Genomic DNA, 60,789 nt, shown 5'->3' with positions numbered 1-60,789 from the left:
GCATTTTTTTTTATAAAAAGAGATTGGTTGTTTGTTTACTTCGTTACGTTACTTTACCTCTTTTTTTTTATTTACCTCTTTTTTTTTATTTAAACGGTTACTATAAATCATGTCAATATTCTATTTTGAATTTTTTTATAGAGAGAAAAAAAAAATGAGATGAAGAAATGAGAGGGAATTAGAAGAAAAGAAAATCTTCATTTTTTAAAAAGTAATTATCGAAGTAGAACCTTATTGCCAAAGAATATTTGGCTAATTTCATTTAGCTCTATTGAAGTTGAACAACCTATCATCGGTAACAACTAGGACATAATGGCCCAATATGCTTTACTACTCAATAATGAGTAGGACATGTTCCTAAAAAAATTTATTGTTCAAATCACAGAGTTTTGTGTTTATGATTATAACCGTTCAAATTATAAATCACTCTGTAAACATTGTTTATGTAAAAAATGAATTAAAACTAAAGTCGTTTAAATTATAGCAAATACATAGACAGTTTGTAATACATCTGACGTTAGTTTAATTTAGTTTTTGCAAAGATAATCTTTATAGAGTGATTTATAATATACACGGTTCTTATCATAAACACAAAATTCTATGAATTTACAACAAACAATTTTGAGTAGCAACTCCTACTCATCATTCTAAGGGGGTGTATTCAATTGAGATTTTGAGAGATTTTAATTCTTTTAATGAATCTAGGGGTATTCAATCAAGATTTTAAGTGATTATATGAAATTTAATGTGTATTTAATCATGATTTTAAGATGGTTTATTAAAATTCTTAGAAATCTGGGTGTATTCAATTAGGATGTTAAAGAACTTTATAACATTCCAGGTGTATTAAATTAAAATTTCATTTTAAATTTTAAAGAATTTCAAAAAGTTGAGGAATTAGAGGGAATTTGAGAGGTTTTGTAATGTATTTAAAGCATTCACAAATCTCCCATCTTCCTATGAGATTTTGGGAAAATTGAATCAAAATTTTATATGAAATATCTACAAATCAATTAAACTCTATAAAAATTCATGGATTATAAATTCCTCAAAATCTCAATTGAATACATCCCGGTAGCCACATATCATTCGCCAAATATAGAAAACAAAGAGGGGAAACTTTGTCAGAAGCCAGCCTCCATCGGTTCCATTTTTCATAAAAAAAAATACAGGCCACTTGCAACCTTGTAATTTGTATCAACAATACAACTGTATTATCTGCTTAATTGTTGTGGGGGTTTTTTATATACACAAAAAAGATTCCGTTAAGATTCGGAAGGATGGTATCGTATAATTAGAATTTTTTTTTTAAATAATAGAGACCAAATTTGACGGTGTCATTCATAATTTTGTTGCTTGATAAAAATCTAGGAAAAACTAATGAAAATAATTTGAAATTTTTGAGTTTTAATAAAATAAAGGATAAAGTAAATAGTACAATGATTGACTTTTTAGTATAAAAATATGATTTTTCGTTAGAGTAAACAGTATCTGAAATTTTTCGTTAAAATTCTAAAAAATTTAACACTAATTGGAGCTGTCAATTTCTTAATTTAACGAAAAGTCAAGATATTTGTTCTTTAAACGGTGGGGTTAAATTCACAAAAGTACGGCCATACGTTGACTAATTTGAGCAACGTGACATACAGACGTGGAAATTTCCACCGATGCAAAAGCTGCATCTGAGGAAACTCAGATTCAAAGATTCCACTTTACCATTTTTTTTATTTTTTATGATTTCATAATTCTCCACAAACCATTTCAACGCCTTAAAACTCCAACTTCTCCGTTTTCATCTTATCTTCTTCACGGTTTTAGCTTCCTGCAAACGCTGCTTTTTTGCTGAGCACTTCTGCTTCATGTTCAAAGAGATACAGTGAAAGATCCCCAACTCTTCTGAGCAGAATCATTTGCGGAGGTTTATTGATTGTTACATGGAATGACTTTTGCTTTCTGCTGACGCTGCTTTTTGGAACAACCCAAGTTGTGGGGTTCTTCCCTTTGATTGGTAGGTGATCTTTCCCACCCCACTGCCTCCACTTACCCTTCATTTATTTTTATGGGTTTTTTTTTTCCCTTGTTTGCTTCATTTTTTTCCCTTGTTTGCTTCAAAGTTTCAAACTGTCATATGCTGAGTGGTGGGTGAAAAAAAAGACATTTCTCTGGAACTTTTTTCTTTTATATTTGATATTTTTGGGTTTTTCTGGTTTGCTTCAAACTTGCTTCTGCTGGTTGGTGGACGGAAAAAAAGCCAATTCTGGTGATCCTCTGGAGTGGCTTTTGATCTGTCATGGTATGTAGTAATTAGTATGTGTTTGAAGTCTACTAGTTTCCTGCAAGACTACTGATTTGATGCCTATGATTTTGAAGTCCACCAATAAAAGCGCTTTTAACAACTGAAAACGCTTCTGATTACGTTATAAAAACCTGGGAAGTGCATAAAAAGTATCTGTCACAGAAAGCACCTCACTTTTTTCAGGAAACAGTTATATTCTTAATAAAATTCTGTATGTGTTCTTGTAAAAGCACTTTTAACAAAAGCGCTTACGAGTAGAAGTTAATCAATGCTTTCTCTTTTGGGTTTGTTCCAGTTCAAATTGTTCCATATGAATGAAATTTTCTTAAATCATAGCATGCTTATTCATGTACTGAAAACAACCAAGAGATGTTGAATCCTCTGTGTGCTGTAAACAGGATTCTTCAGGTGTTCCGCTGCTGATTTCCTTACCATCCGAGTCGAACTTTTCACCTGGTTTAAAAATGTATGTGGTGGAGAGCAAAGGAGGTGCCATAGCATGCATGCTGCTCTCCCTCTTCTTCTTGGGTACATGGCCTGCTATCCTCGCCATGCTAGAAAGACGCGGCCGCCTTCCTCAGCATACGTATCTCGATTACTCAATCACAAACTTCCTGGCTGCTGTACTTATCGCCTTAACATTTGGTCAGATTGGCAGCAGCACGCCTGAGGAGCCGAACTTTTTGACTCAACTTTCGCAGGTGAATCTTTCATGGTTGTTATGTGAGTGAATCATTCGGTGGTCCATAAGCTTAGCATGATATATATACTAGACGCTTGCGGAACTAGTGATGCAACACCTTTTGAAGCGTATTGGATAATATGTGCAGGATAATTGGCCCTGCGTTTTATTCGCGATGGCAGGCGGGGTGGTCCTCAGCATCGGAAATCTTGCCACACAGTATGCTTGGCCTTTTGTTGGTTTGGCAGTGGTAGAAGTGGTTACTTCAAGCATTACAGTTGTCATAGGTCTCCCTCCCAAACACTTTGATGTATTCGTGTTCGGAAGTTTTTATGATTGGCAATGTTCTGAACTTGCCGACATTTACCTCTCCCAGACCCTGCGTAAAGCCGGAGCCTTGTGCACTGGGTACGACCAATGTTCTGAACTTGCTGGTGACTCTCTTCCTTTTGAATGTAACAGGCACAACATTTAATTACTTCTTGGATGACAAGATTAACAAAGCCGAGATTCTTTTTCCCGGGGTTGCCTGCTTCTTGATCGCGGTTTGTCTTGGCTCCGCTGTTCACTCATCCAATGCAGCAGATAACAAGGCAAAACTTGAAAGCATGGCAACTGATCACGTAGATGGAGAAAAGTACGTTTCTTCTTCCTATAGATATTGGAAATTAGTGTTCTTTTCGTGGTTTGCCATATTTCTTGATTCGAAATCAAATGCTAGAACACGGTGATTTCAATCTTGCGGCTTATAAATTCTTTTTGTTATGACAGGCCTTCAAATGCTTCCGTAATTCCAAGTGAGGGTAAGACATTAGGTGAAGTTATAACATTCCATTATATACTTGTGTTGTTACTGTTTATGAGTTTCGTGTTTTCTTTCGATATGTGATATCCATAGCCGGTTTGAAAGATGTGGAGGGTGGAAATGGTCCTGCTCATAGTGCCAAGGCTGGAACTGCAAAATATCTTGTACAGCTGGAGAACAGAAGATCAATTAAAGTGTTCGGGAAGAACACTTTTATAGGACTTGGCATTACTTTCTTCGCCGGACTTTGCTTCTCTCTCTTCTCACCGGCATTCAACTTGGCCACAAATGATCAATGGCATTTATTGAAGAAAGGAGTTCCTCATTTGGTCGTTTACACTGCGTTTTTCTACTTTTCATTATCTGGTACCGTTGTTGCTGTCATCCTAAACATCATATTCATTTACCGCCCTGCGCTGGGTTCACAGAAGACATCGTTCAGAGCTTATGTTACCGATTGGAATGGTAGGGGATGGGCGCTTTTGGCCGGTGTCCTATGCGGATTCGGCAATGGTCTCCAGTTTATGGGAGGTCAAGCTGCAGGATATGCAGCAGCTGATGCAGTTCAGGTTGGTTTCATTTCATGACATAAACACATAGAGATGCATTTGAAGCGATTGTCTTGGTGACATTTTAACCATTTTATTTACTTGAATTCGGGTTTTATAACTGCAGGCACTTCCGCTCGTGAGCACTTTTTGGGGCATCCTTCTGATGGGAGAGTACCGAAAATCATCACGAAGAACATACGTGTTGCTCTGCAGTATGTTGTTTATGTTTATTTTAGCTGTTGCAATCCTCATGGCGTCATCGGGGCATCGGAAATGAGCATTCAACTCGAAGGTCGTAGCCCGACGGGGAAAGGAAAAAGAAAAAAAGAAATGTAGCTGGTTGTGAAGATGCATTCGTCTAGTTTTTTTTTTTTTTTTTTTTTTTTACTAAAGATAGAAAATATGGGGGGAATTTAAAGATGCAAAGAAGTGAAATTTGTAAAATATTGTGTCAAGTTTGATTGATGTACGACGGTGAATAATTCCATACGACATCATTGTTTCCAGTTTCCACGTTCATTATTTCTCTGTTATTTCAGTTTTCAGTTCAAGAAGATACATTGAAATGGGTACATCGACATTTTCTTACTCTTTGAGTGTAGATTGAGCGCTCGTTTGAGATTGTTTCTCCATAAAACACTTATTCTCTTAAACGCTTCTTCTAGAAGTGCTTCCATTCTACTATATACACTTAGAGTTTGTTTGGATGTGCTTTTAAAATGATTGAAAGCGCTTTTGGTTAAAATGTTTTTTGAACCAATTCTTAGTTAAAATGCAAGTAAATATTGAAAAATGACTTAAAGTGCCTTCTTAACTAGTGCTTCTTGTAGAAAGCACTTCAAGTGCTTTTGGAACTGAAAAACATTTTCTCTAAAAGCGCTTTCAGTCATTCTAAAAGCAGATCCGAACGAGCCCTTAACAGATTTCAACTGAAAATCTAAGTGCGCATCATGTAAAAGCACGCTTTTTGAAGTAGCATCTAACAAGTACTTCTACAGAAAGTGCTTCAACAAGCCACAAGTACTTCTAAATTTTTTCATCATTCAAAAAGCAAACACAGTCAAAGCATTCTTAGCTGTCAGAAAACGCTTTTAGTCCTTCCAAAACCGAGTCATTAACAAAAAGGGCACGTTCATTAATTCTCTGTTAATTCAGTTCAAGAAGACACATTGAAATGAGAACATCGACATTTTCCTACTCCGAGTGTAGGTTGAGTGCTCGTTTGAGATTGTTTCTCCATAAAACACTTATTCTCTTAAACGCTTCTTCTAGAAGTGCTTCCATTCTACTATAAACATTTAGAGTTCGTTTGGATGTGTTTTTAAAATGACTGAAAGCGTTTTTGGTTAAAATGTTTTTTGAACCAATCCTTAATTAAAATGCAAGTAAATATTGAAAAATGACTTAAAGTGCTTCTTAACTAGTGCTTCTTGTAGAAAGCACTTCAAGTGCTTTTGGAACTGAAAAACATTTTCTCTAAAAGCGCTTTCAGTCATTCTAAAAGCAGATTTGAACGAGCCCTTAACAGATTTCAACTGAAAATCTAAGTGCGCATCATGTAAAAGCACGCTTTTTGAAGTAGCATCTAACAAGTACTTCTACAGAAAGTGCTTCAACAAGCCACAAGTACTTCTAAATTTTTTCATCATTCAAAAAGCAAACACAGTCAAAGCATTCTTAGCTGTCAGAAAACGCTTTTAGTCCTTCCAAAACCGAGTCATTAACAAAAAGGGCACGCTCATTAATTCTCTGTTATTTCAGTTCAAGAAGACACATTGAAATGAGAACATCGACATTTTCCTACTCCGAGTGTAGGTTGAGTGCTCGTTTGAGATTGTTTCTCCATAAAACACTTATTCTCTTAAACGCTTCTTCTAGAAGTGCTTCCATTCTACTATAAACATTTAGAGTTCGTTTGGATGTGTTTTTAAAATGACTGAAAACGTTTTTGGTTAAAATGTTTTTTGAACCAATCCTTAATTAAAATGCAAGTAAATTTTGAAAAATGACTTAAAAGTGCTTCTTCAGAAACACATAATTGGTGCTTCTTGCAGAAAGCACTTCAAGTGCTTTTGGAACCAAAAAACATTTTCTCTAAAAGCGCTTTCAATCATTCTAAAAGCACATCAAAACGAGCCCTTAACAGATTTCAACTGAAAATCTAAGTGCGCATCATGTAAAAGCACGCTTTTTGAAGAAGCATCTGACAAGTACCTCTACAGAAAGTGCTTCAAAGCCACAAGTACTCCTAAAGTTTTTCATCATTCAAAAAGCAAGCACAGTCAAAGCGTTCTTAGCTGTCAGAAAACGCTTTTAGTCCTTCCAAAACTGAATCATTAACAAAAAGGGCACATTCTAAACCATTGTAAGTTGCTCTGTGCCCCAACTCCCATTTCTGGTACCATCGATAAAAACTTGCTCAAGCAGACTGCTACTGCTTGACATGTTTTGACCATATTTGAAACTGAGACCTCTTCAGTCCATTCCATCCGGCAAGGTTTACATGTTACAAGTTACGCTTTATATGCTTACTCGTTTAAAAAACTTTCTGCTCGAGTGTTAAGATGATGGGAGGCCCTTCTTCCAATCAGTAGCCAGAACTGAGGGTGAAATGATCAATATCAGCTGTAAACATCTGTGTTGTTGTATACGAAGATCTCATCAATGGTGACGTTCCTGTCAAAGCACTTTAAGTCAGTTTTATTTAAATCATCGGTTTCGCCTCTTTTTGTATTTTAGAAAGTTACTAATGATTACCTAGTCAGTCTTTCCATCTGAAGGCCCACAGATCCAATTTGCCTTCCAAACGATTGTAGGCGATAAGAGACGTTCTGTTTTCCAACCCGATGTCTTTAACTGCAATATAGGATGTTCAGCGATCCCAGTTACCCAAAAATGTAAAACTGATTAAATTAATCTCTAAAATGTACTACCTTCTGAATAAAATCTTCGTAGTGTTTATCCATCCATGCTTGGCTTTCAGAATGAAGGATTCGGCGTTTATCTGTAAGACTTGCCATGGCATTTGCATGGAAAAATGACTGCAATACATCTGTTGCTGTAGAATCTTTATGCATGACAATGCAGATGTTTCCTTTCCTCTCCATTAACAAGTACCTGGCTGTAAAGTTAAGCAGGGAAACAACAAAATAAGTAGCAAAGTTCACGGTTGAAATTCAATTGATAGAAGTACAAAGCAGAGATCAACCTTTCTTATAATGAGATCCTGCAGAATGCAACAGGTCCTTCCTGATTAAGAATATCATTCAAAATGTCAGTCACATGCACAAAAAATAAAAAAAACTTATCAAGCCATAATCTTGAATGCCTAACATCTAAAGATATGCAAAGCACAGCTCATTAGCATTTGATATGAGATGACAGAAGACAGATGATTCCTAAGGCCTACCGGAAAATGAAGTTTAAAGGGCAAGAAAAGAAACTCACAGTTCCAGGTGATTTAGTGAGGATACCCTGACACCTAAAGATACGTCCACATGCATTGACTCTGTCTTCTTTGAGCTCCATGAAGATGCCCATATGGGTAAAACGTGCTCCATCTTAGAGACCTGTTGAGGAGAGAGAACTGGAAACAAATTCATATTTAAAATCTCATACAATAAAGATGAAAGTGTGAACAAAAACAATCTTGCAACATCGAAGTTGGATTTTCACAGAAACTAACATTTCACGGGAATCAACATAACAACCAAGTTCCCAAAATTTTATAGCAGAATGCTAGGGCAGGTTAAACCAATCTTTCATAGGAAAATATATGTTGAACAATAATTTTGGCATATCAATTTAATACATGACCATTGTAAAGATGGAGAATGTTGTAGTTTTGATCATGTACATCAGCAGATATGCTGTTTTTAAGGACAATTCTTTTAATGACAACTATAAACTGCGGTAGCGGAGAAAAAATATTCAGCTCGGCCCTTAAGGGACAACAAGGAATAGTAGTTGCGTACCTTGGCCAGTCTTCATGAAATGCTGCAAAACAATTGAGCACCTCTCAGGGTTCAAAGAATTTAACGCAAGGCATCGAACAGCCTTGTAGTTTGCTGGTGCAGGAAAAACAAGTATCACATAACTGCTCTGAAAATTATCTGTAATTAACTTTTTGCATAGCATTTGGTCACTAAGGCTTCTGGAAGGTTGCATGTCAGCAACCATGGCAATGGTACTTACCATACATATGGAACACGGTGAGAGATAAAAAGGAAAACCAAATAGCTAGTGGGTGTCCCATGGTAACGCGAGCAAGAAGCATACCCAATGCCATACCAACCATTGTTGCCACTGTCTCTTGACTTCCTTCCTATAAACGTAAAAAGATGTGAAAGGACAATACTAGCGAACATATATCAGACGGTCCTCATCTAAGGGTCAGAATGATTGTGCTGGTACCTTAGCAGATATATCTGCTGCATTACTCTGAAGGGCAAAATGTTGTGTCAAAGCAGCTCTAGTAGCTCCACTTGCAACACCAGCTAAATGAGACGAAATTCTGATCAAGCTCTATACTTGGGCAATGGATACCATACCACATTATATGGATTACTATATTTTCATTTTATGAGACACAGGGACTTACTGAATGATCTTGATATGCTTCCTAAACAAACAACAAACACAAAAACCGATGGAAACAAAGGTGAAACAAGGTCCATCAACATTCCTGCAATGAAAAAACAGCCTGTCCAGTCAAATTAAGACAAAAGGTTACACTGAATAACCTCGAACTACAAATAATATAAGGTTTTCAAGATGATCTCCAAACTTGTAACAAATAAATTAGAGATCGGTTACATCATACCAAGATCATTCATAAGATCTGCAACTAATCGCCACATTTTGGCATTGCTATCCAGATTCGAGCCCTGAAGAATAAGAGTTGATGGAAGGCAAGAAATGGTAAACAGATGATGAACACAATAATGAGAATTCTTAGAAAATAGCAAATTTCAGTCACGGAGATACCAGCCAAAAGGGTACATAAAAGCAACCAATACCATGAATACATAAGAAGGCACAAAAGTTTCTACAGGTTGTAATGTAAATAGTACACGGCATGAGCCATAAAACAAGAGTATCGCACCTGATAGAACGTGAATAAGATACCTCCAAGCATTCCAGTTAAGTCTCTCAAAAACCACTGCAACATTCTCAACGTTGACAGAAAAAAAAAAAAAAAACCCTCATTCACTACGTATTGCAAGCTCAAATACTCAGTGAAGCTTTCTCTTTCACCCCAATTCCCAACATTGAAGCTAGAAGTATAAAATTTGTACCTGAAAGGTGGCACCAATTACCGTAGCCGATTTCTCACCCACCCCAATAGCACTCAGCAGAGCCTTGGAGTAAATAAAATGTAGAATTAATTATAAATCTAGTAATCAGCAAGGGAACTTCACAAAACTCTACAAAAATATGATGCTTACTTGTGTAGAAAGCATGGTCCTTATGTAAGTAGAAAGACCCTTGAACAAAAATCAAATTAAGAAATTAATCATCATATACAATTAGCACTAATTATGTGGTAATTCAAATTACTAGAGCAATAAAAATTAGAAAGCATATAGTTGGTTATATTTGTATATTTACCTGGAGTAAATCCCAGACTTGGAAAGGGACATAATCTGGAGTTACACTGCTGGGAAAGCCCTGCATAAACCCTAATACCAAAGTTAACAACCAAAAGAAAAAGGCTTTCAAAAAATGCAGGAATTAAAAAATGAAAATACAGGATTTATAAAAAATAATTAAAAAAAACTTGCCTCTGGTACAAATGCTTCAAGAAATCGCCTCCAAACATGGTGGAAAGGGCTACCGGATCTTCGAATTTGGAGAAAAATTCAAACTTTTATCAGAGATTAAACGAGCTGAAATTACAAAAAAGGAGAAGCGCCGGGAAAAGGATAACCTTTGGATGGAGAGGGAAGGAGACGCAGTGATGGTGGCGGTTCTGGAGAGTTTGGTGGAAGAGGAGCCGTTCCATTCTTCCACTATGATCTCTGCTGATGCAACTTCCATGGCTGATTGCTTCAGTGCCTCCGTTGATTCAGAGAAGCAAACAATTGACTTATAAAGTTCCCTTAGAATTAAAAATAAAATAAAATAAAAACAAAAACAATTGACTTGTTAAGTTACTTTAAAATTGTCACTTAATACTATAATTCGGTGGTATTGTTCTTCACTCGTAAATGACAGGTCTTAAGTTTGATTCTCACCAAAGATGAATTTGAACCATATTATTATGGCTCACTCATTGTGAGGTTTAGCTCACTCTTACATCCTCTTAGTGTATCGCTTATTCGAAAAAGTTATTTTAAAATTAAATTAACTATATTATTATAGCTCGCCAATTACGAGAGCTTAGCTTCCTCGTGCACTCCCTTAGTATATCACTTATTTGAAAAAGTTACTTTAAAATTAAAATCTAAAAAAAAAACAAATTAAAAAAACAGTTACTTTAAAATTAAAATAACCATATTATTATGCTTGCCAATTATGAGAGCTTAGCTTACTCCCGCAATCCTTTAGTGTATCGCTCATTTGAAAAAGTTACTTCAAAATTAAGATAAATTAAAGAAGTTACTTTAATATTAAAATCTAAAAAAAAAATAAAAACAAAAACAAAAACAATTACTTTAAAATAAAAATAACCATATTATTATGACTCGCCAATTAGGAGGATTTAGTTTACCTTCGCACCCTCTTAGTGTATCACTTATTTGAAAAAGTTACTTAAAAATTAAAATAAATTAAAGAATTTAAATGACCATATTATTTTAGCTCATTAATTATGAGGACATAACTAAAGTTACTTCAAAATAGATTCAACATCCAAAATTAAAATAAATTAAAAAACTTACTTTAAAATTAAACTCTAAAAAAAAACTTAAAAACTTAAAATAAATAAATTTAAAAAGTTACTTTAAAATTAAAATAAAAAAAAAACAAAAACTTAGGAAAAAGGCGTTACTTCAAATTAAAATAAATTCAAAATCCAAAATTAAAATAAATTCAAAAACTTACTTTAAAATTAAAATCTAAAAAAAAAACTTAAAAACTTAAAATAAATAAATTTAAAAAGTTACTTTAAAATTAAAATATAAAAAAATAACAAAAACCATTAATTATGAGGACTTAACTAAAGTTACTTCAAGTTAAAATAAATTCAAAATCCAAAATTAAAATAAATTAAAAAACTTACTTTAAAATTAAATTCTAAAAAAAAAAAAACAAAAACTTAGGAAAAAGGCGTTACTTCAAATTAAAATAAATTCAAAATCCAAAATTAAAATAAATTCAAAAACTTACTTTAAAATTAAAATCTAAAAAAAAAACTTAAAAACTTAAAATAAATAAATTTAAAAAGTTACTTTGAAATTAAAATATAAAAAAAATAACAAAAACTTAGGAAAAAGGCGCTAGAAGGAGGGTTCGAACCTCCGACCTTGTGGTTAACAGCCACACGCTCTAACCAGCTGAGCTATTCCAGCATTTGACAATGTGTCCTAAATAAATGTATTTATTGTCCGTTGAGCAACAGTAATATAGTAAGCAAATTTCTTCCAATGTACTATTAACTTTATACTTATTTCACCTTATCTTCTAAGTTTAAATTTAGTTTTGAGCCACCCTAAATTCTCAATTCGTGCTAATCTCCAATAGTTATTTTTGTCACATTCATAAAATAAAAAAATAGTTTTGAGTTATGAGAATTTTTAAGAGAAGAATTGAAACTTATGTCTCGTTTTTTCTTTACAAAGCTACTGTTTGCACTTTTCCACTCATCCACTGAATCATCTGTCGTGGTTACTTATTATAAATGATTTGTTATTTACCAGTAATAAATAGAGCGTTTCTTGTAAGATGTAAGGGTAAACTCAACCTTCTCATACAACCAATCACGCAATAGTTAGTGAATTGAATAATGACAAATACTAATTATAGGATGAATATTGGGAAAATTTGAAAATTTAGAGGAGCTGAAAACAAAATTCAAGTTCATGGGGGCAAAAGTATAAACAAGTCTATAATTGAGGGGCACTTCCAAATTTTCCCAAAGATTATGAGCTCTGTAAAATTACCAATCCAAATTCCATAGCAAAGAGGAAGAAAGAAAAAGTTTGAATCTTTGGATGAGAGAATGTGGAGAAAACTAAAAGCTCTCACTCATCTTCTTCCCCACAGAAGAGGAAGAGCCTTCTCCTCAACACCTGAAATCCCAACCCTCTACTCCTTCCTCCAACCTTCAATCTTTGCCCTCAAGAGGGACCCACCTCCCTCCTCCTCCCTCCAATCCCACGGCGACCTCCCAACCCCGCCGCCCAAAACCCTCTCCCCCGACCACATCGCCGCCCTCGAGACCGCCCTCCACAAGTCCCTCATAACCCACGACACCGATGAGGCCTGGAAGTCCTTCAAGACCTTCACCGGCACCTCCGCCTTCCCCTGTAAGTCCCTCACCAATTCTCTAATTACCCATTTGTCCTCGCTCGGGGACATTCACAATCTCAAGAGGGCTTTTGCCTCGACTGTTTATGTCGTGGAGAAAAACCCAGGAATTTTGGAGTTTAAAACTGTTGGGATTGTGTTGGATGCTATGAAATGTGCCAATACTGCTGCCCCTGCTTTTGCTTTGGTTAAATGCATGTTCAAGAACCGGTTTTTCTTGCCGTTTAGTGTGTGGGGCAGTGTTCTGGTTGAGATCAGTAGGAAAAATGGTAACTTTGTAGCGTTTTTACGGGTTTTTGAAGAGAATTGTAGGATTGCTTTGGATGAGAAGTTGGAGTTTATGAAACCGGGTTTGGCTGCTTGTAATGCGGCGTTGGAGGGGTGCTGTCGTGAGCTTGAATCAGTGCGTGATGCCGAGAAAGTTGTTGAGACGATGGCGGTTTTGGGTGTTCGCCCAGATGAGTCGAGTTTTGGTTTTCTTGCTTATTTGTACGCAGTGAAGGGTCTGGAGGAAAAAATAACTGAGTTAGAGGGATTGATGGGTGGGTTTGGTTTTTCGGATAAAAGGATGTTTCGGAGTAGTTTGATTAAAGGCTATGTTAAGTCCGGAAAATTAGAATCTGTTTCAGCATCTATTCTGCGTTGTCTGAGTGAAGGAGATGGCGAATGTTTGAATTTGGGTGAAGAAACTTATTGTGAAGTTGTTAAAGGGTATCTTGCAAATACAGGTGTGAAGGAGTTAGCAACTTTGATCATCGCAGCTCAAAAGTTAGAGTCTTCAAGAGTCGATGTTGATAGATCAGTTGGGTACGGTATTGTTAATGCCTGTGTTAGTATTGGATTATCAGATAAGGCGCACAGCATTCTCGATGAAATGAATGCTCAGGGGGGTTCTTTGGGGCTTGGTGTGTATGTGCCAATTTTGAAAGCTTATTGCAAAGAGCATAGAACTGCTGAAGCCACTCAACTGGTCATGGACATTAGTAATTCAGGGCTCGAGTTGGATATGGGGACATATGATGCTCTAATCGAAGCATCCATGTCAAGTCAAGATTTTCAGTCGGCCTTTTCTTTGTTTAGGGACATGAGAGAAGCAAGAATATCTGACTTAAAGGGCAGTTACCTAACCATAATGACAGGTTTAATGGAGAATCATCGGCCAGAGCTAATGGCTGCCTTCTTAGATGAGGTTGTTGAGGACCCTCGAGTTGAAGTGGGTACCCATGATTGGAACTCAATTATTCACGCCTTTTGTAAAGCTGGGCGACTAGAAGATGCCAGGAGGACTTTTAGAAGGATGATTTTCTTGCAGCATAAGCCTAATGAACAGACATATTTATCATTAATTAGTGGGTATGTTTCTATGGAGAAGTATTTCAGTGTGCTGATGCTATGGCATGAGGTGAAGAGAAATGTTTCGGTTGATGGAGAGAAGGGTATTAAATTTGACCACCATATGGTTGATGCATTCCTCTATGCTCTTGTTAAGGGAGGCTTTTTCGATGCAGTAATGCAAGTTGTCGAGAAATCTCAAGAGATGAAAGTCTTTGTAGATAAGTGGAGGTACAAGCAGGCATTCATGGAAACCCATAAGAAGCTTAAAGTGGCAAAGTTGAGAAAGCGAAATTTCAAAAAAATGGAAGCACTTGTTGCATTCAAGAATTGGGCTGGTCTGAATGCATGAACTCCAGTCAGTGGCAGGAGCAGGTTTTGTCAATTTGAGCTTCTGCTCCCAGCTCAACTGCATTTCAAAAACTTAAAAGGGAAATGTGGAGAAGGAACACGGCACCCTCTTTGGATTTGGATTCTCCGGCTGAATGAACAACACAAGTGGTTAGTTCTTCGATAACTGACACCAATCATGGTTTATATGGTTTCGAGATTGTATTGAAACATTATGTCATTGGGCGTTGAAGGAGATGTATGACCAGTAAGAGCTCCGGCTTGCTTGTGTTAACTATCACATTGCTGGAGGATTCTTCTGTCGCAGAGGAGTGTATGTGACAAGAAGTTCTTTGGGAGTACGAAAACTCTGATCGCTAGATAAGGATGAGGTGAATCCATGAGTTTGACGATCATATTTACTTGATGAATAATTGTCGCAAACAAGAAGATTTCTAAATCTGATGCAGTGGAACGAAGAACTGCCTCGGTTTTTCTCTTGAGTTGTTGAATAAAGAGCCAACTCAGCCTAGCAAACCTCATCATATTTGCAGGTCGTGACTGATGTGGTGGAACGAAGAAGTGCATTGGTATCCAAGTACATAAATGTCACCACCTTTTTTCCAAACCATCTGAATTTCTGTAATTCTTTGACAAATAATGGCTGAATATTAATACAAGTAATCCGATTTTAAGCAATCAATGAGCAGTTATTTTCATTTACCATTACTCTCAGCTTCTTTGCTTGATGTTTGTAACCTTTTCTCACGCAAGTCTCTGAGCTCGTTTGGATGCACTTTTAAAATGACTGAAAGCGCTTTTGTTGAAAATGTTTTTAGAACTAATTCTTAGTAAAAATGCAAGCATATTTTGGAAAAGCACTTAAATGCTTCCTGAAATAAGCACATAACTGGTGTTTCTTGCAGAAAACACTTTAAGTGTTTTGGGAACCAAAAAACATTTTCTCTAAAAGCGCTTTCAATCATTTTAAAAGTATATCCAAACGAATCCTTGTCTTTTGGCAAGCATTTTTTACAGTGCTTTTCATTTACCCCTATTTTTTTGGTAAATTTCATTACCGTTAGTGTCAGCTTCTCTCGTTAATGTGCTTATACAATGTTGTGCTCACAATAACCCGTCACAACTCACGGTCATGTAAGAGGCGACTACGAAAGAGTTGTATACAACCGTTGTATGCGACAACTTTCCCATATTATGTCGTTTCAATCTTTGGTCGCAGGACTTTTGCTACCGCTATAACCAACGTAGCTACGCGCACATCTACAATTTCTGAACCAATTTCAAGCCTTTGTTTTAATCGGTTGAAATTTTGGTATCATTTTCATATTTTTTTTCAGCAAAAATAAATAAAACAAAAATTACATACGAAGAAGTTGTCAATTTGTCATCAAACTGAAAGGAAGAAAGGAACAACAGCTTTCTTGTATACACGAGCACATGATCATTACTCTCAAACTCTCAAACTCAAACAACTTCAAGATGCCAGAGTTGTACTCGGGCAACTATCAACAGAGCAGGCCAAGATGTCCTTGTACTCCCTTGATATTCTGAACGAATCGTAGACCTTTCCGTCCCTGCTCTTCTTGTACTCGAACAATAGGTTCGAGCGATCAAACGCTGTAAGTTTGACAAACCCGTAATCATAGTCCTTGAAGATACTCCATTCCGTTTGAACGGGAGCAAAGGTTGCAAGACTCGCTCCTCCGCCACCAGCAACCACATGTATCGTGCCATTCAAGTTACCCTTGTAATTGTGCTTCTCCTTACTGGTGCAGATATTCTGCCAAAGGGAAATACAATGACGGTCCAATTTCGAATCAAAGATCAACATATAACAGTCACAGCCAAGTAATGTGTAGAGTTTTTGGCGTACCTGATAAATGGGGCAACTCCTTTCGTAGTTGTGCACATGGCCGTATACAGCGAGGTCAACTTTGTACTTCTGCCATAATTTCTGAAGGCTTTCCCTTCCCATTGGTTCCTCAAACGATCCTTCGGCGACATAAAAGCTTGCAGAAGAATAACCTAGCACCCGATGAGCCAGAAAGATCAGCCATGGTTGCTTTTGTCTATCGACTGATGCTAGGCACTCCTCAATGAACTTGTATTGCTCTGTTCCCTCTCTCCAATCATGTTCTGTGTCCGCAATGCAGAACCGGAACATGCCATAGTCAGTGGAATACCTGGAAAATTAACAATAAAATCGTTCAAGACTAGTTCTCGCCCTATGTAACAGGTTGGCTTCGAAGTGTTCCGTACCAGAACTTAGCCCTGTTTTCAGCAGGGACATAAAACATGGTCTGGGCCAAGACACCGCATTCCCCGCCTGAATCCATGTTCCCATAGAAGGATCCTGAGCCTGGCCAGTCACGCTCATGATTACCGCTGGACGAACAAATCTCAGATCAGCACATAAGATCAAGGGAAGAAAGTAAATTTTAAACAAACTGTGCAAGCGTATTGTAGCGACAAACCTTGCGATCATGTACGGAACAGCAGATGCTATCGGCTCAACCTGTGCTGTGAATTGATCCCACTGCGAAAGGTATCCATTTGCGTAACATATATCTCCAATGTGGAAAACGATATCAATTTTCTCTAAGTCTTGGATTAGCTGCTTAGTAGTGTTGAGAGAGCCACGCTGGTATTGGTTATATTCATTGGATCCATCAGCTTCATCCTACAAGGTATACCATTAGTCAAAGGACTTAAGAAACTGCGAGTAAGTTTGAGTTGATTATGTTAGAAATTAACGAAAACTACAACATTAAACCAAAACTTGAAGAGAGTCGAAACCTTTCCCATGTCACCGAAGATGACAACGCGTTGAACAGAATTTTGACCAGGATATGGAGATGCTCTGAACTTGTATTCTTGACTCAAAATATGGGAACCATTAGGCAATCTGTGTCCAACCTTGTAGGTGTACCTGCAAATTATCAAGAATCATGTACATGAACAGCGGACTCTTTAATCAATAGATTGAAAAAATGAATCTTAGAAGGCAGAAGACGTGCTAAAAATTTAAAATCGATATAAAATCAAGAGAGCAACAAAATATTTTAGAAGAAAATGTAGCATACACTGTGTTGGGCCACAATTCCTTCAGAAAAGCAGTGTGTATAAATCCAGGATCTCGCCACCCCACGGTCTTTGCCGGTGCACCTGTGTTTGTAGAACGTACATGGATAAGGCATAGTCAGGAGATGCACCCTCAACCATCCCCCCCAAGAGAGAGAGAGAGAGAGAGAGAGAGAGAGAGCAAACACACCACACATGGTGTTGCGGTCGAAGTTCAATGTCCCAGCTGGGGATTTCACACGGTCTTCTCCTTTTATACCCCACTCAACAAAAGGGGTTGCTTCCACGATGTCATATCCACTTGTCCATGTTACAGTCATCTAAATATCAAGTCAGACGGATTGTTTCCTTGAGAAATTGATGAACACAAGCTTGTTCACGAAGAAAAGCATTTCGATGGAAAAAATAGAAGTGAAAGTGTGGGGGAGACATCACTGCAACATAGTTTTCTGTACACCAAGTTAATATCTCCAAGAAGAAAGTGTACTTACTTCATTCCACAATTTTCCTTGCGCTAGGCGTGGATAAACTGGAGCCTTCGGATTTGCGAATGCAACTTTATTTGACACTGCCACCAGCTTCGGCTATTTTACAAAACAGGCAGGTAACAATTACACAGATTGAAGCAAGGGACAATTACATAGTTGGAAAAAATAGCAGTTTGTAGAATAACTATTATCTTACGAAATCTTCATAAACCAAAGGCCAAATGTTTATTTTATCCACTATTTAGAAAAATGAATGTAAGGGCAAAGTACGAAGGCGACAGATAGCAGCAACCATTGGTTCTCTAAAAAAAATAGCATACCTCTGATAAACCACCCGAGAATAGTGCAAAAGCGAAATCTGATCTCTGGTTAATCAACTGCAGTTTCAAGGAGCCTTTCCCGGTATCTTTGTACCTAGGACTAGTGTAGTTCGCATACTGGTACTGCAAAAAAGCAAAAAATTATATGAGATCAATTCTCTATATCTGGATCCACTTCAATGAAAAGCATGCTTGAAGGCCATGGAAAAGTAGCAGCACTATGCTAACCTTTATAGGTGCTGAACATAAAAATGGAGCAGAAGAGCTTTTAGTTTCCGCAGGGCAGGTCGAAGCACTGCAAATTCAAGCAAGTCCATCCAATGCTATCAATTCTATTCAGTATACGATAAAGAAATAAAGAGAAGCAAATTCGTCCGAGAAAAAAGCATGCTAGAGCTCCCAAAAGTTGGCTTGAGACAAACAAAGTTCCATTTACTGACCTGAAATTGGCAGGAGAAAACACTCCAATCCAGTCATCATTTGAAGGGTGTGGAGAACTGAACTCCAATGTCAACCATTCCACATATTGCCCCTAAATTATTGAGTTGGGGAAAAAGTTGCATCAATACCAAACACATACAAAATGCTCAAAAGTACGAGTTTGTCAACAAATAAGGACATCCTATTTCCGGGGCACGATTCATCGAAAAAAAAGGATGTTTTAGAAGTTAACCTGGAGCCCAAGAACTGCAGAGGAGGCCTTCACATAAGCATGGGAATGCAGGGAAGACACTGCCTTGTGAACAGCAATCTTTGACAAAGGCTGATCTCCATGAGACTCCACATCTTGAACTTGAAGAGTTGCAAGAAGAACCAAATGAACTGCCAAGCAGAAATATTTCAACCTTCTCATCCTGCCTACTACATTAGATAGAATCAATAAGACAAAAAACCCATGTACTAAATAATAAATTCACTAAACTTTTCTAACTTCACCAATTAATAACCAAATGGGTAGCTGGAAAACATCAAAACAAGCAAACGGGTATTAAATCCCATCAAAAATTACACAAACCCCATCTTCTAAATTCACCAAAACCAAAATGAAAATTCAAACTTTTCTAACTTTACCAATCGATAACTAAATGGGTAGCAGGAACACATCAAAACAAGCAAATGGGTATTAATCCCATAAAAAGTTACAGAAAACCATCATCTAAATCCACCAAACCAAATAAAAAAAATCCAAACTTTTCAACTTTACCAATCGAAAACCAAACGGGCGGCTGGAAAAAATCGAAACAAGCAAATGGGTATTGAAATTCCAGCAAGAAAAACCAGATGAAGTAGAATTTTCAGAACTGACCTTCAGTGAAAGGTTGGTGAAACTCAATCCTGAAGCTAAAGAAATGCCAGCGAATTGTGTTTGAACTTTGACGTGTGGTATGGTGAGGGTGGCTTTTTAAAGGTGGCCGCTTGCGAATATTTGGAGAGAAGATTCCGATTAATCCAGATTTTAATGGCAAGTCAACTTTCTTCCTTTATGAAAAAATCCTCCCTGGTTTTATATCCGTTATGGGCGCAGCCACTGGAAAACCGACTTCGAAACAAGCGGGTTTCCGGAATCCAGCAAGACTGAGACTTTGCTGTCTACCTTATGCATGAACGCCACGTGGGCAACACGAAATCGTACGGCTCATATTTGCGGCTACTTGAAACCGACGTCGTCTAGGAGGTAAATTACCTCCCGCGCTGCGATGGCCTTTCACAACTTAAAACACAAAAAAGCATCTTGGGTCGTTGGATTAAATCTTAGCCACGTGTCATCTGCTGTATTAGGATTTGGGCATGCTGAATCACGGCCTCGGCCTCGTGTAATAATATAATTGATTGCAAACTTAAAAAAAAAAATTTGACCAATGAAATTATTACACTTTATATATCGGGTCGTGTTCCAAGTAGACTGCAAAATTTTTCTCATATGAACGAGAAATTTTTTATTGTGGAGGAAATTTTTATTTTTTAAGTTGTTAATTTTCTAACACAAGTATCTCACCACTTGTATAGTGACACATGGTTCACCACTCGATGTGCTGGGCATACTGAGAAATCTCTTCCTATGAACGTGAAAAACCCTAATGCGTATAAACATTTGTATTGACGATTTGCATGTCCTTGGAGGAAAGCGTATCGAATTATTTTTGTGGATTAAACATTTTTATTAGAGTCAAGAATCGAACTCAAGACGTATCGTGTGGAATACGGACCTTGAAATTCGTCCCCAACTCTTGAATCACTCTGTGATGGTTACCTTTTGACTCATTATATACGTATTTATGTCATTAAATCATGCAACCAATGATGTATTTAAACAGAGGAAACACTACCACATTAGTAAATTTAATAAAACTAAGATATTGATTTAGGAATATTTATTTGTTAACTGTTTTGTTACGTATAGGTAGCAACACATGGATAGGTTTGAGATGCGCATTCAAAAAGAGTGATGGACTTGTTGAGCACCCCATACGTGGTAAACAAGGTTATCAATATAGAGATGGAAGAAGGCGTCACGGTTGAGGTTACCATTGCCGATATGTGAATGGGCAACAAGGGCTTCTTTACAGATTTCATTGTTGATTAACGTCTTGTTTAGAATTGCTTTTAAAATGACTGAAAGCGTTTTTTGTGAAAACACTTTTGACACCAATCATTAGTAAAATTGCAAGTGAATTATGGAAAGATATTTTATTGCTTCATGCAAAAAACACATGACTATAACTTCTTAAAAGCAATTCTAAACAAGCCCTAATATTTTTTTCCTAAAAATACTTTCAATCATTTTAAAATCAATTCTAAACAAGTCTTAATATGTTTTTTTATTATTTTATTGGTGATTAATTAGTGTGATTTATGCAACTAGTTGTTTTACTTTATCTTTAAAATGTACTCTTATCATTTGAATATTTGTAGTATTTAGTCTTGTGGTTCTTGCGTGTGTATGTTTATCAGCTCAATTATTATATAATATAAATTTTGTTCACTAATATAAAGTTTCAACACTAATATTAAATCACATCACAAATTTGAACAATATTAATATAATTTAAATTGACAAAATACAATGAAAGAAAAATATACGCACCAACAAACATTATCGATTGATGCTTGCAATAACTGCAATGTTTGAACGAAAAAATTTCGCCTCTACGTTTGTGCTAGCTCTTTGGTAGGGAAGACTGGAAGTCCAAAAATTAAACAAAGAAGTATAACTCTTGTACGCGTTAGTGGATGGTTATATAGACCCAAATATTATTTAACAAAAGATGCAACCCTTTGTCAAACAAAGAGTGCATTGGACTCATCCAACATTTAGCATCCCCTCCTGGACACAATAAAGAATAAATGGAGGAATGTGATTCTGTTTTTTGGCGTTTTAAATCACACAATGATGATTAAGAAAAGACAAAATGTTTTGTGAGTCTTCTTAACTCTTAAAAGAGATGACTGTTGTAGTTACATCACCAATTGATCATTTTTATTTATTTTTAAATCCATGTCATTCCATACTTACCATTTTCAAATTTAGCGTGATGCAGTACTAAAATATTAAATTTTATTTGAAAATTAAAATATCAGATAAATATTATAACAACATTCCGATGTTAATCCATTTGTGATTCTTTTTAAAATATAAATATAATAAAAAAATATGATAAGTGTAACATCGCTTCTCAAATAAAGCGGTCAATCAAAACTGGCATGGCAACAAAAAAATTAAAAGTCAAAAACCCGGCAAAAAAACGACAACTTCAAAATGCACAGCAGCTCTTTACTGAAACGCCCCTTGAAAAATGGGAGCAAAAGTCGAATCTTCCTTTTAAGATTCCCAAAGTTGTTAACGATTTGCAATCATTGAAAACTCAGAAACCCAAAAAAATCTTGTACTTCAGTTCGACTGCATCACTCAAAGTTTGCAGCTTTCTTCGTTTGTTCTCACAAAGTTTCTTCATTTTTCATGCTGCGTGGGAAATTGGATGAAAGAAATTAAACAAGTGAGGCTGTTGGCAATTCTGTTAGTTGTTGTTGCAACCCTTCAAGTTGAGAAGGCAAGCTCGCATGGAGATCACCCTCTTTCCAGAATTGCTATTCATAGAGCAACCTTTGCACTTGATGAGCCTGCTTACATTCAAGCCTCTCCTTCCGTTCTTGGATTAAGGGTAAGCATTTCACTAATTACTATTTAGACTCTTAATTCAAAGCCTAATTTGGTTTTGGTGGCCCCTTCTGGTCTAATCGCGGAGCGTTATTGACTTGCGATGCTGCCACAGTGTTCATCCTGTGGTTTGGGCTGATGGGTTGATTGTTGATGTTTTAGGGGCAGAACTCAGAGTGGGTGAAGTTGGAATTTGGTACCGAAAACCCGAAAATCGATGATTGGATTGGAGTGTTTTCTCCTGCTAATTTCAGGTATATAAACCTGTTCTTGCATTGCCCTTGTGCTTATATTTGAATTCAGTCGAACATTTAGACCTTTTTTTGAATGATTTCCTTCAAATGTTTTCCTTGCTTATTGTGTTCTGTGGTTAAATTTAATGCCTTTGGTCTGATTGGAAGTAATTCAAATTTACCCTTTTCAGTGCTTCCACCTGCCCTGAGGAGAATCCGAGAGTTTTTCCTCCATTTTTGTGTTCTGCGCCGATTAAGGTTCATCCAGCATACGTGATGAGTTTTTCTACACTTTATAAAGAGCTGCAGATATGAACCTTAAAATGTTTCGCTTTACAGTTTCAGTATGCGAATTACTCCACTCCCGACTACAAAGACACCGGAAAGGGGTTCTTGAAGCTTCAGCTCATCAACCAGAGATCAGAGTTCTCTTTCGCACTATTTTCTGGCGGTTTATTGAATGTATGATGACAACTGTCTTCGTTTTGTATTCTGCATATTCATGGGATAACTAGATTGTTATACATTGGCTTTGTTATACTATCTTTTGATTTTTGTTTCCCTTTTAAATTGAGCGAAGTACTTTCACATACAAATTGTGTTTCTGATAGCATCTTGATGAATTATGCAAACTCCATTTGTCAATAGCCCACAAAACTGCCCTGTGTTTTCTTCAAGTACTAGCTAATCAATCCCGTTGCATGCATTTAATCTAGCTGGAAAAAAGGTTTCTTTTGCAACTGTTTGACGAACTCTCCTGTCTCTGTGGTAGCTTTTTCATGTGTTTGTCCTTCACACATAGAAGACTGATCTGAGTACTGTGGTTTCCAAAACTGAACTCGTTGAATTAATGATGCTGCAATTTGTTGATTCTTTCTTTTCTGCTCAATAGCCAAGGGTGGTGGCGGTGTCAAATCATATAGCTTTCGCCAATCCAGATGCACCAGTTTACCCGCGCATAGCACAAGGAAAAGAATGGAATGAAGTAAGTTATAGTTTCCTACTCCCCGCCATATGCACCAGTTCAAATCCTCAAAGCAAACAGCATGCATATTTAAACAGGTGTTTTCAAAGAAATGTATATATTTAAGAAGATGGTTAATGAAGGTAATCCATATGGTTCTGTACTAAACTCAGATGACCGTAACATGGACAAGTGGATATGGGATCAATGACGCAGAACCTTTTGTTGAATGGGGTCCGAGAGGAGAAACTACGCGTTCCCCAGCTGTGACGCTAACTTTTGATCGTCGTAGCTTGTGTGGTGTGTAACTCTCTTGCGCCTTGTTTCTATTTTGAATTCACCCATACAAAAAGGGAGAAGAAAAGAGAAAACACGATCATCTAAAGTCGTTTTTATTAATGATAGATATCGGCATGGCTAATTTATAAAGTGAAGATAAAACCAGTATTCGTAACAGTAAAACCAGTTGTTAGTCTATAATCTTTGCTGCCGAACATGTATATTCATAGAATGTAGGAGCCTACAAAGACTCGAAGGTAAATTTTTGCATTGTTAAATCCTTCTTAAAACTTTTGTGGCTTTACAGTTTATCTTGTCAATGTACGTATGCAGGTGCACCAGCAAGAACAGTGGGATGGCGTGACCCTGGATTCATACATACTAGTTTTCTGAAGGAGTTGTGGCCAAGCAGACAGTATGTTAAAATTCTGTATATACAATTTTCTTGAACGAGGAGTGAGTTTTATAGTAACCTGTTAACTACACGAGTTTACGATACAACCATGAACTATTATTCAATGAGTACAATGTCATATATCACCAACAGCTGTTGGATTTTATGGCAAAACACCGGTTAAAATGAAGATCACTTTTATGCAGGTACACGTACAAGCTGGGGCATAGATTGTTTAATGGTACATACATTTGGAGTCAAACGTATCAGTTTAGAGCATCCCCTTATCCTGGTCAAAATTCTTTACAGCGTGTAGTCATTTTCGGTGACATGGGAAAGGTTCAAACTCACTTCAAAAATCTGTTCGTTTCGATGAAATTTTTGACCCCATAATGATTTTTGTTTCTTCTTATGGTACTACATCCTCATATTTTACCATGCAGGATGAAGCTGATGGTTCCAATGAATACAACAACTTCCAGCCAGGTTCGCTTAACACTACTAAGCAACTTATTCGTGACTTGAAAAACATCGATATAGTCTTCCACATTGGGGATATATGTTATGCAAATGGTTATCTTTCACAATGGGACCAATTTACTGCACAGGTTGAACCAATAGCATCAACTGTTCCTTACATGATTGCAAGGTTTGCACCATTGTTTAATTTCCCTACTTGCTTTGAACAATCTATCATCTTTATCTAATTTCGGTGATTTTTTTTTTCTTTCAGTGGAAACCATGAACGAGACTGGCCAGGAACGGGTTCTTTCTATGAGAACATGGATTCAGGAGGTGAATGCGGTGTGTTGGCTGAAAATATGTTCTATGTTCCCACAGAGAATAGAGCTAAGTTTTGGTATGCCAATATCGTGTCAGAAATCTGTCAATTTTGATTAGATCTTCATTTCTGAGAATGTTATTTCTTAATTCAGGTACAAGACGGACTACGGCATGTTTCGCTTCTGCATAGCAGACACGGAACATGACTGGAGAGAGGGCACAGAGCAGTACAAGTTCATTGAGCACTGCTTAGCATCAGTTGATAGGCAGAAGCAACCCTGGCTAATATTTCTCGCACATCGAGTTCTAGGATACTCTTCGGATGCCTCTTATGCGGTAGAAGGATCATTTGCAGAACCAATGGGGAGGGAGAGCCTCCAAAAACTCTGGCAAAAGTATAAGGTCGACATTGGCATCTATGGGCATGTCCATAACTACGAAAGAACCTGTCCCATATACCAGGTACATTTTCCCATTGCGTAAATAGGAAGTAAGTAGAATATTTTCAAGTTACAATAAAAAATTTCTGTTGTTTCGGCGACAGAATATTTGCACCAATGAAGAGAAACACCAGTACAAGGGCAGCTTGAATGGAACAATACATGTGGCTGCTGGTGGTGCAGGAGCAAGCCTGTCACCGTTTACTTCCCTCCAAACGAAATGGAGTGTTTTTAAAGACTTCGACCATGGATTCGTGAAGCTCACAGCATTCGATCACTCGAACCTTTTGTTCGAGTACAAGAAGAGCAGGGACGGGCAGGTTTATGACTCGTTCAGAATATCCAGAGATTATAGGGACATCTTGGCCTGCACCGTTGATAGCTGCCCTAGCACCACACTTGCCTCATGATCTGGAAAGTAAATATTTGTTACTATAGAGTGAAATAAACGGATCATTATCAGCTGTCACAAAATAGTGATCTTTTTATGTATATAAAAGTAAGAGATTATGATAGTTAATCAGGAATGTTAGTGACTAATTATGCTATTAGTATTAGGACGTGCTGTGAACGTTTCTGTGGTAGTTCAATGCACCTGCTATGTATTACCTAATTTTTTCATGTTTTCTAGATTTCCTTCAATATTTAAAACCTACAAGCCATCAGAATGACCAACTTCCCAGTTTGACTCTCAGCCTAGAACACTGCTCGGCTCCTCACATGTGAAGGAATTATTCTTCCTTATTTTCAGTGTAACGTGTATAGAAAAATATCTTGTTAAAACCAGTTGAAGTTTTCATACGTAAGCGAGGAAGAACGACTCCTTACATGTGACAACTATTAATATAGCCGTTGTGGATTCGCTATCATTGGTTTTCCTTAGACAACGTTACCAACCAACCATTTTTGAAGGAAGAGTAAAAATTGGATGTCCTTCCTTTTCTTTTTCTTTTCGATCAAGACGGACAGATTTCACCAAAAACCCTTTTCGCTTTTGGGTTTTGAAGATCAGAATTGACAAAAAAAGGAGGCTTTTTATTTGGATTTATAGATTCTGGCAGCAGCAACTGGGGCTTTTTATTTGAATCCACAACGGCTATATTTCAAATAACGTGGAGAAGCATAATTTGCACAAATAGTTTTCCAGAGAAAGGAAAGGTGTAGCAGATCAATCAGTTCATGATGGTGAGGAGCTGACTGAGTCTTCTGGGGAATTGGTTTCTGATTATGTTGTGGCAGAAAAAGCTGGGTTTCTTTTCTTTTCCATCAAAGACTAAAGAAAAGCAGATATCTTGGAGTTAAATCAAAAGGGCTTTCTTTAAAAGCACTTAAGTCTACAGAAAGCTGCTTATTGGCTCGGGCGGTGTTGTATTGGGAAAATGCCAGAGTGGAAGATGATGTGTATAGCTCATCATGTGCCGCACCTAGTATTTGGCAATGAGGCCATTTTTGGGGAGCAATGGCAGCCAAGTCAATGACGTGTGTGGTTAGAGAGTGAGGAAAAGTGGCGGTGGCGTCGGGGAAGGATGAGGAAGAGGAGATGCAGCAGCTCAACTAAACTGGTGGTTGACGGACCGTTTGATTCACAAGGTTTTACGCTGTTCTTATTAGTAATCTGTTATCTGTACTTCAAAAAAGTCATCATGCACTCTTTCCTGACGGAAAAATAAGAGGAGAAATGAATCTTTAATGACTACTGGTGCAATATATACTCTTAGTGCACGTAAAAGAGAAGTTGACAAGTTGAACGAGTTGTTGAAGCAGACTCAGAAGTTGGTCCAAAGTTTACATGAGGAGGCGGAGCGTTTTAAATTCCAGGGAACCGAGAAGCAGATCATTACCTCCTTCAATGTACGAGAATCTGAGAAATCGAACGGATGTGGCTCGTGTTGGAACCTTGTCACGGATCATAGATATGCCAATAAATCACCAATACTACCAACAAACAATGTGAACAACATAACCATAAACCTCAGCATAAAACCAGTCAAAACATACCTGCAGAACTCGAACTCGAAGAAGCCATAGCAGCTTCACCACCAGACAATCTTCTCCTCTTTAGCAAAACTAGAGAGCTCTTCGAACAATAGGTATTCAATACAAGATGAGCCGTATCTTTGCAAGAGCAGTGACTGTGGTTATATACAGCATTAATCCAACACATTCTCCTATTAGAATTAGTGTTGGACTCTAAAACAAAAACCATTTTACACTATGAGTGTACAAGATCAATCCGAGAAGGATCCAAAACCTTTTCCCAAAGTAACACTAAAAACACTCATAATCCTACAAGAAATAGGATTTACACAAATACTTTATCAAGACTTTTCCATTCAAAATTCATCCAATATAACAGCTAATCCACAATCATGTTTTTATACTCATATTCTAACAGCTCGATGATCGGACGGAGGAGGACGATGTCGAAGCAATGAGAAAAATTGACGCAGAACTCCTGGCTGAAACTAGAGATTTTGGAACAGAACACTCACTAGGAAATTAACATCACTCCTCAAAATATAGTTGTAGTATCAAAAATATGTTTGTTCAGTGCGAATCAAAAGCTCGGAGAACGTAGTGAAAAAAAAAAACAAAAAAAAAACCCGGCAAAAAACGACAACTTCAAAATGCACAGCAGCTGTTGACTGAAATGCCCTTTGAAAAAATGGGAGCAAAGGTCGAATCTTCCTTAAGATTCCCAAAGTGGTTAGGTATTTGCAATCATTGGGAACTCAGGAACTCAGAAACCCATAAAATCTTGTACTTCAGTTCAACAGCACCAGCATCACTCAAAGTTGGCAACTTTGTTCCTTTGTTCCTACAAGATTCTTCATTTTTCATACCGTGGGGGAAATTGGGATGAAAGAAATGAAACAAGTGAGGCTGTTGGCAATTCTGTTGGTGGTTGTTGTTGCAACCCTTCAAGTTGAGAAGGCAAGCTCGCATGGAGATCACCCCCTTTCCAGAATTGCTATTCATAGAGCAACCTTTGCACTTGATGAGCATGCTTACATTCAAGCCTCTCCTTCTGTTCTTGGATTAAGGGTGAGCATTTCACTAATTGCTATTTACAGACTCTTAATTCAAAGCCTAATTTGGTTTTGGTGACCCCTTCTGGTCTGATCATTGACTTGTGATGCTGCCACAGTGTTCGTCCTGTGGTTTGGACTGATGGGTTGATTGTTGATGTTTTAGGGGCAAAACACAGAGTGGGTGAAGTTGGAATTTGGTACCGAAAACCCGAAAATCGATGATTGGATTGGAGTGTTTTCTCCTGCTAATTTCAGGTATATAAACCTGTTCTTGCATTGCCATTGTGCTTAAATTTGAATTCAATCAAACATTTAGACCTTTTTTTGAATGATGTCCTTCAAATGTTTTCCTTTCTTATTGTATTCCATGGTCAAATTTAATGCCTTTGGTCTGATTGGAAGCAATTCAACTTTTCAGTGCTTCCACCTGCCCTGAGGAGAATCCGAGAGTTTATCCTCCGTTTTTGTGTTCTGCGCCGATTAAGGTTCATCCAGCATACTATGTGATGATTTTTTCTACCTTGTTTACAAAGAGCTGCAGATATGAACCTTAAATTGTTTCACTTTACAGTTTCAGTATGCGAATTACTCCACTCCCGACTACAAAGACACCGGAAAAGGGTTCTTGAAGCTTCAGCTGATCAACCAGAGATCGGACTTCTCTTTCGCACTATTTTCTGGCGGTTTATTGAATGTATGCTGAAAACTGTCTTTGCTTCTGCATATTCATGGGATAAGTAGGCTGTTATACATTGGCTTTTGTTGTACCATCTTTTGATTTTTGTTTTCCTCTTAAATTGAGCGTTTTGGTACTTTCGCATACAAATTGTGTTTCTAATAGCAGCTTAGTGAATTATGCGAACTCCATTTGTCAATAATCTACAAAAACTGCCTTGTGTTTTCTTAAAGTACTAGCTGGTCAGTCCTGTTGGATACATATAATCTAGCTGGAAAAGGTTTCTTTCGCAACTGTTTGACGAATTCTCCTGTCTCTATGGTCGCTTTTTCATGTCTTCGTCTTTCACACATGGAAGACTAATCTGAGTACTGTGGTTTCTGAAACTGAACCCGTTATATAAATGATGCAGCAATTGTCTGATTCTTTCTTTTCTGCTCAATAGCCAAAGGTGGTGGCGGTGTCAAATCATGTAGCTTTCGCTAATCCAGATGCACCAGTTTACCCTCGCATAGCACAAGGAAAAGAATGGAATGAAGTAAGTTATAGTCTCCGCCCTAGTTCAAATCCTCAGAGCACACAGCATGCATTTTTAAAGAGTCGTTTTCAAAGAAACATATACATGTATATATTATATTTAAGAAAACGGTTAATGATCCATATGGTTCTGTACTAAACTCAGATGACTGTAACATGGACAAGTGGATATGGGATCAATGACGCAGAACCTTTTGTTGAATGGGGTCCGAGAGGAGAAACTACGCGTTCCCCTGCTGTGACGCTAACTTTTGATCGTCGTAGCTTGTGTGGTGTGTAACTCTCTTGCACCTTGTTTCTATTTTGAGTTCACCCATACAAAAAGGGAGAAGAAAAGAGAAAACACGATAATCTAAAGTCGTTTTAGTAACGATAGATTCTTGACATTGCTAATTTATAAGGTGAAGATTATACCAGTATTTGTAACAGTAAAACCAGTTGTTAGTCTATCATCTTTGCTGTCGAACATGTATCAATATTCATAGAAAGTAGGAGCCTACAAAGACTTGAAGGTAAATTTTTGCATTGTTAAATCCTTCTTAAAATTTTTGTGGCTTTACAGTTTATCTTGTCAATGTACATGTGCAGGTGCACCAGCAAGAACAGTGGGATGGCGTGACCCTGGATTCATACATACTAGTTTTCTGAAGGAGTTGTGGCCAAACAGACAGTATGTTAAAATCTGTATATTCAATTTTCTTGAACGAGGAGTGAGTTTTATAGTAACCTGTTGACTACACGAGTTTACGATACAACCATGAACTATTCAATGAGTACAATGTCAAAAATTTCACAATCAGCTGTTGGATTTTATGGCAAATCACCAGTTAAAATGAAGCTCACTTTTATGCAGGTACACGTACAAGCTGGGGCATAGATTGTTTAATGGTACATACATTTGGAGTCGAACGTATCAGTTTAGAGCATCCCCTTATCCTGGTCAAAATTCTTTACAGCGCGTAGTCATTTTTGGTGACATGGGAAAGGTTCGGACTTGCTTCAAAAATCTATCCGTTTCACTGAATTTTTCTACGCCAAAATGATTTTTTCTTCTTCTTATGGTACTAAATCCTCATATCTTACCATGCAGGATGAAGCTGATGGTTCCAATGAATACAACAATTTCCAGCCAGGTTCGCTTAACACTACTAAGCAGCTTATTCGTGACTTGAAAAACATCGATATAGTCTTCCACATTGGGGATATATGTTACGCGAATGGTTATCTTTCTCAATGGGACCAATTTACTGCACAGGTCGAACCAATAGCATCAACTGTTCCTTACATGATTGCAAGGTTTGCACCATTGTTTAATTTCCTTACTTGCTTTGAACAAGATATCATCTTTATCCAATTTCGGTGATTTTTATTTTTGCTTTCAGTGGAAACCATGAACGAGACTGGCCAGGAGCAGGTTCTTTCTATCGGAAAATGGATTCAGGAGGCGAATGTGGTGTGTTGGCTGAAAATATGTTCTATGTTCCCACAGAGAACAGAGCTAAGTTCTGGTACGCGAATATCGTGTCAGAAATCCTCAATTTTGATTGGTCTTCATTTATGAGGATGTTATTTCTTAATTCAGGTACAAAACTGACTACGGCATGTTTCGCTTCTGCATAGCAGACACGGAACATGACTGGAGAGAGGGCACGGAGCAGTACAAGTTCATCGGGCACTGCTTAGCATCAGTCGATAGGCAGAAGCAACCCTGGCTAATATTTCTTGCACATCGAGTTCTGGGATACTCTTCAGATTTCTATTACGCGAAAGAAGGATCGTTTGCAGAACCAATGGGGAGGGAGAGCCTCCAAAAACTCTGGCAAAAGTATAAGGTCGACATTGGCATCTACGGCCATGTCCATAACTACGAAAGAACCTGTCCCATATACCAGGTACATTTTCCCATTGCATAAGTAGGAAGTAAGTTAGAATTTTTTTAAGTTACAATAAAAAATTTCTTGCGTGTTTGCGCAACAGAATATTTGCACCGATGAAGAGAAACGCCATTACAAGGGCAGCTTGAATGGAACAATACATGTGGTTGCTGGTGGTGCAGGAGCAAGGCTGTCAACGTTTACCGCCATCCAAACGAAATGGAGTGTTTTCAAAGACTACGACCATGGATTCGTGAAGCTCACAGCATTCGATCACTCGAACCTTTTGTTCGAGTACAAGAAGAGCAGGGACGGGCAGGTTTATGACTCGTTCAGAATATCCAGAGATTACAGGGACATCTTGGCCTGCACTGCTGATAGCTGCCCTAGCACCACACTTGCCTCATGATCTGGAAAGTAAATATTTGTTACTACAGAGTGAAATAAACGGATCATTACTCTTCCCATGTATATAAAATTGGATTAATCAGGAATATTAGTGACTATTTATGCTAATTAACCTTTTTAAATTCCCTGTCCAATTAGGACGTGCTGTGAACGTTTCTGCGGTAGTTCAATGCACCTGCTATATATTACCTAATTTTTTCATATTTTCCGGATTTCCTTCAATATTTGATACCTACAAGCCAACAGGATGACCAACTTACCAATTTGACTCTCAGCCTAGAACACTGCTCGGCTCCTCAAGTGTGAAGGAATGATTCCTCCTTAATTTTCAGTCCAACATGTATAGAAAAATATCTCGTTAAAACCGTTTGAAATTTTCATACGTGGGCAAGGAAGAACGACTCTTTGCGTGACCAACTATTATTAATATAGCCGTTGTGGATTTGCTATCATCGACACCACCAACCATTTTTGAAGGAAGAGTAAAAATTGGATCTCCTCCCTTTTCTTCATCTTTTCGATCAAGACAGACGGATTTCACCAAAAACCCTTTTCGTTTTTGGTTTTTGAAGATCAGAATTGACCAAAAAAAGAGGCTATGGATTTTTGGATTATAGCTGCAGCAACAGCAGCCACTGGGGCTGGTTACGTGGCGAAGTGTTATTGGCACAAATGGTTTTCCAGAGAGAGGGAAGGTGTTGCAGATAAATCAGGTGATGATGGCGATGAGCTGACAGAGTCTTCTGGGGAACTGGTTTCTGATTTTGTTGTAGCAGAAAAAGCTGGGTTTCTTTTTCATCAAAGACTAGAGAAAAGCAGATGTCTTGGAGTTAAATCAAAAGGGCATTCTCTAAAAGCACTTAATTATACGGAAAGCTGCTTATTGGCTCAGGTGGTGTTGTATGGGGAAAATGCCAGAGTGGAAGAGGATGTGTATAGCCCATCTTGTGCATCACCTTGTATTTTGGCATTGGGGCCATTTTTGGTTAACAATGGCAGCCAAGTCAATGACGTGTGGTTAGAGAGCGAGGAAAAGGCGGCGTGGCGGCAGGGAAGGAGGAGGAGGAGATGTAGCGGCTCAACTAAACCGGTGGCTGGCAGCCCGTTTGATTCACAAGGTTTTACACTATTCTTATTAGGAATCTGTTATCACTACTTCAAAAAAGTCGTCATGTACTTTTCCCCGACAAAAAAAATGAGGAGGAATGAGTCGTTAATGACTATTTTGGAGTCATAATAACAATTCCATTCTGTTTTGTTTAATTTGTACTTTTTCAGGTTCAAAAAATGGACTGCTGCTTTTCTTTGTTGGAATCACTATTGGAGCAATATACACTATTAGTGCACGTAAAAGAGAAGTTGACAAGTTGAATGAGTTGTTGAACCAGACTCAGAAGTTGGTCCAAAGTTTACATGAGGAGGGTTTTAAATTCCAGGGAACTGAGAAGCAGATCATTACCTCCTTCGACGTACGAGAATCTGAGAGATCGAACATACGTGTTGCGAAAAGGCTCGATGATCAGATGGAGGACGGTGTCGAAGCAATGAGAAAAATTGAGGCAGAACTCCTAGCTGAACTAGAGATTTTGGAAGAGAACACTCACGAGGAAATTAACAGAGGTGTGTCGCCTCAGGAGCTGAGTTTGCGCCTGTATGAAGTGGTCGAGTCGAGGCTCGAAGCACGAATCTTGGAACTCGAGGCAGCACTTGAAGCCAGTGAAAAGAAGGTGCGTTTAATGGATTTGGTATAGGTACGCAATGAGGCTGATTGAATAGAAAGATGAACAGAATGCTGCATATACGGTTGGAGACCTGTTATTGGTACTCCACAAAAATCGTCATACAAAGTGCTGTATGATTATTTTTGGAGTGTTGGTAACGATTCTTTGAGATTTTAAGTTAACGAGAATTAGAAAAAGATGCAATGCATGTATAGTAGTCTAGGAATTTCACTAATTATTTCGTCGTTGAAGCTCTTTAAGCGTGATAGAACACTCAGTTTCACCACTAGAATGTGAGTCGTCGATTTCATTTAAGTATATACTTTTACCTTACAATGGGAAGATCCTTTTGTACCTAAAATACATCAGAAAAGAGAAGTACAGGAACCCACAGGCAACACTGCTAATAACCAGAACCCAATTGAATGTAGATGGATGATCGAAAACAGTGGCGGCAAAATTCATTCCAAATACTGCTGTAACAGCGGCAAAAGCAGTAGCCAAGAAGGTAGCCGCTGTAAGAAGCAACTGATACTGTATCAGTTGGTTCTGAACATTGCCCTGCCCAGACAAAGCGCAATGTTATTGTGCATATATTGTGGTAATTAAGAAAGCAGAAGCGTTTATCACTCCTTACCAGTTTAATGTTAATCAAGTCTTCGGTATCATCTATGTATTCTTTCAGCTGCATAACCAAAACAAGACATATGCTGTTGTCAATCACTTATTGCCAGTTTAATATTTAATCAAATCTTCATACCACCACTGCATTCTTTCAAGCCAATAAATAGATAAAGTATTCACTGAACGTAAAACAACTCATACCGATAACAACTTGCTGAGAGTATGGTCGATGACAACAAAGTATGCTTCAAGCAGCATTTCCAGTTTATCAATGTTTTCTCCGCCATTAGACGAACTCAATAAGCTTCCCTGCCTGCTTGAACTCACAAAACTGGTAAAAGCCCTTTGCAATTTATGTGTTCCGCTGAATGACCCCACTGGAGAAACAGGAGCAGATTTTGAAACAATTGTTTCCTCGCGTGATGTGTTAGTTTGAAAACCAAGGTCACTAGAGGGATAACCCTCTGACCGTTGTTTCTTCTCAGTAAGGTACATCTCAGCCATATCACCGTCATCATCCATGAGATGTTCTATTTCGTCACGGACCTAGATAAATTAGAAGCAATTATAATGAGGAGATGAAGAGCAGAGAACACGTATATTAAAAAAATTCTCTCTAAAACAGAAACGAATGAGAGTAAAATGAAGATGCTACTACTTCTTTTGAGGTTCAGAGAGCAAATTTTTGGTTGCCAATAGAATTACCTTACCTTCTGAACTCGTTGAGTCAATGCAAGGAGGTGACCTTTGAGTCTACGCACACGCTCCAGATTAACAGTGTTTATCGATGATGCTAGTTCATCCAGCACAGGGTATATCTCCATTTGCAGTTGCTGTGCCTATCACATTGATGAACAACTTCATTAACATAATGGATTTGTGCTGATGATGATTCCTGCTTCCTTTCCTGGTTTTTGTCAATTTTTACTTCATATGATATATGAATTCACAACAAAATTACATATAGAGTTATGACCAATAATAAATACATGACTAGGGACTCTACCAATCTGGGGATAGCTATACCACCAGAACATAGTGAACAAAGAACTTCCTGGGGTTATCTAAAACATAAATGAAACATGTACCAAAATTGGTTGATAGGGTTGTGCTGCAAATAGATTGATACCTGAGCATCTAGAGACATGCAGGTTAGCTCCAAAGCCAGCTCCAATGCTCTGAACTCGAAAGGCAAGTCATCTGAATCAAATTAGACTCGTTAGAAATGCATTCAACATCGATTTTTTACTCACATACATCGGAAAACTACGAGTAAAACCCAAGGCAGTAAAAAATATGAGTTATTATGTAGAAGTAGTTTCCGTACCAGATTGATCTTCGTTTGACTCTAGGCGTTTGCACAATTCAAACTTGTACTGAGCAACACTTTCATCCAGGGAATTCATCAGGATAACATCGTCAGCAGTGATTATACACCTGATCTGTTCAAGACTAACAACAATAGCTTTCTCCCTTCCTAGTATTGTAGAAGGGTGAATGAACAAAGGATCCAAAAGTCGGAGATCTCTGCCAGGCAACGAACAATGTCTCATTATAGTAGCTTTGTCAAGCTCCAAAATGCTTATATTCCCATGCAGATCAATCTTTATCCAAGAACGACTTCCATGACCTCTCTTCTTCAGTCCCTGAATACCAGACAGCCCACGAGCGCTTCCAGTATTATTAGAGGAGGTGGATTCTGGAAGATCAGAAGGAAGTAAAGGGGTTCGCGATCGCGATCCTTCCATTGGATTTTATTCACCCTTCTTCGGTTCCAATCCAAAACCAGGAAGAAGGAAACTTACACGTCGGTGCATATCAAACTGTACTAAAATGCAGCCCAAGCAACCACATTCATGTTTGAGCAACCTAGTTATCGGCGGAGTTCTATCTATGAAAGTGCAACCACCATATCTATGCGCATCATGTTCTTGGCGCATATCTAAATTCAGAATCGGAAAATTGTAAATTCAACATCATAATTTCATCAAAAATACAAATAAAGAAAGCAACTTTGAATGCAGAAAGTATCAGCTGATGAACCCTACTCATTGCAAACAAGAAAAAGAACGGAACTTTAAATTCTTCTTGGTTTTCTGTGAAAATCATTTAGAAAAATTATTATAGTCTGACGTATTATCCGAAGCACATATTAATCAGCCTGACTAATTTAGTCAGTACTATCCGATGACTATTTATCATCCGACTGAAATAGTAGGTATAGTCAGAGCTGCCAAACGAAGGCCTAATACAACTCATTTAGCTGATCCAATTTCTATAAATAAAAAATAAAAATAAAATAAAAAATTGCTCAAACAGTCTCGAGCAGAAGAAGCTAAATTCAATCCAATATAATCCAATCCAATCCATCATTAGTTCAAACTATATAGTTTACTAAACAATTAGAGAAACTCATCGAAGAAATCAGCAAGTGATAGAGAATCTAAAAAACCGAAGATTAACGATAATTACATTGAGGAAAGAGCTCGGGATTCCGACCCGGGATTGGAAATGGTGGGTAGCTCAAGATTGAGAGAAGCGGAGGATGTGCTTCCTGGTCTTAGTGAGACAGGAGAGGCCGATGACACTACTCCGGGAAAGCTGAGATAGCAACCCGCCTTCCGCCCCCGCCCCCGCCCCCGTTTCCTTTTTAATTTTATTTTTTATTATCTAATATTATAATAATTAGAGAATTTTAATGGGTTAATGCTAGTGTCCCTATCCGCGGATTCATTTGTCACCTGTCTAACAAACTCGTGATTTGAATCGAACAAACACTTATTTCAACACACACTTGACAACGTCAATTGTTTTCAACATTTTTATCAGCACTCTAAAAATCTCATTCTATATTTTAAATTTTTTATATTTAGAAAGAAAAATACGCTTGTGGGGAATGAATAATGAGATTTTTAAAGTACTAATAACACCTCACAAACAAATTTATCATGTTAAAAGACAAATACTAAAGAGACTCTCTATGAATTTTCTGCTACATTTTAAGGTTAATTTTCGTATCAATATTATAAATATTCTGCAAAAAACATAAGGTGACAGAAAAATATAAAATGTTTCTTAAAATCTCACTTTTGATAGTCTTCTTAGCATTTCTCTAGCCCAACCTTTATACTTCCCTTATCAACTTTTATTACATTCAAATCACTTTATAGCATTTTCATCCTAATTTACATAAATTGCTTACAAGTCGCAAGGATTTTTTCTAAAGTTTTTCTCATTCCTCTAATATATGGTAGCAAAGGCCACACACTTTTGTGTGTAAAACATTTTTTTATTTTTCTTGTTTTTTTTTAATTTCTTTTATAGAATGAGTTTTTTTTTTTAACGAGCAAACGTCGAAGAAAAGGGGTTGACAGTTAGGGGGGAGAGAGATGTGAGGTTTGTATCAATAAGGGCCCGTTTGTTTGACCTTCTTAAGTTTCACTGGACTAGACTCACTTACTAGTCCAGTGTTTGGTGAAAGCGGGACAACGTTTAATGGTACTAAGTCGGACTCGTGCCGACTAAGTCCTTCACTGCGTGGTCTTAGCGAGGCCCCTCAAAACGTTTGGGATTGCTAATCCCGTCTCCGAACTTGCGTTGTGTGCAACAGTGTTGTCTACAAGCATGCCTCTCTGCAACTCCATTTGCCTCCATGCCCAGATCTTAAACCCAGATTTGAAACCCAGCCCACCCATGCCCATATCCGAAACAAAAAAGCAAAACGAAAACAACAATCTCAGTAAAAATTCTTCCCTCTTCCCAGAAAATTCGAAGGAGTGAGAAACAGAGGCAGCAAAGTCCATGGCGATGGGTACCGAGAGGACGAAGCCTCTGCATAATTTCCGCTTTCCGTGGGATGTGAAGTGGGTGATGTTGCTTGCCAGGGAGAGATGAAGTGCAGAGGCAAGAGGCAAAGAAGATGAAGTGAAGAGGTAGATGATTTGCAATAAAAAACGAAGTGACAAAATGGGAGAAAAGGGGAATGGGGAGGGAGAGGCGGAGAAAACAATGAATGAAGACATAGGGGAGGATTCTAGAAAAACAGGGAAAAAGAAAGTAATAATAAAATATTAATTGATATATAAAATTAAAAATAAAATATTAATAAATATAGATTAAATAATATAATATTATAGTCCTGCTTCTTAGTCTGACACTGCACCAAACGCTTCACTAAGTCAGTCCAGCTTAGTCTAGTCTAAGCCAATCCAGCTTAGTCCCTGAAGCTAGTCCAGTCCGAGACAGTCCGGTGCAACAAACGCACCCTAAGTGTACATGGCTGTGAGGTTTCGAAAAAAAACAACTAAAACTTGAGAAATTATTTTAATGCTCATATATTTTTTTTCTTTTCTAATATTTTCTTTCAATTATATCTTAAGGGTATAATAGTAATTTTATTGATCTTGGATAGACATACGAAGTTTCGTTAATATATACGAGTAAAAATAAAATAAAATAATAAGAACTAACATATCCCCACACTTGTGAATTTTTTTATTTTGTTTTTAAAATTGAATAAAGAGAGAGAGAGAGAGAGAAAGTGGGGAGAGAGGGATTTATTTATTTATTTAAAAATTAAAGATATTAAAAACACCTGTAGGTGATATTTAAACAAAAAAATAGTAAAATTTATTTTATAAAATTACGTTACTGTCTTTAATTTTTTTTAATTTTGTGATAGAAATTTAAATAGTTTTCTCACCCTTTTTGATCGACAAATAAAATTTTATTAATATGTAGCATACACGTAGTTTATATTTTCAGAACTAACTATATAACTACGACGCCCTTGTCCTCCTACTACGTGGCATCACGCTAGTTGATGAGTCCCGGCAACCGGAATAGTAGGCGAGCATAAGATTGGCCTTCCAGCGCCCAAAGAAGGTAACAGAAAGTTAAAGATGGCGCGAAAGGCTTACAGATACGGAGGCAACCCAAAGAACCGCCGAAAGTTTCGCGGCGCCTTCCGTCGCCAGATTTTCCCACTCACAAACCCTAATTTTTTAACATCAATTATTATATCCCAAAAACCACAAATTCAGATATTCAACGGCCACAACTTTCACTCCTAATTTCATTTATTTATTTGTTTATATTTATCAAACTTAGGGTTTAGCAATCATAGGGGTTTTCTCCTTTCTTACGCATTCAATTTGTTTTTGAAGATTTTTTTTAAAATGTTTTTAATTTATTTGGGAATTTAGTAATTCAATTGAGGCGAGGGAAGGTTTAATTCTACCAAAAATATATATGAAATCGAGGCGAGGAGGAGGCAGAGGAATGCTGATCGCCGATAGGATCATATGGAATTGGGAATTTTAAGGGCTTATTTCTAATGATTCAGGTGAGCTTCTTTCCTTTGTTATCTATTTTATTTAATTTTTTAATCAATTTGAATTTAGCTATCAAATTCATATCCTTTATATGAAAATTAATTTTTAAGAATTTTATGGAGGAAGGACATTTTTTCTCTGTTTATTATTTGATTTTTGTTTCCATGAAATGATAGCTAATGCAGGTACATTGGTAAATTGTTGACACGAGAATTCATGAAATTGTAAATATTTTAGGTCTTAAGCTTTTGGTTTCATTACACATTCATGTCATTAGCTAATGGAAGATTTGATTGCAAAACCGGGCGCAGTGACATTCTAGGATTCATACAGCCGGATAAGGCTTGATTGTTGTTGTTGTTGTACTCATTCATGTCATTGACGTGTAACGTGTTTACTTGCTCGGAATGAGAAGTCAAGTCGGATAAGATATAAAATTGATAATGTCATATTATCTAGATAGGCGTGTTTCGCGAAGCATTTCCAAGCTTGCAAATCATAGTTATGTTTTATTCATGAAACCAAGTTGGAAATCCATATCATTTCACTCTGGATTAAGTACTTTAGAAGAGATCATTTTGGCATTTGAAGGCAAAATTTATCAATTATTTCTGTTATGAAATTTGTTTCGGGCATTGTTTCAGTAATGGACTTGGAACCTGGAAGCAAGAACAGCGAGAAGTCAGAACGAGTTGTTGATGGGAGTGAAGGCAGTAAGCACCCTGAAACACCAAAGGTTGTTGATGGGAGTGATAGCAGTAGCCATTTAACAATACTTCCAGAGGCTACTGCTAATGAAGGTGGTCCTGTCCCAACCAGAAGACTAATCTCTATATCCTCTTTGTCTTCGTTGGCATCAGACTCGTCATTGGAAGATCTATTCCAAGTGGATACAAACAGAATTACAACTTCAACACATACTGCTTCCGTCTCTAAACATGATGACTATAACATTGTAGGTCCCGCATCAACATCCCGAGCTTCTGATGTCACCCATGGGTCCATGGTGCCTGGTTTGTCACCAACAGATTCCCCTTCAATCCAAACTATGGATCGGTGTGGTGGATATGATCCTTACAGGATCCCGACTTCTGTGTTTTCAACAAGTAAATCCAACAAAGAAATGGATTGGAGTGTTGCATCCAATGAGTCATTGTTTAGCATTCATTTAGGCAACAACAGCTTTTCCAGAGACCACACATTTTTTCTCGGTGATTTGGGCAAGTCTGGGGAACTGTACAAATCAGGCGAGTTGTTTTCGCTCAATCCAGCTCTTCCAGTTCCAGCGGTAGAAATTGAAAGTGACAGGATTGAAGAAGTGAGGAAATCTGGAGTTGGAGTGGCAGATGAGACCATCAAGGACATAGCAAGAGCAAATGCTGAAGATCATAGTGAGGGAAGGGTACAACCGCCAACTGTATTTGGAAAATCCCCTAGCCTCTCTCGCCGTTCTGATGGGAGTGGGACTAGCACACGCTCTTTTGCCTTCCCAATGTACGTCTATATACATTATCTAAGGTGAATTGTGCATGGATGTACCCTACTTTTCTATTGGATGTAATGCATTCTTATTTTAGGATGAGCCTACATGCAGTTTCGTATGTGTAATATGCTCATGCACACACAAAATTCCGACATATGCCTGCCTACAGAATTTTGTGCGTACAGGAAGGAGACATCATCTGTATGTCTGTTCCTGTATGCATAGTAGTAACAAAGTTCACAAACCTAAAACATTCCTTTTATTGGCCAAGATCCAAGACCCTGAACTTGGTCCATGAAGAATGCACCCTTTGTTTATTGCAGAATAAAGAAGCGTGCATAGCCATTGTGCTACTGTTCTAATTGTAGCCGGGCGTTCTGCTATGTTACATGGCCAAGCTGCTATTGTTCTAACTGTAGCTGGGTGTTCTGCTATCCGTGGAGCTGTAGCCAAAAGAGATTGTGTTGTATTTTTTCAACCATGTATGCATGTCTTTTTAGCTATGGTGGCCATTCGTCGGGCTTTAAGTGAAAACATAAATTTTCTTCAACAATCATGAATGCATTTGTTATCTTTCCATTTTGCTCAAAATCTATGGTCTGTGACTGGTATGTGCATTCTGTTATGCAGATTGACAGATGGGATGAAAAGTTCTGTGAAGGCTACTGAGCCGTGTCTGGAGCAGCCGCCGCCACAACCACCAGTCAGATTATCGCCTAAAAAAGTGACCAAATCAAAAGTCACCTATTGGTTTCGTTGCTTTTCTTGGTTCAAGTGGGGTTGTTCTTGTCACCGGCGTCATTGTTGTTCTTATTGTTGCTGTTGTTGAGAAATGTAAGCGCCATGGACTATGTAAGCCTCCTCCTTGTCCATATAATGAATGCCTAACCTTCCCTTCAGATACTTGTACTGAGAAAAGTATATGTACAGTTTACACGAGATTGTCAGCGAATTCAATCGCTGATCGATAGTTAGCGATGTCTTCTGGATCAGAGAATTTAGTTGCAAGTTCTAGTTTCAGGTTCAGATCTTTCTTTCCGGTGTACCGTGTAATTTCCAGTAGGTTTAATACATCCCATAATACGTGCATTAGCATACAACAGGGAAACTTGTTACTTGTGAGCTCCCTTTCGGAATACCACCCGAAATCTGCAACGCTCCGCGTTTCAAAGGCATGCTGTGTATAAAGCTGTTCCAGAAAGTCCTCAAAACACTTCGTTGTCGATTTTGAAACTTTCGTTGTCGTTTCAAGGTAGTCTGACAGTGTGCCCGTCCCCTTAGTCCTCGCACCTAAGCTTGAATCCTTATCATATATTTTATTTTTTTCTCGTGAATTCTTATTTTATAAATTAGAGTAGTTTAAAATATCATTGAGCGGGGCGTTATCAAATATGATTTGGGCTTCGACTGAAAGGTCTCAGGCCCAAAAAACCAATCTTCCATTCCCTCCTCAGCTCCTCCGTTGCTGAAGTGCTCTCGCTGCTCCGCGGTGCTCCGCAGCTCCAGAGCTTCGATCGTACTTTTGAACCTCAGAAATAAAAATAAAACGTTTTGCGATTGCAGTTGAATTTCTTTCAGTAATCTTGCATTTCCGCCTTCATATAAAATTGTTGAGAGCTGAAAATTCACAGAAGAATTTGAAGAAGGGAAACGAAAAAGAAAGTGACATGAACAGCGCCGGAGCCGGTAACATATTTTCCGATGAGATTTCAAACATCGAATGCTAATTGCTAAACACTCGTTTTAAGCATTTTTTGTACATGGTTACGTCATTTTCCTGTCAGTTTATCGGGTTTTCATCTTTGTAGGATATTGCAGACAAGGTGTTTGTTTAAGTGCCGCAAAGGGACCAATGTTTGTGTATATTGTATTGGGTCTTCGTTTCTGCCTACTGGGTTCCAGTTAGAAAGACAAAATATTTTTTCTGAGCATTCGGGTCGGTCTGTGGTCTGAGTGTTGGTTTTGATTCTGCAATATTTTTGCACAATGCCTGCTTATTGTTTGCTTATGCATTTGATAAAATGGTGTCATAATCCCATGAATTAGTACCTCCCCAAATTCCAAATTAAGTTTTTCAGCATGCGTTACCGACTGTCAAGCATTTGTATCTGAAAATTGTCGAGTACATGTGTGGAACAGCGTTACAAAGAAATCTTTGTCAAGTAAAAATTGAATGGGGATATAAAGCTATATCTCAACTGCTGATTATAAATATTACTTTTTCTTTGATATTTACTGAATTTATAGATGGAGGAGTTGTATTTGCAATCCATGCACTTTCCGGTGTAGGGTCGGTGGCATTAGGCACAGCTCTTACTTACCCTCTTGATACAATCAAAACCCTTATTCAGGTTTGCTCCCCAGCATCATTGCCTAGATTTCTGATGCTTTACAAGTTTTTTGCTTTGTGGAGAGCCATGTCATAATCTGCTTCTTACCTGAATCCTCATTTGTTTTCTTTTTTGAGAGAACAGGTTGGTTCAGGATCTAGTAATCAATTGACAACTTCTTAGGTTTTAAAGAGAGTTCGATATTTTTCAGGAAATTCAGGTTCGTCCCCGATTTTCATTAGTTTTTTCAAGTCCTGTTGTTTTCTCCACTGCTTTCTATTTATGCTTACAGGATTCATCTCCTACCCAGTGTTGTGCTTGCTGATAAGTTTGGCCTGTGATGCATGTTGTAGGTTTGTACAATGGTTTTCTATGGTTAGCAGCGGGAAGAACTTTGGGGTTGGGAGCTCGTTTTGGAACATATGAAATTTTGACTGCCTTTTATAAAGGTAGTTCTCTTCATTTTTGGGTAACTAATAATAAATATGTGCATACACATGGTACCAAAATTTTATCTTTGTTAGATTTGATTTACAGCTTCCTGACATCTCTTCTTGTCGCAAATACTTCTTTGGTAGATGGTAGAGCAGATAACTACGTCTACGTCTCTGAGGTCCTCCTGGCAGGACTTGTCGCTGGTGTTGCAGAATCACTAATAAGCTCTCCCTTTGATCTTATGAAACTTCATGCCCAGGTGACCTCTGCTTCTTGCATTCCAAACTCGGCCCCTCTCCCAGAAAAGGGAGCTGTTGTACCTGTGATTCAAAATTTGTTGCGTGGGTGTAGTCCAGACATGAAGGCATTAAATTCTTCTGTTGCCCTTTTATCCACCCTAACAACCAAGCATCCTAATATGACGGGTGCTTTACAAGGGTACCCATGGATGATGACAGGATCTGGGAAGCCACCCTCAGTGTTCAGTGTCAGGAAACCATCTGAAATCATCTCTTTGGAAGGATGGGGTGCATTATGGAGAGGTCTACGGCCAGGAGTTGTTCGGGATTCAGTTTTTGGTGGCATATTCTTTTCTACTTGGCAATCTCTGCACCGTGCAATGCTTGACTGGAAGGCGGTGGGGATGGATCCTGAACCCAGGTATTAATGCAATATGCTATCGACTAACCTGTATCTTAGTTCAATGACATCATGAAGTACCATTGTTTGCATTGCTAAAAGGAGCACCTGTTGGACAAAGTTGCATTGTTTTATGTTTCCATTTTTCCTTCCTTGTGAAGTGAACTTGCTTTCTCATAGGTCGGATGATGAAATCGGTCCACCCTCTCCCTTGGCTGTTAGTATTGCGGCTGGAATATCTGGTTCTGTTGCTGCAGCTGCTTCTCATTGTTTGGACACTGCCAAATCTCGATCAAAATGTACCGTGCTTCCCAAGGTCTGTTACTGGTTTTTAGCAAAGTTTAGTCGGGTTTGGGCACGATACACCTATCTTGATTCATACTTAGATGCCGCTTGCTAGCATCACTTCAAGAAGATGTTGAGCAATGAGTGTCGTCTTTTATAAAGGTTGCTTTGATTATGAATGTCATATATTTGTGTTTTGTGGTGAGCAGTATGTCTCGACGGAGAGGAAGCTTCTGAAATGGCAAAGACCAGGGAATAGGTTTGAGAGAGTTACAGGGATCCATCATTCAGACAGGAATCTCCTGTTCCGCAGCCTTGGGTTACGGATGGCTCGCAGCGGGATCGCATCATTGGCCATGGTCGGAAGTTATTTCTTGGCTGTGGATCTTCTTGTTTGAAGAGCAAATTAACTGGTATACAATGCTTAGTTGAACACATTGATAAAAAAGAATAAGAAAGAACTGGATTTATAGGTGTATACGTTAGCTGATTTGTTATCTCATTGAAACTGGACATCCAAATAAGCTGAAGACATTGATGAAAGTTAACTTCGGTGGGTTGTACGATTCTTCCTCCTTTTACCAAAACAATGCTAAAAAGTTTCGTTAAATAACCATTTTGTTTTTAGTTTCTTCTCCTTTCACCAAAATAAAGCTAAAAATTTTCGTTGCATAAACCATTTTTGTTTAGTTTCTTCCTCCTTCACCAAAACAAAGCTAAAAATTTCCATTGAATAGTCATTTTATTTTTAGTTTCTTCCCCCCTTCACCAAAATAAAGCTAAAAAGTAACGCTTAATAACTATTTCGTTTTTAGCCAAAATGAGGTTATTTTTGTTCAATCAACTCATCCACTTGTTTTTCTATTAACGGAGAATTTTCACACTTTTCCATTAACAGAGATGTTTTCACAGAATGATCGAAATATTTGACGGTGGATGTACTCAGAAGTCAGGATCATTTTTATCAATTTCAATGTCAAAATCAAAATGAGGAGTTATAACATACGTATTCTTAAAAATTATTTTGGCTACAAAGCCTTTTCCCTATGAGAAAAAGAAGATAAAGATATTACGACGTGTCGTTTCCTCGATCAAGTAGTTTTAGCTAGGGTTTTAAGTGCAGAGATTTCCAAAACCTCTGCGGAATTCTCACCCAGTTCATGTCCGAGCAGACATGAATGCCAGACGAAATCCTCCGACTTATTTTCCATAATCCAATCCTTCCTTTCTATTGCAATTTATAATTTCACAAAAAACCCAAAAAATAGAAACAAAAATGTTGCACGGCGGCGCTCTGCCAAGAACCTCGCCGCTCTTCTCCTTCTTCATCAAAATCCCACTCCCCCTAATTTTCCGAACCTCCAGCCGTTTCTTCCGCCCAATTCTCCGCTCCCCGAAACCTAAACCGACCCTGAATTCCACCGACAGCTTCTCCATGGACAAAAGACTCAACCTTTGCACTCTGGCTCTCTCCGATAACTCGCCGTCGCCGTCGTCTCCGGCGGTTTCCAACAAAGCCATGAAGAAAGCGCGGCGGGAATCTCCGGAGGGGGTCCTTAGGCACAAGCTAGACATGTGCTCCAGGCACGGCCAGCTGGTCCAAGCTCTGAGCCTTTACGACGAGGCCAGGAGCAATGGGGTCCCGCTTAGCCTGCACCATTACAATGTTTTGCTCTACCTTTGCTCCTCCAATGGCGGCGGTGATGACGGTGATATGGGTTTGAAGAGGGGGTTTGAGATTTTTCGCCAGATGGTTGAGGATAAGGTTGTCCCCAATGAGGCCACTTTTACCAGCGCGGCGAGGTTGGCAATCGCGGGGGAGGACCCGGAAATGGCGTTTCATTTGGTGAAGCAGATGAAGGGTTTAGGACTTGCGCCGAAATTGAGGTCTTACGGTCCGGCATTGTTTGAGTTCTGTAAGAAGGGGGAGGCCGATAGAGCTTATGAGGTTGATGCTCACATGGTTGAATCCGGGGTTGTGGCGGAGGAACCTGAGATCACTGCTTTGATAAAAGTTAGTTCTGATTCGAGCAGAGGTGACAAGGTTTATGAGATGTTGCACCGGTTGCGGACCACGGTGAGGCAGGTCTCGGAGTCAACTTATGGGGTGGTGGAGGAGTGGTTTAAGTCCGAGGAGGCGGCGAAAGTTGGGGTGGAGACTTGGGATGTGAATAAGGTGAGGGAAGGGGTTGTTAGAGGAGGTGGAGGGTGGCATGGGCAAGGGTGGCTTGGGAGTGGGAATTGGAGAGTGGAGAGGACTCAGATGGATGAAGCAGGGACATGCTCTTGTTGCGGCGAAAAGCTTGTCTCTATCGACATTGATCCGAAAGAGACCGAGAATTTTGCTACCTCTTTGAGCAAATTGGCTAGCCAAAAAGAGGTTCGGGGTGATTTCATTCGATTCCAGGTGTGACTCTGCTTTCCTTGTTTGTTTGTCTTCAGTGTCTAAGATTTAAGAAAAATGTTTACCCTTGATGCAAGTTTAGCATATATGATTGCATTGACTTATCTGGTTTGCTCAAATGATTTAACTTGCTTGATATGCATCTTTATATTCATATCTTTACATTGACGAGGAGAGCTCCGCTTGGAGGGCCTTGTGGAGTTATATGGATTGTGTGATACTGGTACTAGTGTAATAAATAAGTTCGTAACTAGGTCTGGCAAAAAATGGAACTTTATTGGGAGGCACAACTTTATTAGAAAAACACCAACCCCTTGTGTGGGAAGCAGTAAGGGAGAGGTTTCTTGTGTTTTCCTGTTATGTATTCATGATGTTGGTTTCGATAATTAGTCATTTTTCGTCTATACTTTTTATTTTGTTCGATTCAGGCAAATGATATATAATATGTTTGTCAGCTGTCCTGATTGATTAGAAGTTAAACTCATCCAGGAGTGGCTTCAAAGGCATGGTCCATTCGATGCTGTTGTAGATGGTGCCAATGTTGGTCTGGTCAATCAACATAATTTCAGCTTTTTCCAGGTGAGTGGTAGACTATGATTAGTTTCGTGACACTCTGTCTTTTGATTTCTTCGTATCAGATATATGAATGGGCTGCTTAGTGACTCCATCTTTGTCGTAGCTCGATACTCTGGTGAACAGGTTACGCCAAATGAGCCCATCAAAGCGATTGCCACTTGTTATATTGCACCAAAATCGTGTAACTGGTGGTCCCGCTCAGAATCCTAATAACAAGAGATTGTTAGAGAGTTGGAAAAAGTCCGGTGCACTTTACTCTACTCCAGTTGGTTCAAATGATGATTGGTAAGTTTGCATCTCTTGACCAATCAAATGGTTGGACTGAGTTATTAGACATGAATAGTTGTAGTCGATATATACTGCAATTTGTTTCCATGGCTTAAATCGTCGAAAAATCACACTTGTCTCTACTTATTACCGAGTTTAGCTGTGCCTAAAATGTAGTCCTATGCGATTTGTAGGTACTGGTTGTACGCTGCTGTTAATTGCAAGTGTTTGATGGTGACGAACGATGAGATGAGAGACCACTTGTTCCAACTTCTAGGGACTAGCTTTTTCCCAAGATGGAAGGAAAGACACCAGGTATCATGCGTCTGCTGATTATTGTTTTCGTAGTTTAGAAGAATCTTCTGTATGTAGACGTTTGTTGTCCATACACAAAGAGCTTGAGGTTTTTTTCTTCGCTTGGATCCGTATTCAAAACCATCCCCCAGTTTCTCAAAGATAACAAGGGGGAAGAAAATTGAAACTGGATCTTAGCTGCTATTGGATTTCTTTCTTACATTAGCATGGCAATGCCGGTAACAAGAAATTCGAAAACAGAAACTGTGCAGTTACATTGGTTCGTTTACATTGCAGGTTCGATTGTCCGTATCAAGGCGCGGACTTAACCTTCATATGCCACCCCCGTATTCGATTGTAATCCAGGTGCGATAATCAGCTGATACTAATCTCATTTCTTTTCGTTAATCCGGTTTTTCTTTATCATTGCGATAAAGCGTCATCTGATCCCTTTGGTTTAGTTTTTTTTTTTAACAAACAAACATCATTGTTTAACAAATAAACATCATTGTTCTTTGTCATTGCGATAAAGCGTCATCTGATCCCTTTGGTTTAGTTAAATAGTGCATTGTTGATAAATCCTTAAACAGGAAGCAGAGGATGGGGAGTGGCACGTGCCAACAACCACGGGTGACGACATTGAGACCCCAAGGCAATGGCTGTGTGCCACCAGAGCCAGAAATACCAAATAGAGAGGGAGATTTTCGGTTTTTTATTTTTAATTTTTGAAGATAAAATATATAATTCATTGGACACCATTATAGCGTGATTAACCATTTACATTTTGTACACTATAATTCATTTGTATGAGAATTTCTTGAATAATTTGTATCTATAGATTTTTTATTGCGATTTTACCAACAATGGATAGTACGAATAATAGACACTGGCGGATTTAGGAAATATTATTGGGGTTGTTGAGAATAGCGCGCTTAGCTTGTAAATTTTTTTGGACGTAATAGCATGCAAATTGGCATTTCATCAAGTCTTGGTAGACCTGAGGTCGTTATCAAAGTTTAATATTACACACTTGTCAGTAGATGCTGATAGCTTTTGAGCGAGCATGTGGACTGTTGTCAATAATAATTGAGCGAGCATGTTGACTAATGTCAATAGCTTTTGAACGAGCGTGCTAATAGATGCCCATAGCAGCACAACAATGGCACGAGTCTGGCAGCCATCCTGCGCAGTGTCCATAGAGACAATTCGTCGAGTAATTCAAGGGCAAATGTTAAAAGGCATCTCAGATTTTTAAAGAACAACACTCAGTTTTTTTGTATACACACTAGACTGTTTTTTTCGTATGAATAATTTTAAATAAAAATTAATATGAAATTTATACAATAAAAATTCATTCTCATATGTGCATTTCTCCATAGAGAGAATGCAACTATTATTCTTGCAATTATTTATGTAATGATGTAATTTTTGTGTCATTAAGACGTCTCAAGTTGTCTATTTTCCTAAATTAAAAAATAATTATGCGTTTAACGGCAGGATGGCAGATACAGACCGCCACTTGGACAGGCATGCAGGGCCCCACTATCCGCATCTGTTGACTTATGCAATCATTGACCGACAATGGTCCCCACAGCCTTAAAGTCCCCCGGGGCCCACCCACGGTCTTCCCCCCCCGGGTCATTGAATTTTCCAACCCAAACCCAATAAAATTAAAATTCAATTCAACAAAATTCGCAGAAACAGACACCCCCGAAGACCTGAGTCTTCGGTCTTCGTCTTCTCCCAGAAGCAGAAGAAGCGGATTACAGAAGACGAAGAAACAAGAAGGCAAAAGCCAAAAGCCAAACGCGATCTTAACCTTTGCTCCCGAGAAAATGAAATGCCATATGCATTTCAAAACCGCGCTTTTTCTCAACGCCTTCTGCTTATTGAGTTGCGTTTCTGGGGAAGCGCCGGTTTCTGAGAAGTCGATTTTGCTCGAGATCAAGAGCTCGTTTTCCGACCCGCATGGGGTTCTCTCCGGCTGGATATCCAACAGCTTCGATCACCACTGCTCTTGGGTCGGGGTCTCCTGCAACGACAAATCCAGGGTCGTTTCGCTTAGTCTCGGCGGCAGCAGTGGCAAAGGAGGTAATTTTCGAGCTCTCTCTTGCTCTCAGAGTTTGAAATTTCCATTTCCGTTTGATGAGTTCGCTGTTTGGAGGAAAAGTTTAGTTATTAGTGGAAAATTGGGTGGAAAGGTTTCGCCTTGGGTGGGAAAGCTCACTGAGCTTAGAGTTTTATCGCTGCCATTTAATGAACTTGGTGGCGAAATTCCGAAGGAAATTTGGGGGTTGGAGAAGCTTGAAGTGCTTGATCTTGAGGGGAATTTGTTGAACGGAAGTTTGCCAACCCAGTTTTCGGGTTTGAGGATGTTGAGGGTTTTGAATCTTGGGTTTAATAGAATTGGTGGGGAGATTCCTATTTCGCTTTCAAGATGTGTGGATTTGGAGGTGTTGAATTTGGTAGGCAATGAAGTGAGTGGAACCATTCCTGGGTTTGTTGGTAGTTTTGCGAAGTTGCAGGGACTTTATTTGGCTCAAAATAGGTTAAATGGGTCTATACCAGCCACATTTGGAAGCTTTTGTCAAAATCTTGAACATCTTGATGTGTCGGGGAATTTCCTTGATGGGAAGATTCCTGGTAGTTTGGGGAATTGTCGGAGTTTACGGACTCTTTTGTTGTTTTCGAATATATTGGCTGGTAGCATTCCTCTAGAACTTGGTTGGATTCGAATGCTTGAAGTTCTAGATGTTTCAAGAAATAGCCTTAGCGGGCCAATCCCTGCTGAGCTTGGACAATGTGTCAATTTATCTGTTCTTGTCCTATCGAATCTTTTTAATCCATTGACAACCAATCAGAATACAAAAGGAGATACATCAATTGTTTTATCTAGTGGTTTGGACGATGATTACAATTATTACGAAGGCTCTTTTCCGGAGGAAATTACAACCCTTCCAAATTTGAAAATAGTTTGGGCTCCAAGGGCAACACTTGAGGGAAAGCTTCCGAGCAATTGGAGTGGTTGTGAGAACTTGGAAATGTTGAACTTAGCTCAGAACCTTTTCAGCGGAGAAGTCACTGGAGTATTTGAAAGATGCAAGAAGCTGCATTATCTAAATTTGGGATCAAATAAGCTGAGTGGGAAGATTGATGAGAAGTTTCCAGTTCCATGTATGACTGTTTTCAATGTCAGTGGAAACTTCATGTCTGGACCTGTGCCCGAGTTTCTGTACAGAGCATGCCCCCAGGTGCTCCCAAATTCAGATTGTGTCCGAGTCAACAATCTATCATTTCCATATCAAGTGCTCTTTACTTGCCAAACTCAGCTTGATAGTCATTTGCCTCTTTCCGGTGGTAGTTTCACTATGATTCATGATTTTAGTGGTAACAACTTCACTGGTCCAATCCAATACCTCCCTCTTGCAACTGAGAGATTGCAGAAGCAGACTGTTTATGCATTTCTTGCTGGTGGCAACAAGCTCACTGGATCATTTCCTGAAAGCTTACTAGGAAAATGTGACGGATTAGATGGAATGATTATTGATGTCAGCGACAATAAGTTGGCAGGTCGAATTCCTTTTGGGATTGGTGTGACGTGCAGATCTCTTGTCTTTCTTGACTTGAGCAGGAACCAGCTACAAGGTCAAATTCCCTCCGGTATCAGTCTGTTGAAGTATCTTAAGTATCTTGCCCTGGCTAACAACAACCTCACTGGTGCGATTCCTGCTAGCTTTGGGTGGTTGCACTCCCTTGAGGTGCTAAAACTGTCTTCAAATTCTCTTTCTGGTGATATTCCTCAAGGTCTTGTGAACTTGAAAAATTTAACTGTTTTTTTGCTCGACAACAATAAACTCACTGGGCACATCCCTTCAGGCTTGACTAATCTGAAATCCCTATCTACATTCAATGCCTCCTTCAATAACCTGTCTGGTTCATTTCCATTGAACAATAGTGCGATGAACTGCAGCAGTGTCCTTGGGAATCCTTTCCTTATTCCATGCCATGTTCCGCTAATTGCTCCATCTTCAGATCAGCTAGATAGGAATGGGAGTTCACAACATAACCCTGATTCCGCATCAGCAACTACTGGTGGTGATGATAACAGTGGATTAGGCTCAGTCGAGATCGCATCCATAGCATCTGCATCAGCTGTTGTTTTGGTTCTGCTCTCTCTCGTTATCCTTTTCTTTTATACGAGAAAATGGATACCAGATTCCAGGGTTCAGGGTTTTGAATATAAAGAAATGACTCTGTTTACAGACATTGGGGCTCCTTTGACATTTGAGATTATTGTTCAAGCAACAGGGAATTTTAATGGCAGCCACCACATTGGAAGTGGAGGATTTGGGGCCACTTACAAAGCCGAAATTGCTCCAGGAATCACTGTAGCTGTAAAAAGGCTAGCTGTTGGAAGGTTTCACGGTGTTCAACAGTTTCATGCTGAGATTAAAACCCTTGGCAGGGTGAGACACCCAAACCTGGTAACTTTAATAGGTTACCATGCCAGTGAAACTGAGATGTTGCTCATTTACAATTATTTACCAGGAGGGAATTTGGAAAAATTTATCAAGGAGAGATCTCAGAGGCCTTTTAATTGGCAAATTCTCCACAAGATTGCTTTGCATATAGCCCAAGCACTTGCTTATCTGCATGGCGAGTGTATTCCGCGTGTCCTTCACCGTGATGTCAAGCCAAGTAACATATTGTTGGATAATGAGTTCAATGCTTATTTGTCTGACTTTGGATTATCTAGGCTTTTGGGAACTTCAGAAACACACGTAACAACTGGTGTGGCAGGGACTTTTGGGTACGTAGCACCAGAGTATGCTATGACTTGCCATGTGTCTGAAAAGTCTGATGTTTACAGTTACGGTGTTATGCTGCTTGAATTGATGTCACACAAAGAAGCATTGGACCCTTCATTTTCGTCACATGGCCATGGTTTCAACATTGTGTCTTGGGTGGACATGCTGTTAGAACAGGGTCTGGATAAGGAGGTCTTCATAGAAGGGTTATGGGATGCAGGACCCCAGAATGATCTAGTCGAGATGTTGAATCTGGCTGTCTCGTGCACAGTCAAGAACCTCGCCTTTAGGCCAACAATGAAGCAAGTCGTCCAAAGATTAAAGCGAATCCAACCTATTTCAAGGAAGCCGGATAATGAGCAAAGTATAGAGCTATCGATCATAACCTAGAAGTATAGAAGGTATGACATGCTTGTAACTTATACATTTCTGCGTAGTCGAATTTTGGTTTCCAGTTTGTTGTTTTTCCTGCAACAAGCATATTCTGCTGAGCTGAGAAATTTTGTCAACTATGCAGTTATACTAGTATATGTCTTGAGTTCATTTGCAATTGATCATCTATAATCTTAACTGAAGGATTGGTAGTAGCTTACTGTCTAGTGGCATTCAGTCTTCACTTTATGGGAAGAAATCCCGAGTTCAAACCTCATAAACAACAGTTATTGTTTAAAAGAAACGGATTCAGGGTGTTCCATGTCGTAAAAGAGAAACTAGACGATTGTAAGAAGAGGACTCCATGTTCGTCTCTTCAAAACTCATAAGAGAAATATATAGAGCTTTAACGAAAAGAACGCAACATCTTAGAGGTGGACAACCGCAAATACCATGAACACGCAATACATTACTGTCATGCGTAGTCTTCAAATGATAAAAACAGGTGGCCAAGCGCCCATGAACCAAACCCACCAAGCCCATTCCAGTAAAATAGTGGAGTTCCGTCGTTTCATGGAAGTTATTCTCTTTTAGAAGATATGCCATTTAAAACTCTGCGAAACCATGAATAGATAATAGATATTATTTTTAGATAAACTCCATTTCTAGAACGCACCAAAAATAAAAATAAATAAATAAACAAAAAAAAAAGCTATCAAATTTAAATTTCGGCAGCCGGGTTTACAACAATATGCCTAAGCGGGTGAGCGACATCACTCCCTCCTGCATGCTTCACGAACTCTGCCGGAGACAGAAAGCTTCCATGGCATACACACATTATTCTGACTTCCTGTCCCTTCCCATATCTGTACAGAATTCCCTCAACTTTTCTACCATTTGGGCCATCTCCTATTGTGAAAACACACGGCATGTCCTCCATGGCGTTCCTCCTCGTTTCCCTTTCGCTGTTTTCTTGCGAACTAGGCTTCTTAGATGGGTTTTCTATGTCGGGTTTGGGAGTTTTGGATGCATCATCTGCTGTTCTTGTGCCTGAAGTGCCCACAGCGTAGTCCTGATTACTTCGTTCTTGCAGCAACTGGTTGCTAGAGGGTACAGCGCTTCTTGCTTCACTGCAACCGCTGGTTCCTGTGATCATAAGGGAAAACAATGAGGAAAAAGTAGCTGTGTGTTTCCTCTTTTGTTCCATTCCCTTCACCTGTTTGTGGAATCTTATTTTTTCAAATTCAAATTCACATAGCAAATTTGGAAATTTAAAAATACTGCAGGTAAGAGCCTGTTGAACTACATATCAATCTATCGAAGTAAACTAAGTTTTCACATCGACGAAGACAGATGGAAAGAAGCCAGCCTCAGACAAGAAACCTACTTCCATAGACTACCTGACTACATCATAAGAGTACAGTTCCTACTATAAGCTAATCAATATGTTCCGCTCTCGCATCCACGTCTAGGTTTAGGCTGCAATATCAAATGGAAAACAACTTCCATAGAGCACTAGAAACTTTGATAAGTACTTCTCCAGATTGCTCATACCGCATCTCGGTTTGTTCACAATCCAGTTGAAGATGAATCACCGGTGGTAATTGCACACTGTACCTGCTTAGTTACAGAATTGTTGTCGCTTGTGCGGCAAGGAAGAAAATACTCGGTGCATTATAATCGTTCTCTAATGTATCCGTCGCCCTACCTTGGAACTACCTAGACTATCGGACAGGTTAGAGATCAGTGCAGCTGTTGCAGGCTTGCAGAATGTGCTGCAACATTCGTTCATCCCCCTCGGGAAATACTCGGATAAAATCTGTCACGCAGAAGGGCGGAAGGGGAATGCTGATCAGCTACATCTTGAATCTCTCTTGGACGGGAAAGTGATCTGTACCGGCGTCTTACAAAAATGCAGCCACAAGACACATCCCTTCTGGGAACTAAAGGGAACCGAACCTAACCGAAAACAACTGGTTAGGTCAGCTAGGCTGAGGAACTCATGTCCTCTTTCGCGTTCCAAATTTTTCTCAGCAACCAACTTTGCATCGCACTCCATGAACTAAAGAGAGCGAGCACACGGGTGATTAGAACACCCAACATACAACAAAGAACAAAAGAAAGACCACATGGGAAAACAACCTAAGACTCCATCTTCCTCAACAAAACAAAGTAGAAGAACCCAGTAAACGAAGCAAAATCAATCACTTCACAACTGAATTTCAATCCCAAAATTCATCAAAATTCAGATTAAGAAACAGAATTCAGAAAACTTGAGATACCTTGAAGAGGTTTACTCTCCAATTCCGACATCCCCGACGAGCTTCCGCCTAGGGACTCCGCCGAGCCCTGCGAATTGGGTCGCCTTCCAAATCCTTGCAAACCACTCAAATTCTCACCTTTTAATTTCACCAATGCATTTGCACCCACTCCGCCACCGCCACCACTAGCAGCTTGCCTAGCAACTGCTGCCGCTACCCAGCTAGGCAACCCGAAAGGCGGGCCCGCCGTCCGATTACCCCTGACACCGCCCGAATTGGGCCCAATTGAACCCTCAAGTTCGCGCTTTTCCTCCTCCACAGAACCCCCTTCTTTTTCTGTCCTTGAGTTCCTCTGCTTCTCCGACCTCCTCCTTTTCGCCTCCAACCGCCTCAGCGTCTGTAACTCCTTCCTCTTCCTCCACTCCTCCTCTGTCTCGGCCGGAAGCGAAGACGTCCTCATCAGCCCCGCCGTGTACGTCGGCGCCGTCGCGTCGTTGTCGTCCCTCACAAACGGCATCGTCCCGGCAATCGACGTAGATCGGATTAGCTTGTTTTTCGCGCTCTTGTCGACCCCGAACCGACCGCCTAACGAAAGCCCGAGATTCAACTCCAGCTCATCCGACTCCTCTTCCTCGTTAGCGTCCGCATATTGTAACCGCGTCGTCGCGTCGTTGCTTCTGCTGCACATTAACCTCTGCAGCAGATCTCTCGGGTACTTATCCATTTCCAGAGACAGATTTTCCATTGCTCTCCTTCTCCATTCATTAGCTTCACCCATGGAAAAAACAGATATATATATATACACACTTCAGAAGCTATTTGTATGTATCTGCAGATTCGAAAGGTTGAAGCTTTGATCAGCAGAACCCATTAGCAGAAACTTGTTTTAGATGACAGTAGGAAAACGCTCGCAGCATTCAGTTCAAATCCGATTCAGGAACGACGCACCAAAGAAAGCCGTTTCTCTCTCTGCTACTTTATGAGTCGTCCGTTTTCAACTCGGCCGAGTTTATTTCCCAACTCGAGAGATATCCGAGATTACGGAAGCAGAGAAAACGAAAGAAGAAAGTATTGCATAAAAAACCCGAAAGGGAAAGAAAAGCAGAGACAAAGAGAGAGATTTTCGTCAAATTTCCGAAAATGCCCTTGGCGTTTTGACAAGGAAAACTACTTGGGGAGGCGGGTGGCTGATTCGAGGAATGCCGTGCCGACACGTAGCAGGACAGGCACTTTCTTTTTGGCATCTCCACCAGAAACAGTAACCTATCCTTGCCTACACACGTGTCGTGAAGAGAATCAGGAGGGGATAGAACCACGTGTCGGTCATACATAGACAGCGGTTAGGAGACACGTGGTCCGACTGGTTCGGCCTGTCGTAAAATGCCTTGACGTGGGTTTTGGTTGTTGCACTCTGCTGCTGCTAGATTTCTCTCTCCTCCAATTCTTTTTCTCCTCATTTTTTGTAATGTTAAGGAGACTCTTTTAGATTAGAATTTTCGATGAATTGTCGACACTTAATCTTTTTGATACATTATTTATAATGTCAGAGCGTGAATTGTTTTACAAAGATGAGGTAGTAGAGGGTTTATGAAACGTCCACTTTGAAGACAGTCTAATTAGAATTTTTCCTTTACACTTTTTATTTTGTTTTTTTCTTACTGTACAAAAGTCAACACAAGATGTTAACTTAATTTAATTATGACCGTTAACATAAATGCGAGGGGAGAGAAAAAAACGGATGAGAGATAAACCTACACCAGATAAAATTGCTCAATCGAAAATCCACCTTCTACTACTTGTCCACTCTTGTTTGTTTATTTTATTGTTGGTCATGCTTAGGTGTCGTTTTAATTATTTGACTAGTACTACTTTCTCTGTCATCTTTTTAACTAACAGATTTAGATATGATAATTTAATTTTTGATAAGTTTTTATATTGTTAATCGTAAGATATTATGTTTCAATATCCTAACATGTATAGCATGGAACTAGTTTTTTTTATAGCTTTTTAGGTTAGATGACAATTGTTAATTATGGTTGTAAATTGTAAGATATTATGTTTCAATATCCTAACATGTATAGCATGGAACTAGTTTTTATAGCTTTTTAGGTTAGATGACAATAAGTAGTGTTTTTAGGTAGATTTTCCACAAACACCGCGGATATAGGTTTGCGGCGACAAAATAATAAATCGTGCTGGTTTCTTAACCTAGGCTTTCGTAAGTGTCATTACTTGAGTCTAACTTGTAAATGAAATATAAATTGAATAACAAAAAAGCACATGTACTGTCACAATGTATAATTGAATAGAAACATTACAATTCTGAACTTCTCGTGTCTTTTATTAATACATGAAAAGTCAAGAGTTAGAATATGTATTGCTGATTACCCGTCAAACCGTACAAGATAGTTATAGCATGTTGATCCAAGATTGACCCAAATAAAAGTATTAAATTTCATACAAATTAAAATTGAGTGTACGAAATAACTGTTAAACCAAATATAAGACTGATTGCATTCATGTTCCATAATGATATTAGATTCGCACTTTTATTTTCTAGTAAAAGAAATAGCACGCACTCATAGAAAACATAAAGTTGCTATAATGCTTTTTTTGTATTACGATAGAGCTAGGTTTTTACCAATTATATGGAATGTTTACTAATACATTGTACATGGCTAATTACAAGTTTTTTTTTTTTTGAAACTTTAACGAAAAGTTTCCGGTGTTGTTTATTTTAAAGAAAAACTATATTTTTATATTAAAAAGTCATCATGATACTATTCATTTTGCCCTTTATTTTGTCATTATCGTTAAAACTCAAAAATTTCAAATTATTTTTATTAGTTTTTTTTTATATGCAACGGTGTACAATGTAAGTTGCTCTCTGTTAAGACGGTGTGGTCAAAGTCTATTACCCACAAAGTCAACTAGGAGGAAAATGGGCGAGTGGAGTGGGATGCACGTGCGTCCAAACAAGAAACATGTCGTCATCATAAATTTTCATGGGTAAAAGAAGTGGGACCCGCAGTGGCAAGTTACAGATTCCCACACCCTAGAAAATAGTACAACTAGCTACGTGTCTGGTATCCACGTGTCCAACATAGCAATCACCAACTTCTGAGAGCGACATGTCGTCTGGTATTTTTGGCCTTTTTTTTTTTTTTTTTTTTTAGAAGAGTTTTGGCCTACTTTTTTTCCTTACTTTTTTGCCAAAAGAAATTCGATTTCATCAACCGAAAAATAAAGGGAGTTATTTTGCACATTATAAACGTAACCATGCACTTTTTTTAATAGTGAGAAATGTAGAAAATAGTGCATAAGTCTATTTTAAATGCTAGTAATTCATTTTAAAACAAAAATTAAATTTTTTATTCGAACGGTGTTTATTTTAAACTAATCCAAAATGTATAAAAAAAAGAATTCAAATACATGTGCATAAAAGATATCATATCTACTACTTAATTAACATGATTGCGTATATTTGAAATAGCTATACATTTCAATACTTTTTTTCCATTATGTTAAACGGTTCGGCAAAGCAGTACAAATGACCTCAAAGAATACTAAATAGAGAGGTTCAATCTTCTTTCACATATACTAATCTCTCTGCAAACGCTTGCAACAAACCTTTAACTATCACAGACCAAGGTCGTCTCTAAGATTTTAGGGGCCCTGTGCGAAATTTATAAAAGCGTCTATCCTTAAGATAGTCTTAAAAAATGTAGGACAATATATTGACACTAAAAAATAATTACTTAAATCAAAACAAAGTTTAGCACTCACTGATTGCAAGTTTAAAAATGTTACTAATAATAAGTAAAAGAGCTACAAACATAACATTCACTAAATAATCAAAAGCACTTCACTCTTAAACAACCAAACAAGAAAACAAACTTCAAAAACTCTAACTTTAAAGTTTCACTTGAATATGTAACATTATTATATAATAATATTAAAAAAATACCGTCTTTTATGGTGTATTATTAGCACTCAAAATATCTTATTGTGCTCTAAATTTTTATATTTAGAAAATAAAAAAAATTACGCTTATAAGGAGTCTAAGATGAGATTTTAATGTGCTAATAAAATCAAAATTTTAATATAGAATATTATCTCATAATAAAAGCAATTTTAAATATAGAATATTATTACATATAAATATTAAGTGGCAAAAATTGTAGAGACCCCTTCAAATTTGAGATTCTGTGTGACTGCACATTTTGCATCCCCTCCACGCTCCCTCTGTCAAAGACGCTACGCGTCGCTCATGATCTATCTTGTATGGGAATAGTATGGACGGGAAAATAGCAGTTTTTCACTGGATCAGGATCCTCTCCTGAGCTGATGAAGAGGATCCTTCTGATCAAGCTCATCGGGCCGTTCATTTTTTATCCAACGGTTATAATTATTATAACTTTAGAAGGACCCCCTGTTTGTAACCGTTGGATAAAAAATAAACGGACCGATAAACCTGATCAGGAGGATCCTCTCCATCTGCTCAGAAGAGGATCCTGGTCCTTTTTCACTTGTCCTTTGAAAACGTGTTTCATATTTGGGAGAGTGGGAGAGTGTGAAATTGTTGGTGGATACTTCAGGCCGCCACGTGTTGGTTAAGGATTGCAATCCACAGACAATAAACAAGGTTGTGTTTTACACCATCTTCGAAATGACTTAAAAACCCCTGCCTGCATACACCTGTCTCATAAAGTATTGTATCCCCACATGTTCTGTCACTCTGGTACCAACAAAAGCCACATCCTCGTGTTTTTTTTAGTGGTGTTTGTTGGTTTGCCTTCTATACAG

The 60,789-nt window shown here is 38.5% G+C and overlaps 13 protein-coding genes and 1 non-coding gene across 22 annotated transcripts; 9 read left to right on the top strand and 5 right to left on the bottom strand.

The window, feature by feature from the left end:
- Positions 1-2,127: 2,127 nt before the first annotated feature.
- LOC126608048 (ureide permease 2-like) lies at positions 2,128-4,922 on the top strand. The gene is made up of 7 exons (XM_050275809.1): positions 2,128-2,293; positions 2,695-2,997; positions 3,127-3,265; positions 3,441-3,615; positions 3,750-3,781; positions 3,877-4,352; positions 4,459-4,922. Exons 1-7 carry the CDS (start codon positions 2,291-2,293, stop codon positions 4,609-4,611), a joined length of 1,281 nt encoding a protein of 426 aa, XP_050131766.1. The 5' UTR covers positions 2,128-2,290; the 3' UTR covers positions 4,612-4,922.
- A 1,655-nt stretch (positions 4,923-6,577) lies between these two features.
- LOC126608047 (protein root UVB sensitive 3) lies at positions 6,578-10,440 on the bottom strand. 2 transcript variants are annotated; one of them, XM_050275808.1, is made up of 16 exons: positions 10,264-10,440; positions 10,118-10,175; positions 9,945-10,004; positions 9,782-9,820; positions 9,632-9,694; positions 9,439-9,495; positions 9,157-9,220; positions 8,935-9,018; positions 8,748-8,830; positions 8,613-8,658; positions 8,309-8,401; positions 7,782-7,920; positions 7,543-7,583; positions 7,268-7,455; positions 7,092-7,190; positions 6,578-7,010 (listed from the first exon to the last, which is right to left on the bottom strand). In XM_050275808.1, the coding sequence occupies exons 1-15, from the start codon at positions 10,371-10,373 to the stop codon at positions 7,092-7,094; spliced, it is 1,224 nt and encodes a 407-aa protein (XP_050131765.1). In that variant the 5' UTR covers positions 10,374-10,440; the 3' UTR covers positions 6,578-7,010. The 2 variants fall into 2 exon arrangements, with proteins under 2 accessions (XP_050131765.1, XP_050131764.1); XM_050275807.1 differs by having other exon boundaries at positions 8,529-8,658; positions 10,264-10,438.
- Positions 10,441-11,771: 1,331 nt separating this feature from the next.
- TRNAN-GUU (transfer RNA asparagine (anticodon GUU)) lies at positions 11,772-11,845 on the bottom strand. The gene has a single exon. It is a non-coding gene; the product is annotated as a tRNA-Asn (tRNA).
- Positions 11,846-12,444: 599 nt separating this feature from the next.
- Positions 12,445-15,164, top strand: LOC126609368 (pentatricopeptide repeat-containing protein At1g69290). The gene has a single exon (XM_050277297.1). The coding sequence runs from the start codon at positions 12,496-12,498 to the stop codon at positions 14,485-14,487; it is 1,992 nt and encodes a 663-aa protein (XP_050133254.1). The 5' UTR covers positions 12,445-12,495; the 3' UTR covers positions 14,488-15,164.
- A 609-nt stretch (positions 15,165-15,773) lies between these two features.
- On the bottom strand, positions 15,774-19,934 carry LOC126608993 (probable inactive purple acid phosphatase 1). 3 transcript variants are annotated; one of them, XM_050277014.1, is made up of 13 exons: positions 19,682-19,927; positions 19,049-19,233; positions 18,816-18,907; positions 18,604-18,670; positions 18,376-18,498; positions 18,059-18,151; positions 17,758-17,887; positions 17,570-17,651; positions 17,283-17,415; positions 16,961-17,166; positions 16,746-16,871; positions 16,360-16,669; positions 15,774-16,266 (listed from the first exon to the last, which is right to left on the bottom strand). In XM_050277014.1, exons 2-13 carry the CDS (start codon positions 19,226-19,228, stop codon positions 15,961-15,963), a joined length of 1,848 nt encoding a protein of 615 aa, XP_050132971.1. In that variant the 5' UTR covers positions 19,229-19,233; positions 19,682-19,927; the 3' UTR covers positions 15,774-15,960. The 3 variants fall into 3 exon arrangements, with proteins under 3 accessions (XP_050132971.1, XP_050132970.1, XP_050132969.1); XM_050277013.1 differs by having other exon boundaries at positions 15,774-16,669; positions 19,049-19,236; positions 19,682-19,934; XM_050277012.1 differs by having other exon boundaries at positions 15,774-16,669; positions 19,682-19,933.
- A 2,230-nt stretch (positions 19,935-22,164) lies between these two features.
- LOC126607266 (probable inactive purple acid phosphatase 1) lies at positions 22,165-32,273 on the top strand. Of its 3 annotated transcripts, XM_050274798.1 has the most exons (13): positions 22,165-22,352; positions 28,483-28,669; positions 28,820-28,911; positions 29,075-29,141; positions 29,228-29,350; positions 29,778-29,870; positions 30,015-30,141; positions 30,458-30,539; positions 30,723-30,855; positions 30,960-31,165; positions 31,252-31,377; positions 31,452-31,761; positions 31,847-32,273. In XM_050274798.1, the coding sequence occupies exons 2-13, from the start codon at positions 28,484-28,486 to the stop codon at positions 32,150-32,152; spliced, it is 1,851 nt and encodes a 616-aa protein (XP_050130755.1). In that variant the 5' UTR covers positions 22,165-22,352; position 28,483; the 3' UTR covers positions 32,153-32,273. The 3 variants fall into 3 exon arrangements, with proteins under 3 accessions (XP_050130755.1, XP_050130754.1, XP_050130756.1); XM_050274797.1 differs by lacking the exon at positions 22,165-22,352 and having other exon boundaries at positions 28,335-28,669; XM_050274799.1 differs by lacking the exon at positions 22,165-22,352 and having other exon boundaries at positions 28,522-28,669; positions 29,059-29,141.
- LOC126607267 (probable inactive purple acid phosphatase 1) lies at positions 22,349-26,286 on the top strand. Of its 2 annotated transcripts, none has more exons than XM_050274802.1 (12): positions 22,349-22,535; positions 22,700-22,785; positions 22,956-23,022; positions 23,104-23,226; positions 23,657-23,749; positions 23,902-24,028; positions 24,341-24,422; positions 24,608-24,740; positions 24,845-25,050; positions 25,135-25,260; positions 25,337-25,646; positions 25,729-26,286. In XM_050274802.1, the coding sequence occupies exons 1-12, from the start codon at positions 22,353-22,355 to the stop codon at positions 26,032-26,034; spliced, it is 1,842 nt and encodes a 613-aa protein (XP_050130759.1). In that variant the 5' UTR covers positions 22,349-22,352; the 3' UTR covers positions 26,035-26,286. The 2 variants fall into 2 exon arrangements, with proteins under 2 accessions (XP_050130759.1, XP_050130758.1); XM_050274801.1 differs by having other exon boundaries at positions 22,694-22,785.
- A 124-nt stretch (positions 32,274-32,397) lies between the features above and the next one.
- On the top strand, positions 32,398-34,187 carry LOC126607269 (uncharacterized). The gene is made up of 2 exons (XM_050274804.1): positions 32,398-33,269; positions 33,430-34,187. The coding sequence occupies exons 1-2, from the start codon at positions 32,750-32,752 to the stop codon at positions 33,900-33,902; spliced, it is 993 nt and encodes a 330-aa protein (XP_050130761.1). The 5' UTR covers positions 32,398-32,749; the 3' UTR covers positions 33,903-34,187.
- Positions 34,151-37,143, bottom strand: LOC126607268 (magnesium transporter MRS2-5-like). Its single transcript, XM_050274803.1, has 7 exons — positions 36,969-37,143; positions 35,824-36,438; positions 35,626-35,696; positions 35,207-35,335; positions 34,698-35,042; positions 34,510-34,557; positions 34,151-34,433 (listed from the first exon to the last, which is right to left on the bottom strand). Exons 2-7 carry the CDS (start codon positions 36,242-36,244, stop codon positions 34,203-34,205), a joined length of 1,245 nt encoding a protein of 414 aa, XP_050130760.1. The 5' UTR covers positions 36,245-36,438; positions 36,969-37,143; the 3' UTR covers positions 34,151-34,202.
- Positions 37,144-39,306: 2,163 nt separating this feature from the next.
- On the top strand, positions 39,307-45,614 carry LOC126607106 (uncharacterized). Of its 3 annotated transcripts, none has more exons than XM_050274546.1 (9): positions 39,307-39,840; positions 40,474-41,347; positions 41,943-42,164; positions 43,560-43,663; positions 43,787-43,862; positions 43,996-44,091; positions 44,221-44,737; positions 44,897-45,032; positions 45,211-45,614. In XM_050274546.1, the coding sequence occupies exons 2-3, from the start codon at positions 40,476-40,478 to the stop codon at positions 42,139-42,141; spliced, it is 1,071 nt and encodes a 356-aa protein (XP_050130503.1). In that variant the 5' UTR covers positions 39,307-39,840; positions 40,474-40,475; the 3' UTR covers positions 42,142-42,164; positions 43,560-43,663; positions 43,787-43,862; positions 43,996-44,091; positions 44,221-44,737; positions 44,897-45,032; positions 45,211-45,614. The 3 variants fall into 3 exon arrangements, with proteins under 3 accessions (XP_050130503.1, XP_050130502.1, XP_050130504.1); XM_050274545.1 differs by having other exon boundaries at positions 39,308-39,840; positions 41,943-43,248; XM_050274547.1 differs by having other exon boundaries at positions 39,311-39,840; positions 40,474-41,323; positions 41,943-43,248.
- Positions 42,290-45,399, top strand: LOC126607795 (uncharacterized). The gene is made up of 8 exons (XM_050275517.1): positions 42,290-42,491; positions 42,876-42,998; positions 43,560-43,663; positions 43,787-43,802; positions 43,996-44,091; positions 44,221-44,737; positions 44,897-45,032; positions 45,211-45,399. The coding sequence occupies exons 1-8, from the start codon at positions 42,290-42,292 to the stop codon at positions 45,397-45,399; spliced, it is 1,383 nt and encodes a 460-aa protein (XP_050131474.1).
- A 483-nt stretch (positions 45,615-46,097) lies between the features above and the next one.
- Positions 46,098-49,406, top strand: LOC126607104 (proteinaceous RNase P 1, chloroplastic/mitochondrial-like). Its single transcript, XM_050274543.1, has 6 exons — positions 46,098-47,408; positions 47,895-47,984; positions 48,085-48,266; positions 48,443-48,563; positions 48,840-48,908; positions 49,133-49,406. The coding sequence occupies exons 1-6, from the start codon at positions 46,278-46,280 to the stop codon at positions 49,232-49,234; spliced, it is 1,695 nt and encodes a 564-aa protein (XP_050130500.1). The 5' UTR covers positions 46,098-46,277; the 3' UTR covers positions 49,235-49,406.
- An 813-nt stretch (positions 49,407-50,219) lies between these two features.
- LOC126607103 (LRR receptor-like serine/threonine-protein kinase RPK2) lies at positions 50,220-53,937 on the top strand. Its single transcript, XM_050274542.1, has one exon. The coding sequence runs from the start codon at positions 50,378-50,380 to the stop codon at positions 53,738-53,740; it is 3,363 nt and encodes a 1,120-aa protein (XP_050130499.1). The 5' UTR covers positions 50,220-50,377; the 3' UTR covers positions 53,741-53,937.
- A 390-nt stretch (positions 53,938-54,327) lies between these two features.
- LOC126607105 (ninja-family protein AFP3-like) lies at positions 54,328-57,052 on the bottom strand. Its single transcript, XM_050274544.1, has 2 exons — positions 56,005-57,052; positions 54,328-54,868 (listed from the first exon to the last, which is right to left on the bottom strand). Exons 1-2 carry the CDS (start codon positions 56,759-56,761, stop codon positions 54,444-54,446), a joined length of 1,182 nt encoding a protein of 393 aa, XP_050130501.1. The 5' UTR covers positions 56,762-57,052; the 3' UTR covers positions 54,328-54,443.
- Between the last annotated feature and the right edge of the window lie 3,737 nt (positions 57,053-60,789).

This window comes from Malus sylvestris, chromosome 16 (genome assembly GCF_916048215.2).
Source record: "Malus sylvestris chromosome 16, drMalSylv7.2, whole genome shotgun sequence".
In the NCBI taxonomy this organism is placed as follows: Eukaryota; Viridiplantae; Streptophyta; class Magnoliopsida; order Rosales; family Rosaceae; genus Malus; species Malus sylvestris.
This window is presented reverse-complemented; position numbering and strand designations above follow the sequence as displayed.

Coding starts and splice junctions, on each gene's coding strand:
- LOC126608048 (XM_050275809.1), top strand. Junction 3,616..3,749: donor GATCACGTAGATGGAGAAAA/GTACGTTTCTTC, acceptor TTGTTATGACAG/GCCTTCAAATGCTTCCGTAA. Junction 3,782..3,876: donor TTCCGTAATTCCAAGTGAGG/GTAAGACATTAG, acceptor TGATATCCATAG/CCGGTTTGAAAGATGTGGAG.
- LOC126608047 (XM_050275807.1), bottom strand. CDS start 10,373: ATGGAAGTTGCATCAGCAGAGATCATAGTGGAAGAATGGAACGGCTCC. Junction 10,176..10,263: donor CCTTCCCTCTCCATCCAAAG/GTTATCCTTTTC, acceptor CCAAATTCGAAG/ATCCGGTAGCCCTTTCCACC. Junction 9,019..9,156: donor AGATCTTATGAATGATCTTG/GTATGATGTAAC, acceptor TTTTCATTGCAG/GAATGTTGATGGACCTTGTT.
- LOC126609368 (XM_050277297.1), top strand. CDS start 12,496: ATGTGGAGAAAACTAAAAGCTCTCACTCATCTTCTTCCCCACAGAAGA.
- LOC126608993 (XM_050277013.1), bottom strand. CDS start 19,228: ATGAGAAGGTTGAAATATTTCTGCTTGGCAGTTCATTTGGTTCTTCTT. Junction 18,152..18,375: donor TCTCGGGTGGTTTATCAGAG/GTATGCTATTTT, acceptor TTTGTAAAATAG/CCGAAGCTGGTGGCAGTGTC. Junction 16,670..16,745: donor GAAAACAGGGCTAAGTTCTG/GTACGGAACACT, acceptor TTAATTTTCCAG/GTATTCCACTGACTATGGCA.
- LOC126607267 (XM_050274801.1), top strand. CDS start 22,353: ATGAAAGAAATTAAACAAGTGAGGCTGTTGGCAATTCTGTTAGTTGTT. Junction 23,023..23,103: donor TGTGTTCTGCGCCGATTAAG/GTTCATCCAGCA, acceptor TTCGCTTTACAG/TTTCAGTATGCGAATTACTC. Junction 24,029..24,340: donor TGATCGTCGTAGCTTGTGTG/GTGTGTAACTCT, acceptor GTACGTATGCAG/GTGCACCAGCAAGAACAGTG.
- LOC126607266 (XM_050274798.1), top strand. CDS start 28,484: ATGAAAGAAATGAAACAAGTGAGGCTGTTGGCAATTCTGTTGGTGGTT. Junction 28,912..29,074: donor TTTTCTCCTGCTAATTTCAG/GTATATAAACCT, acceptor TCAACTTTTCAG/TGCTTCCACCTGCCCTGAGG. Junction 30,856..30,959: donor TTTTTGGTGACATGGGAAAG/GTTCGGACTTGC, acceptor CTTACCATGCAG/GATGAAGCTGATGGTTCCAA.
- LOC126607269 (XM_050274804.1), top strand. CDS start 32,750: ATGGATTTTTGGATTATAGCTGCAGCAACAGCAGCCACTGGGGCTGGT. Junction 33,270..33,429: donor CAGCCCGTTTGATTCACAAG/GTTTTACACTAT, acceptor GTACTTTTTCAG/GTTCAAAAAATGGACTGCTG.
- LOC126607268 (XM_050274803.1), bottom strand. CDS start 36,244: ATGGAAGGATCGCGATCGCGAACCCCTTTACTTCCTTCTGATCTTCCA. Junction 35,697..35,823: donor GTCAAACGAAGATCAATCTG/GTACGGAAACTA, acceptor AATTTGATTCAG/ATGACTTGCCTTTCGAGTTC. Junction 35,043..35,206: donor TGACTCAACGAGTTCAGAAG/GTAAGGTAATTC, acceptor TAATTTATCTAG/GTCCGTGACGAAATAGAACA.
- LOC126607106 (XM_050274546.1), top strand. CDS start 40,476: ATGGACTTGGAACCTGGAAGCAAGAACAGCGAGAAGTCAGAACGAGTT. Junction 41,348..41,942: donor GTCTATATACATTATCTAAG/GTGAATTGTGCA, acceptor TCTGTTATGCAG/ATTGACAGATGGGATGAAAA.
- LOC126607795 (XM_050275517.1), top strand. CDS start 42,290: ATGTCTTCTGGATCAGAGAATTTAGTTGCAAGTTCTAGTTTCAGGTTC. Junction 44,738..44,896: donor GGGATGGATCCTGAACCCAG/GTATTAATGCAA, acceptor GCTTTCTCATAG/GTCGGATGATGAAATCGGTC. Junction 45,033..45,210: donor AATGTACCGTGCTTCCCAAG/GTCTGTTACTGG, acceptor TGTGGTGAGCAG/TATGTCTCGACGGAGAGGAA.
- LOC126607104 (XM_050274543.1), top strand. CDS start 46,278: ATGTTGCACGGCGGCGCTCTGCCAAGAACCTCGCCGCTCTTCTCCTTC. Junction 47,985..48,084: donor ATAATTTCAGCTTTTTCCAG/GTGAGTGGTAGA, acceptor TCTTTGTCGTAG/CTCGATACTCTGGTGAACAG. Junction 48,909..49,132: donor CGTATTCGATTGTAATCCAG/GTGCGATAATCA, acceptor ATCCTTAAACAG/GAAGCAGAGGATGGGGAGTG.
- LOC126607103 (XM_050274542.1), top strand. CDS start 50,378: ATGAAATGCCATATGCATTTCAAAACCGCGCTTTTTCTCAACGCCTTC.
- LOC126607105 (XM_050274544.1), bottom strand. CDS start 56,761: ATGGGTGAAGCTAATGAATGGAGAAGGAGAGCAATGGAAAATCTGTCT. Junction 54,869..56,004: donor GGAGAGTAAACCTCTTCAAG/GTATCTCAAGTT, acceptor TTATGATCACAG/GAACCAGCGGTTGCAGTGAA.